General features: G+C 38.0%; 6 protein-coding genes across 6 annotated transcripts in view; all 6 read right to left on the bottom strand.

Moving 5' to 3' along the window:
- Positions 1 to 1,721, bottom strand: part of LOC128569197 (protocadherin beta-17-like) — a 3,713-nt gene extending 1,992 nt beyond the window's left edge. Inside the window, 1 exon segment of the mRNA XM_053567335.1 lies at positions 1 to 1,721. This exon segment is cut by the window's left edge and continues 784 nt beyond it. Coding sequence (XP_053423310.1) covers positions 1 to 1,563 — 1,563 coding nt within the window. The 5' untranslated portion in view covers positions 1,564 to 1,721.
- Positions 1,722 to 2,267: 546 nt separating this feature from the next.
- On the bottom strand, positions 2,268 to 6,842 carry PCDHB6 (protocadherin beta 6). Its single transcript, XM_053567311.1, has one exon. It carries the CDS (start codon positions 6,678 to 6,680, stop codon positions 4,272 to 4,274), a length of 2,409 nt encoding a protein of 802 aa, XP_053423286.1. The 5' UTR covers positions 6,681 to 6,842; the 3' UTR covers positions 2,268 to 4,271.
- A 12,695-nt stretch (positions 6,843 to 19,537) lies between these two features.
- PCDHB5 (protocadherin beta 5) lies at positions 19,538 to 22,361 on the bottom strand. Its single transcript, XM_053567308.1, has one exon. It carries the CDS (start codon positions 22,210 to 22,212, stop codon positions 19,825 to 19,827), a length of 2,388 nt encoding a protein of 795 aa, XP_053423283.1. The 5' UTR covers positions 22,213 to 22,361; the 3' UTR covers positions 19,538 to 19,824.
- Positions 22,362 to 29,232: 6,871 nt separating this feature from the next.
- On the bottom strand, positions 29,233 to 32,835 carry PCDHB4 (protocadherin beta 4). Its single transcript, XM_053567347.1, has one exon. The coding sequence runs from the start codon at positions 32,650 to 32,652 to the stop codon at positions 30,277 to 30,279; it is 2,376 nt and encodes a 791-aa protein (XP_053423322.1). The 5' UTR covers positions 32,653 to 32,835; the 3' UTR covers positions 29,233 to 30,276.
- An 11,984-nt stretch (positions 32,836 to 44,819) lies between these two features.
- Positions 44,820 to 50,252, bottom strand: PCDHB3 (protocadherin beta 3). The gene has a single exon (XM_053567322.1). The coding sequence runs from the start codon at positions 50,146 to 50,148 to the stop codon at positions 47,707 to 47,709; it is 2,442 nt and encodes an 813-aa protein (XP_053423297.1). The 5' UTR covers positions 50,149 to 50,252; the 3' UTR covers positions 44,820 to 47,706.
- A 3,633-nt stretch (positions 50,253 to 53,885) lies between these two features.
- PCDHB2 (protocadherin beta 2) lies at positions 53,886 to 64,806 on the bottom strand. The gene is made up of 2 exons (XM_053566634.1): positions 64,741 to 64,806; positions 53,886 to 56,472 (listed from the first exon to the last, which is right to left on the bottom strand). The coding sequence occupies exon 2, from the start codon at positions 56,398 to 56,400 to the stop codon at positions 54,007 to 54,009; it is 2,394 nt and encodes a 797-aa protein (XP_053422609.1). The 5' UTR covers positions 56,401 to 56,472; positions 64,741 to 64,806; the 3' UTR covers positions 53,886 to 54,006.
- Positions 64,807 to 72,089: the final 7,283 nt, after the last annotated feature.

Genomic DNA, 72,089 nt, shown 5'->3' with positions numbered 1-72,089 from the left:
GAAGTCCAGCGCCCTCAGGGCGAACAGGTGTCCGTTGTCGGCGTTGATGGAGACCAGGGAGGCGAGGGGCAGGTGGGGTTCCTGAGGTGGCAGCAGGGATTAGGTGACCTGGGCGTTGGTGCCTGAGTCTCTGTCTGTGGCGCTGATCGTGCCTATGTGCAGGGCGGGGCTGTTGTTTTCGCGGACGAACAGCGTGTAGGAGGTTTGGGTGAAGGCGGGGGCGTTGTCATTGACATCTGAGACCAACACTGTTATGGTGTGCTCTGTTTTCAGCCTGGGTGTCCCCATGTCAGTGACTGTGATGGTGATGTTGTACTGGGCTCTGGTCTCTCTGTTCAATGACCCTTCTGTTACCAAGGTAAAGAAATTTTCTACAGTAGGTTTTAGAAGGAAGGGTAGATGGTCTTGGATGGAACACGTCATTTTTCCATTGTCCCCAGAGTCTGGATCTGAAATTCTGAAAATAGCAACCACAGTTTCTGGGGAGTTTTCTGGGATATCACTGATGAGTAAAGACATGGTCAGTTCAGGGGCATTGTCGTTTATGTCCATCACTTCTATGACGACCGTGCATTTTCCTGAAAGACCCCCACCATCTGAAGCCTCAACTTCCATACGGTAAGAAGGAATTTCCTCAAAATCCAACACCTTTTTTAATCTAATTTCTCCCGTGACTCTGTTTATTTCAAAAGCCCGAATGACTCGGTTTGAGGATTGGAAAAATGAGTAGGAGAGCTCTCCGTTGATCCCAGCATCTAAATCTCTAGCAGAGACCTTGATGACAAGGGAACCTACAGGGCTATTCTCTGGGACCTGAGCCTCATACAGCCTCTGAACAAATGCAGGGGCATTGTCATTGATGTCCAGAATAACGATGAGAACCTGGGAAGTCCCAGTCCTGGGCGGTGACCCACCATCTATCGCGGTGAGGGTTAATCTGAGTTCAGGCTGTTCCTCTCGGTCCAGGGCTTTGTCCAGTGCCAGCTCTGGGTATTTCCTGCCATCGCTCAGATTGCGGGTGAAAAGATGGAAGTGGGCATTGGTGCTAATTATATAGTTCTGAACTGTGTTGATACCTACATCCAAATCTTGAGCTATATTCAAAGGATATAGAGTTCCGGGACGGCTACTTTCAGAGATTTTTAGGACTATTTCATTTTCCAGGAATTCTGGGGCATGGTCATTTATATCTTGGAGCTGTAGTTCACCTTGAATAAGTTGAACTGGATTTTTCAGTAATACCTGGAAGTGCAGTATACATGGATCCATGTCACAGCACAATTCTTCTCGGTCCAATCTTTCTTTTAGCAGCAAATTCCCACTCGTCTGTTCGAGTTGCAAATGCTGTTTGTTCCCTTTCGAAAGAATTCGGCCCCCCCGCGCAGCCATCTCCCCTACACTCATCCCCAGATCTTTTGCTAGGTTGGCCACAAAAAAGCCACTCTCTCTCTCTTCTAAGAGGGAATACTTAATAGCAGCACTGCCCGCCTCCCACAACAGTAATAGCAAAATAATGGCGGTCACTTGCCTTTTCTCTGGCGCTTTGGGCAGCAGCGTCTCCATCGTTCCTCACCGTCCAAATGATGCAGTATTTAATCACAAAATAATTGCTCAACAACCAACTGAGCTATCTCCGTTTGAATATCTTGAGTTACTTCTTTTTAACATTGTCTGATATAGATCGCCCACCTCTCTCAAACCTTTTTTCCCCAGTAGCAAAAAGTAATTTCCTTTTAGAGCTGCCAGAAGCTGTAAGGCTTTTAGAAAGTCTTTCACTCTATTAGCCTGCAGCGCCACCAAGCGTTCTGCTTTACAACTTCACATAATTTTTATTTTAAAGCTAAATGGTAATTTAGGTAATAACTAAAACATAAGCAGTGATTTTTAGGTCCTAGCCTATTATATGCTCCCCACCCTCAATGATCCTGCAGTCTTGTTTGGGTAGCTCACAACAGTTGTGACAGCAAAATTAATTAATTAATGTCTATAATCATATTCTTTAAAAGATTATAGTTCAGTACACAAAACTGCTCTGCTCCAGGCAAATTCATTTGACAAGTATTTATCTGTGTGGGCATTCATCTAATTTCTTGAGATAATACAGTAAATAAATCACAATTATTTCTCCTGCGGGATTTATATTCTATCACAAAACACTAATTTATTCTGTTTTGTGAAAACAAATCACAAATTTTTAAAAATCAAGTTTCTATTCTCAAATTGCAATGCCCCTGTAACTCCTGAAAGAAAAAAATTTTATTTCTTTTCACTATGGTCTACATAGCTTTTGGGAATATTTTTCTTTCATAAGTTCAGTGTGTGCAGAGTCCAGTGAAGATGAGAAGAAATGGCCATTTGTTTTGTTCAAAATCAGTATAAGATCAGAATTTAGGCAATGTCTTTCTACAAACATGAAGACAACAAATTCACTGAGGTAAACAATATATAGTTTCTGGGGAAACGTTTTGACCTGTCTGCTTTGAACAGGAACCCATGCCAGTCTACATCCTCTGGGACTATGGAGATGGGGGATTTTGAAAAAACACCACTGCTCCAATTAAAGTCACGTTACTGGAGTGAGAATAGTAATAAAAGCGAATCCCTCTAAAGACAAAGAATGCTATTTCAAGGAGGGAAGGGAAAATATCTGAGAATACAAATCAGTAAATGTTCCCTACACTCATTGAACCCATTGGTAATCATCACGACAGTTCATTTATCTAGACACAAAACACAGTTGAATATAATTTAGTTAAGCTCAGTTCTACTTTAATTAAGGATAAAAAGAAAATATTCAGTTTGGCTTGGTGCCTGTAGTTCAAAGCAGCTAGGGCGCCATCTACATACACCAGAGCTGGCAAGTTCGGACCCAGCCTGGGCCTGCCAAACAACAATGACAGCTACAGCAAAAAAAAAAAAAAATAGTTCAGCATTGTGGTGGGCACCTGTAGTCCCAGCTACTTGGGAGGCTGAGGCAAGAGAATCACTTAAGCCAAGAGTTTGAGGTTGCTGTGAGCTGTGATGCCATAGCACTCTACTGGGGGCGACATAATGAGACTCTGTTTCAATAATGTTTTTTTTCAGTTAATTGTTTCTTTAATATAGATTGCCTGCCTTTGACAGGAAGTTGAAAAGAGGGATCTTTCATAAAATAACACAAATATAATTAACACAAGTAAGACCAAAGGTTGGCTAAATTGTGAAAGTAAATGGTTTTATGGTTAATAAAGGCAAATGATGCATACACAGGACTAGAAGTGAAAATCTGACATTATCTAATAACCTGAAACAAATACATTACTTAGTTCTTGGCAGATATCACATAGAGAAGCTTGGGAAAGTGAAAGGAGGAATTTAAAAATACAAAACAGATCTTTAAGCTTTTAAGTTGATAGGCAAAGGTAAGATAAAATGTTTTCTTAAGCATTTTATATTTTATAATGGAGTGGAGGATGAGTAAAAGAGTGTTTTCTGTTTTGAAAGAAAGCAAAGAGTAAATAAGTTAGCAATGATAATAATTTCACCACAGGGTATATATTATTGTAGAGAGGATACTAGCAATTCTTCACTCATAGAAAATATACTTTTAGAAATTGACTACAGGATGTTGATAACATTCAGCAAATGTATTTATTAAGCATTTATAACTGGCTTGATGTTTTTAAAAACAGACCATCATGTTCTTACATGAGGATCACAGACTGTAATATAATATATTGTGACTTCACTACAGTCTATATTTGTAGAAAATATGTGTTGATTATTATAGTATATTGAAATACTCAGCAGTATGAAATGCTATCTTAGCATAGGGCCATTCCTGGTTTTTATCATTAGGGTTATACACTGTAGGAGCTAGCCCAAAATCAGACTTACAATATGAAATAATAAATACTCATATTTTTATGTATTCTGACACAGCAATAGTGAAACTACTATCACCAAAATTTGGAAATACAATTTTAGTTAAGTGCTTTGAAATATGTTTTTGTAAAAAGAGGTGATTTATTTTCAATTTTTTAATTATGCAAATAAAATTTTACTTTTTACTAAGACTATCAAATACAGTCAATGAAGTAATAAAAAACTACTAAGCACAAATAGAGGAAATAATATGCATTGCAAATATTATTTTTTTAGAACTCGACCTAAAAAAGAGAGTAAATTAAGCAAAAACTAGATCATCAATAACATGCATCAATAACACATAACTTCATGTTAAAAGATATTTCCAAACTTAATAAATGGGGGTTAGTAGAATAATTAAATACTTAGCTGAATGGGAAGCTATTTCGAAAGGTGGAGCTTTCTTCCCCTTCCCTTCCAGTTCCTGCAGGAGCTAAGTTGGGGATAATTGGCTTCAGAAACTTGAACTCGCTGGTCGCTGAGCCTCCCGTCAGACACACCTCATACTGGTAACTCTGCGACAGGGTCCCAGTGCCGCTGACGTCCACCAGGTGGCCCGGAAAGTGGCCCTCAGGCACCGAGCAGCGACCCGCAGACGCCGCCCTGTCCCTCCTGCACAGCCTCACCGCCACGAACAGCAGCACCGAGAACAGGAAGAGCGAGGACACCGAGGCCAAGGCGATGACCAGGTAGACGGTGAGCGAGTCGGCCTGGGCCTGCTCCGCCGCCGCCTCCGGGAGCGGCAGGTAGGGCTGGGAGAAGCCGTCCACCAGCAGCACGTGCAGCGTGACGCTGGCAGACAGCGGAGGCTCGCCATTGTCCTTCACCAGCACCAGCAGCCTGTGCTTGGCCGCGTCGCGCTCGCTCAGCAGCCTGGCGGTGCGCACCTCGCCATTGTGCGCCCACACGCTGAACAGCCCGGGCTCCGTGGCCTTGAGCAGCTGGTACGACAGCCAGGCGTTCTGGCCCGAGTCGCCGTCCACCGCCACCACCTTGGTCACCAGGTAGCCCGCCTCGGCCGCCCTGGGCACCAGCTCGGTGCAGGGCGCAGAGCCGTTCTGCAGCGGGTACAGCACGAAGGGCGAGTTGTCGTTGGCGTCCACCACCACCACGCGCACCAGCGCCTCGCTGCTCAGCGCGGGGGAGCCTCGGTCTGTGGCGCCCACGCGGAACTCGAACGCCTGCAGGGCCTCGAAGTCCAGCGCCCTCAGGGCGAACAGGTGTCCGTTGTCGGCGTTGATGGAGACCAGGGAGGCGAGGGGCAGGTGGGGTTCCTGAGGTGGCAGCAGGGAGTAGGTGACCTGGGCGTTGGTGCCTGAGTCTCTGTCTGTGGCGCTGATCGTGCCTATGTGCAGGGCGGGGCTGTTGTTTTCGGGGACAAACAAGGTGTAGGAAGTTTGACTGAACGTGGGGGCGTTGTCATTGACGTCAGAGACCAGCACAGTAATGCTGTGTTGGGTTTTCAGTCTAGGTGTCCCCAAGTCAGTGACAGTGATGGTGACGTTGTACTCAGCTCTGGTCTCTCTGTCCAGGGCACCTTCTGTTACCAGAGTGTAAAAATTTTCCACTGATGGTTTTAGAATAAAAGGGAGATTGTTATCTGTAGAACAAATAACCTGTTGGTTATGTCCAGAATCTGCATCTGAAACACTGAAAACTGCCACTATGATCTCCTGCAAGTTTTCTGGGATGGGGCTGAAGAGTGATGAGATGGTCAATTCAGGGGCGTTGTCATTCACATCCAGGACCTTGAGGACTAAAGAACATTTTCCTGTTAGGCCTCCACCATCTGTGGCCTCAATGTCCACATGATAATTCTGAAATTCTTCAAAATCCAAAGCTTTTCTCAGTCGAATTTCTCCTGTGATTGTGTTTATTTCGAAAGGTTGGTTAACGTCATCGACTTGAAATAGAGCATAGGATACCTCCCCGAAGGATCCTGCATCTAAATCTCTGGCTGAGACAGTAGTAATGAGAGAGCCAATGGGGCTGTTCTCAGGGACTTGCACTTCATAGAACTCCTGAGTAAACTCAGGGGCGTTGTCATTGATGTCCAAAACCTGGATCTGAATCTCTGAGGTTCCTGACCTGGGCGGAGACCCGCCGTCCAGCGCGGTGAGCGTCAGCCTGAGTTGAGGCTGCTCCTCTCGGTCCAACGCCTTGTCCAGCACCAGCTCCGGGAACTTCCTGCGGTCGCCGCGATTGCGGGTGAGAACGTGGAAGTAAGGATTGGAGCTGATTCTGTAGCTCTGAAGACTGTTGCTGCCAACATCTAAATCGTTTGCCATTTTTAAGGGAAATATTTTTCCTGGCGTAGTAATTTCTGATATTTTCAAAATCATTTCTCTGGAAGGGAACTCTGGGGCATGGTCATTTATATCTCTGACTCGCAAGGCAGCCTGATAAAACTGCAAGGGGTTTTCCAGTAACACTTGGAAAGGAAGCACACACGGCTCAGTGGAGCCGCACAGCTCTTCCCTGTCAAGTTTTTCATTTAGCAGCAAATTGTAGGTCTGTGGGTCAAGCAGCAAATGTTGTCTGTTCCCCTTGAAAACAACCCGGGCGCCCCGTGCGGCCAGCTCTCCCACCCCAAGTCCCAGGTCCTTTGTCAAGTTGGCCACAAATGTGCCCCTCTCTGCTTCCTCCAGTGCTGAATACTGAATGGATTCTGAACACACTTTCCGCAAGAGCATCAATAAAATGAAAATCGCCACTTGCCTTTTGTTGTGCTGTACTTCTGTTCGTACCATCTCCATAGTTAGATCTGATTCCATAGGAAAAATCCTCCTCAGCTCCCAGTCACGGCATCCAACATCGACCCTCCGACCCTCCGAACTGTCTTTGGTATAGATTTTTAAATTTGTTCTTATTCTTGCCTGGCGACGACTGCCTTTCTAAAGACGTCTATCTTAGTTTTTGGCTGTAAATGTGTTCTGTAATTTTACTTGGCTTTTGGGTAAAATGGAGTCCACTGAATCTGCATAGGATTTTTCCACTCCACTGTCTTAGCCTACACCGCCACCACGCGTTCAAATTAATAACTTCATGAGGTGTTTTCACATCAATACCCTTTCTGAAATCTGAGCATTATAAAGACTTTTGGGTCAAGTCAGTGTTTCTCAAACTCCGTGTGCGAACCACATACATAAAGAATTGCTTGGATGTATTGGTTTTGTGCCTGTGCACATTTTTTAAAGCCAATTTTTGGGTTCCCTTGAATCAAATTCTCAAACTATGTTTTCCTTAAGTTGTTCTTACACGTAGCAACATTTAAGAATCACTATTTCAGGTAACGTACAAAAAACTTCCTACAATAAACCATGATTCTTTGACAGTGCAGTTTATCTCTAAAGAGCAGTGTTATTTGAATGTCCAAGAGGTACACTATTTAATTGTCCCAACAAACACATCAACAAACTATACAAATTGTAGAAGTTTATTAGCAACACTAATAGTAAAATAAACAATAAATTCTCTAAATTATATTACTTATAAGGGGCATGAACAACAAAGTTACTTTGTTAAGTATGCTATGCCTGCATAATAAAGAACAATGAGGCTATTAGGAAGAAAACTGAGACCAAGAAGTACTTATGAAAGAAGTATCTAAGGAAATTAAATTATTTGAAAGTGGAACCAGGAGCAATCAAATACTTGTCATAAGCATTCTAGGACTCTACTTCATTTTTGTATGAAAAGAGTTGAACATGGTTTTAAGAGGTTTGTGCATTTTATTCTTTTGTCAAATCCATTTCTCGCATTAGTTAATCAAGGCCCAAATATATTACCCTACTATACTGGTATAAGAACATGATACAATTCAAAAAATGTATCACAGCAAAGAGGACACTAGGTCCTACAACTACAGGCCAAATATGGTGCTATATAATGAAGGTGAACTACATTTGAGTGAATACCATGGAATTCAATGATGAAATATCATGGTTATATCCATTCCTATATCACCACTTTCTGCTCAGATAAATTGGAAAATGTGGCTCTAAAATGTCCTTAAAATGTATGCATTAGGTCAGTGCACATATAAGAACACAAATATGCAAACATAGTTCATTTCAGATTTCTTACTTGTTGACAGGCAAAATCAATTAAATTCAAGTAAAATTTACTTTAGGTAAGAGCTAAGATGATCGAAGATTAAAAATGATACATCAAAACTACTAGTGAAGTAAACATAGCTAAATAAAATCTAAACTCCAAAGAGCTGAAATCATCTTGCAGTTAAAAATCTCCTCTATGAAGTCAGAAGGATTAAAAGAATATCAATGTGACCAGCATCCAGGGTTCATTTAATGTTATTGAGAATATACTGTTATTTAAGGATACAAACAACAAAATGAACTGATGAAGTAAAATCAACAATCATAAGCATCTTGTGTGAGTTTAGTTTCTTTGCTGAAACAATGCTATTTCCTGTTCAATCTTCAATGCTTCTTTCTTTTGTGGCTATTCTGAGTTCTGATTCTAGCTTAATGACATCCACAGAGTTCTTTATTTACTGTGTTTGCCTAAGCACCACCAGGAATCCTCAAATATAGCTTAATGAAATATTTTTAATTTTAAATCAAATTTTATCAGCAGTACAGTATGTACCAAACTCAATTTGTTTAATTGAAATGCCTTTGAGAACATTGATAGTTGTGCTAGAAGGTAGGTAATATCTCTATGTACCCCCAAAAGATTATCAGTTGGGTATGTCAAGAAACTCCTCCCTTTTTGTTTTGTTTTATTTTAGTTTTTTTTTTTTTGAAACAGAGTCTCATTCTGTTGCCCTGGGTAGAGTGCCATGGCATCACAGCCCTCAGCAACCTCAAATTCTTGGGCTTAAGCAATTCTCTTGCCTCAGCCTCCCAAGTAGCTGTGACTACAAGTGCCCTCCACAACACCCAACTAGTTGAGATGGGGTCTCCTTCTTGCTCAGGCTGGTCCCAACTCCTGAGCTCAAGCAATTTGCACACCTTGGCCTCCCAAAGTGCTAGGATTACAGGTGTGAGCCACCATGCCTGACCTAAGAAACTCCCTTTTTATAGAAAGTAGATTACATCAGATTCCTTCAGGAGAATACTTTTCTACTTTGCTCACTTTTGCTTTGTTTTGATTCGCTAGCGTAGAGTTGAATTAACTTTGCCTTTATAAACATGTTTTCACAAGGGATCATTACGTTTTAAATTTTTTATTATGGAAAAATACAATATACACAATACACTGAATAAACCTCTGCATACGTTACTCAGCTCCGCAACATTGTCTTATTATTTCATCTATACCTCTTCCCCCATTCTCTGCCTCCCACTCAATGATCACTTTCATACTGTTACTTTCCTGAGGTACTGTTTACACAAATTGAAATGCACTGATCTTGGCAGCACCTGCAGCTCAGTGGGTAGGGCACTGGCCACATACACCAGGGCTGGTGGGTTCGAATCTGACCTGGGCCTGATGAACAACAATGGCAACAACAAAAAAGAAAAAAAAAGAAAGAAAGAAATGCACCAATCTTAACTGTACCATTTTAATAAATGGAGTCATCTGTGTAAATCACATCTCTTTCAAGATATAGAACATTTCCATAATTCACTGGGATTTTAATAATATTTTGCAGCTTAGTTTTAATAATTGGGTGGTAAAACTTCTGTCTCCTTTGGACATAACGTGGAAAGGTAGACAACATGGAAAAGCATTGTGCTCCATACTTTTCCTGCTCATGTATGCTAAAGTGAAGTGATAGACATTTTAAAATCATAGCTAAACTGGATTATGACTAATGAGCTAATGGAGAAGTTTACCTGATGAAATATTATAAAGTATATCAAACAATTTTATGTGGTTGGCTTGTAATTACAGGTTCATAATCCCTAATCTGAAATGCTTGGGACCAGAAGTGTTTTAGATTTTGAATATTTTTTAGATTTTGGAATATTTGCATAAATATGAGATACTTTGGGAATAGTACCCAAGTCTAAACACAAAATTCATTTATGTTTCATGGATACCTTATAATACATACCCTGAAGGTAATTTTAAATAATATTTTAAAAGAATTTGTGCATGAAACAAAGTTTGTATAAATTACTTATGTGTGGAAGTTTTCACATGTGGCATTATGTTGGCATTCAAAAAGTTTAGGATTTTGAATCTTCAAATTAGGGATTCCTACCTGTATTGCATAGCTGATAAAGTGGATTTATATTTTATGCTTCTGTTAATTCCATTATAACCTTCAAAAATTCTTGAAGTTTATCAAAAAAGCAAGGTAAAAACTAACCTTCAAGAATGAACTGGACCTTTTACAATTCTTTCATTTTTCTATGCAAATAAAAATAATTCAAGGATAAAAATAATATGTAAACAATCGCTTAAAGAAACCTCTCAGTTGTTAGTAGATATGCTTCAGAAGAGTTTGAAAATATGAAATATTTGATGTTAAATCACATTTGAAATCTCAAATTGTCAACCAGGAAGACTTTGGCAGTGTTGCTAGAGGTTTGTCAATTTTACCAATATATTTCAAAGAACCACTATCATTTTATTTATTTTCTCTATTATTCTCCTTTGAATTTTTTTATTTCTTCTAGTCTATTTATTATTTCTTTACTTTTGCATGCTTTGTGCTTATTTTCCTCATCTTTTATCAGTTTCTTGAAATGGAAGCTTAAACTGGTAAAATGGTGGGTGATTGACTTGAGAGTATTCCTCTTTTCTAAGTATGCATTAGGATGTAGTCCTGCAAAATTTCCTCTTTGAACTATTTTAGCTATGTTTTACAAATTTTGTACTTTGTATATTCATTTTCAACTCAGGTTGACGTATTTCTAATTTCCCTTGAGACTTCCATTTTGATCCATAGATTATTTAGAACTGTATTGTTTAGGTCCCAAGGGTTTGAAGATTTTCCTGTTATTTTTCCTTTATTAATTTTTAATTTGATTTCATTGTAGTTATAAAACCCACTCTGTATGATTTCACTTTTAAACTGGTAGAGGTTTGTTTTATGGCTCAGGATGTGTTTTATTTTGTCTAGAAGGTTGGACAATGAAGTTCTTGAACTCATTCTAGAAAAGTGCTACATACCTCACTCCCAAATATCACTATGGTCACCTTCAAAGTACTCCCCTTAGGAAGCTATATACTGACACCAGCACCTAATCCACCCTTCAAAGCAATTTTAGAGCTCTTTTTCTGGGATGGGCCATCAGAATTGTCATTGTATAGGGTCGGACAATATAAGTTTATAAACTTGTCCTAGTAATATCACTGCAGTCATCAGACGGCCAAGGGAAGGACTTCAAAGGTGACCATAGTGATATTTGGCAATGAGGTATGTAGCACTTTTTCTAGGATAAGTTTGCAAATGCAATTGTCTGACCTTCATATGTTCTTCTGAGCATTTGAGAAGAATGAGTGAGTATTCAGATGGTGTTGGGTATTCTATAAATATTTATTAGATGCTATTGGTTGATGATGTTGAGTTTTTTTATGTCCTTGCTTGATTTTCTAATTGTTTTAGCAGTTGTTGAGAGAAGGTAATTGAAATCTCTTACTATAATTGTGGATTTGTCTATTTCGCCTTTCAGTTCTATCACTTTCTGCTTCCTTCCTACATGTGAATTTTACAGCTCTATTGTTTTTTATACACATTTATGATAGCTATATTTTCTTTTTTTGTCATTATATAATGTCCCAATCTGTCTCTAGTAATTTTATTTGCTCTGATGTCTACTTTATCTGACATTAATATGGTCACTCTTGCTTTATTTCTATTAATGTTTGTATAATATTGTTCTATATTGTTACTTTCAATCTGCCTATTTCATTGTATTTGAAATGAAGTTTGTTGTAGACAGCATGTAGTTGGGTCATGATTCTTAAACATTTCTCCCAAGGTGTTTGTTATAATTGGTATGCTAAGACCATTTAGATTTAATTATTGATTTGTAGAGTTTAACTCTTCCCTTTATTTTTTGTTTCCTGCTTGTTCTTTTCATCTTGTGCTTTTCTGTTTTCTTTTTTTCTACATCACTATGGGTTATTAGAAACTTTCTTAAAGAATTGTTTTGATTTATAGATTTCTTTTAGTGTTATCACTTTGTATACCTTTTTAGTGGTTGTTCTAGATATTATATTATGAAAGTTTTGAGACAGACTATGTTATGGTCCATTATTTCACTTCCAGGAAACACAGTTGACAGAATTCTTTCTGACTCCACTGTGCAATTTTCAACCTGCTCAGCCTATCAGTATTTAGTCATAGTTTACTGATATCATCCTTTGACCAATTCAAGTGAAGTATAAGAAATGTACCTCTCTTTATATGCCATTACCTTCTTTCACTTAAGTATTTCCTCTACATACATCTATAGCCACATCAGATAGTGTAATAATTTTGGATTCAATCACCAAACATAATTTAGAAACTTCAAGAGGACAAGGAAAGTTTATTGTATCTAACCATATTTTTGTTTCTTGTGTTTTCCTTCTTTCCTGGTGTTCTAAGATTACCTTATCTATTGCTTTATTCCTAATTGGACAACTTCCTTTAGCCACTCTTTTAGGGTAAGTCTACTGGCAACACATTCTTTTCCTGAAGGATATTTTCACTGGATATAGGGTTCTGGGTTGACAATTCTTTTCTTTAAGCACTCAAAAATTTTTGTGCAACTTCCTTTCTTCCTTCTAACTTCTATGAGAAATCTACTGTTGTTCATATTATAACTTCCCTAGAGGTAGTAAGGTGTAATTTCTCTCTCATTGCTTTCAAGACATTTTTCTTGTCATTAGTTTTCAGAAATTTGACTATGATATCTCTTTTTGTGGATTTATTTGGATTTATCCTATTTGGGATTTGTTTGGCTTCTTGAATCTCTGGGTTTGTCTTTGCCAATTTGGGAAGTTTTCAGCCATTATTTCTTTGAGTACTTTTCAGATCATCCACTTTCTCCTCTCCTGGGATTCCAATGACACAAATGGTACATCTTTTGTTTTTGTCTCAGATCTCTAAAGCTCTATTGTTCAGATTGGACAATTTCTAATTTCCTAATTCTTTCTTTGTTATCTCCATTCTGCTGTTAAGTCCATACATTGAGTTTTTATTTCATTATTGCATTGTTAATTTCTAAAATTGCCATTTTTGTTACTTCACATCTTCTATTTCCTGAGACTTTGTTTTCTTTTTATTTAAGCAGTTCATAATTGCTTACTGAAACATTTTTATGAGATGTCTTAAAATTTTTGTCAGATAATTCTAACATCTGTCATCTTAGTGTTGACATCTATTAATTGGATATTTCATTCACCTGGATATTTTCTTGGTTCTTGGTATGATCCAGATAGTCCCTTCCTAGATATGCCTATACCCATAAGAAACTCTTGCCCCAGTGAAGAAGGGGATACATTCAAGAATGCTTATAGCAGCATTGTTCATTGTTAAAAGACTCTTAGAGCAACCAAAAAGTCAATCAATAGTAAAATGAATTAAAAAGTAAAGATATATTTATACAATGGAAAACTATAGAGCAGTATAAATTAATTAACTGCATCAAAATGAATAGTTCAATGTGATAATAATTGAAAAATAGCCAGGCACAGTGACTCAGACCTATAATCCTAGCACTCCGGGAGGCCAAGGCAGAAGGATTGCTTGAACTCAGGAGCTTGAGACCAGTATGAGCACGAGCAAGACCCTATCTCTACTAAAAATAGAAAAATTAGCCAGATGTTGTGGCAGGAACCTGTAGTCTCAGCTAATTGGGAGACCGAGATAGGAAGATCGCTTGAATTCAGGAATCTGAGATTGCTGTGGGTTTGGCTGACACCATGGCACTCTAGCCTGTGCAACAGACTCTATCTCAAAAAAAAAAAAAAAAAAAGGAAAAATGAAAGCCTACAGATCCATACTATATGAATCCATTTACATAAATTGCAAAGATAGATAAAAACTAAATAATATATTTATTATATTATTATTATATTATAATATATTTAGTTTTTATAAATAATAATTTATTTAGGAATATATGCAAATCTGTTACAACTATAAAGAAGAATAAAAAATTCAAGATTCAAGTACTGGTTGTTTTTTATAGAGTTGAAAAATGTTATCCCCTTAATATTTTGAAATAAAAAAGATGTTATGTTGGAGATACATAAGGACCTCAAACGTCTTGGTATTGTTCTAATTATTAAGCTAGGTGATGGGTAGATGAGTGACCATTTTATTACTATTTATTTTAAATTGTACACATACATTATATACTTTTTTGAATTTTAGTACATTTAAAAATAGAAGAAAGTAAAAACAAAGAAGACATAATGGTGCACAATGGTACTTGGGAGGCTGAGGTGAAAGGATCATTTGAACCCATGATTTCAGTACCAACCCTGGGCAAGAGATGCAAGACTCCATCTCTAATTTTTTAAAACAAAATAATGATGAAAATAATAATAAAGCGATCTCTCTGGGGTCATGATGCCTGGATTCAAATTGTAGTTCCATCACTTACTAGTTAGATGGCTGTTGAAATCCTAATCCTCAATATGATGGTATTAGGAGTTAGAGCTCCGAGAAGTAATTAATTAGGTCATGAGGGAGCAGCCATCCTGAATGAAAATAATGCCTTTATAAAACAGACCTAAGAGAGCATTTTTGCCTTCTTTCTACCAGGTGAAGATACAGTACTTCAGCAGTCTACAACCTAGAAGAGGGCCTTGACAAGAAACTAAGTGTTTTGGAACCCTGATTTCATATTTCCAGCTTCCAGCACAGTGACAAATTTCTGTTGTTCATAAGCCCCAATCTATGGTACTTTGTTATAGCAGCCTGAATTAATTAGGATAGTGGCCTCTGGCAACTTGCTTTACCTCTCTGTGTTCAAGTTCATTCTTCTTGAAAATTAGCATATCAACAATACCACTATTGTGAGGATCAAATGAGATATATGTAAGTATTTAAAACAGTCAAGTACATAGAAAATATGTAGCAACAATAACAGTGTATAACAGATAATAATGTTTAATAACGAAAATTTCTGAGAGACTTAAATATGACACAAAAATTAAAAATCACTAGAAATACTCAAAAATAAAGCAAGAAGAGACTTAAGGATGTAGAGGAAAAGCTAAAGAGAAATATAAAAAGCAGAGATATAATTGAGAATATTCAATATCTAACAAACACAAATCCCAAAAAGAAATAACAAGATAAAGTTAGGGCTACAATTATTAAGAAAATAATAGTAGAGATGAAATAATCCCAGGAATGGAAAGGTATAAATTGCTAGAATATGTGTCCAGCAAAATGAATGAAAAAGATCACCACACTATTATAAAATTCAAGTAACCTACAAAGAAGAGAAAACTATAAAATTTGAAAGAAAAAGCGGGTATATGTGTGTGTGTGTGTGTATATATATATGTACATATATATATATCCATAAATACCTATACCCTCAAGCCACATTTGACTTTTGCAGTTACAAGAAGTGCGCAAACATGACTTGTATTCGTCTTTTGTTATTGGTATATATTGAGTACTGTAATTTTAATACAGTTTTCTTTCTTAAAATGTGTATACATTTTTTTTGCACCCTTTGTGTGTATGTGTATGTATCTATATATTGAGAGGGAGAATGAAAAAAATGAAGAATCATATTCATACAAGATTTCTTATCAAAAATTGTAAACCAATAATCGATACATTAATGATTTGTAATTTTTAAGTAAGAATTCTACATCCAGCCAAACCATAAATAAAATATAAAGGAAAACTAAATGCATTTTCTGACTTTCAGGGACATGAGAAGTTTTCTTTTTTGTGAATCCTCCTTTAGGAAGCCATTTCAGGATATACTGTGGCAAAAAAAGAGAATAAACAAGAAAGGGATAAAGATCCATTAAACAATGGACTTAACCAGGAGCGGTATGAAGACAAGATGACAGTTTTGTACACACTTAGAGATCATTGAGTCTAGTTGGAAGCAGAACGATAGAATTCTTCATGTGGGAAATACGAAAAGCTAAATTATACACTGAGATTTTGAAAATATAGTAAAACAAACTGACAAAGTCTAAAATGATGAATCTTCTGTATTTCTAGTTATATAAAAAAAAAAAAGAGGGCGGCGCCTGTGGCTCAGTGAGTAGGGCGCCGGCCCCATATGCCGAGGGTGGCGGGTTCAAACCCAGCCCCGGCCAAACTGCAACAAAAAATAGCCGGGCGTTGTGGCGGGCGCCTGTAGTCCCAGCTGCTTGGGAGGGTGAGGCAAGAGAATCGCGTAAGCCCAAGAGTTAGAGGTTGCTGTGAGCCGTGTGACGCCACGGCACTCTACCCGAGGGCAGTATAGTGAGACTCTGTCTCTACAAAAAAAAAAAAAAAAAGAAAGAAAAGAAAAAATAGGACCAGGCACAGTGGCTCACGCTTGTAATCCCAGCACTCTGGGAGGCCGAGGAGGGTGGATTGCCTGAGCTCAGGAGTTCAAGACCAGCCTGAGCAAGAGCAAGACCCCATCTCTAAAAGATAGACAGATATGGCAGGCATCTATAGTCCCAGCTACTAGGGAGGCTGAGGCAAGAGAATCACTTCAAGCCCAAAAGTTTGAGGTTGCTCTGAGCTATGACACCACAGAACTCTACCAAGGATGACAAACTAAGATTAGGTCCCCCCCCAACATTTTATTAAATGATGAATCTATTTGATCTCTATTTTAGAAACATTCTGTTTTCAATTGCATGGCAAACACAGTATCAGATCCAAACAAAAAGATAGTTCTTATAGCTAAGTGATAAGGCTCTGCAATGAGAAATATTTTGAGAAATCATCAGTCCCTGACAAACAGGGACTAGGGAATTCTGCCACTCATAGGCCATGATCTTTTCATATTGAACATAAACAACTTATGAAATACTAACATCAGAAAGTACCATTGAGACCCTGATGTAGAGAAACCAAAATAAAATTACTTCAGACTTGAGCAGAGACCAAAAGCAAGAATGTCATCCAAACCAAAAAAAAAAAAAAAAAAGCCCCAAACCCCTTTCTTTGCTAATGAGTGAATGCTGCTTCTTTACCAATTATAGCTTTAATTTCACTTTGTTCTTTCCACCTCCTAAATAAAATTAAGATACCCAATCATAGGATTGTTCTCATTTTCTGAAAGCATCTAGGCCAGACCTAATGTATATCCACTTCCCTAAACTGTCCCCAAACCACTTAACACAAGCTCAAATCCTATAACTCCTTTATAAGACTCTAAGGTAACTTGTGGCTCCCTATTGTGTACAGTCTCCCTCATTGCAAAATGTCAATAAATGCAACTTTGTTCTGACACAGTATATTTTTGGTGATTTCTGACTGCAGGGCATTAATAATTAATATAGTCATAAAAATAAAATTGTTAATATTTATTTTCAGGTTTTTAAACATATCTGTGGATAAAGACAAGGGATTCTTAGCTGTGGTTATAGAGAAGATATAAAGCTATGGTTATAAAATGTAAAAGTAGAAGTTCAATTGAGAGAGTTTGGAAAGTGTAAGAGAAAGAGATATAAAAGGAAGAATAAGGATGCTATCCTTTTTCACAAGAAAAATCAAATGAAATTGTTATTAATGGAAGAATAAATGCAGATTTCAGTTTTATGCAGAAATACCTCAAAATAGTGATATATTAATAGCTATATGTGAAAATCAATGACTGAAGTTTTTTTAAGTGTGCTAAGTACTCAGCAAGTATAACAGAAAAGTGTCTAAAGTTTATGAAAATGGCTAGAGCGGTGGCTAACATCTGTAATTTTTGCACTCTGGGAGCTCAGGGTGAGAGGATTGCTTGAGCTCAGGAGTTTGAGATCATTCTGAGCAAGAGCAAGAGACCCTGTCTCCACTAAAAATAAGAAAAATTAGCTGGGAGTCTTGCTGAGTGCCTGTAGTCCCAGCTACTTGGGAGGCCGAGGCAGGAGGATTGCTTGAAGCCAGGATTTTGAGGCTGCTGTGAGGTAGGCTGATGCCAGAGCACTTTAGCCTGGGCAACAGAGACTGTCTCATATCAATCAACCGATCAATCAGTAAAAAAAGTTTATAAAATGGTTACTGTGTTTGTTTGCTAGGGCTGCCATAACTAATACAATAGATTGGGTGGCTAAAAGAACGGAAATTTGCTTCCTTGTAATTTGGAGGCTAAAAGACCAAGATCAAGGTATTGGAAGAATTAGTTTTATTTGGACACTTCTCTCCTTGGCTTGTAGATGGCTATTTCCCCCCCCCCCCCCCCCCCCCGGTATCTTCACATGATCATCTCTTTAAGAGTACACATGTCTACTATCTCTCGATGTTCTAACCTCCTCCTCTCATAAGGACACTAGTCATAGTCGATTAAGCCCTACCTTAATGACTCATTTCCATGTGTTCACCTCTTTAAAGGTCTTTCACTAAATACAGTCACTTTCTGAGATCGTGGGGATTAGAACAGTGATTCCTAATGCTGCAACCCTTTAATACAGTTCCTCATGTTGTGGTGACCACCACCTACAAAATTATTTTCGTTGCTACTTCATAACTGTAATTTTTGCTACTATTATGAATCATAATGTAAATATCTGGTATTAGGCAACCCCTGTAAAAGGGTCGTTCGACCCCCAAAAGGGGTCTCAACCCACAGGTTGAGAACCGCTGGATTAGAGCTTCAACATATATAAATATGGGGGTAGGGCATCAAAAAACAGTCCAGACCATAAAAGTTACAACATACTCCTTGATTATAAGAAAGTAAATATAAGAAAAGCTAAAAAATGTTTAGAAGTTTTTGCTAATAGGATAAAATTAAAAAACAGACAATACCAGGTATTGGCAAAAATGTGGAAAAACATGTACAGCCAGATACTGGTGATAGCAGTTTAAAGTAGTACAACCACTTTGGAAGACTATTGGAAAATGTCTACTAAACATGGACATGTACCTAGTAAATGAGGAGTGATTCCATTTCTAGCTATATACCCAACAAAACTGCACATACAGATTTACCAAAAGACACATAGTATCACACAGCAAATCACTAAAATATGCATTCAATAATGTTTGTAGCAGTATTATTCATAACAGCCATACTTTGCCCCATACAAATATTCATCTAAAAGATAGACAATAAATTGTGGCATATTTATGCAATAGAATATACTATACAGCAATGAGAATGAAAGGACCAAACTTAAAAGGAGTATTATGTTTAAAAAAATTAACCAGGTATGGTGCTCTCCTGTAGTCCAGCTGCTCCAGAAGCTGAGGTGGGAGGATTGCTTGAGCCCAGGAGCTGGAGGTTACAGTGAGCTGTGATCGCACCCCTGCCCTCCAGCCTGGGTGAAAGAGATACACTCTGTCTCCAAAAAACAACAAAACAACAAAACAAAAGTTCACCAAATAGGAATCAGGGCTGGGGGGTGGGGGGAGAGTAGATAGGAGAATGGTGCATTTCACATGTTTTCTCACTTTTTTTTTGCTGTTATCATAACCATGTATTCCTTCAGAAGCAATTACAATAAAGAAAGTGATGTACATTATTTTTATTTTCACAATTTACCATCAAATACATTTACAAAGTGATGAAATCAAGTGGGTAGAATACATAGAAAATAAAATTAATGTTTTAGTAAGATATTTCATCATAACAAATAACAAAAAGTTAAAAAATCTCAGGAAAATCAATACCATGCATGGATTTTAAATGGCTGCATAAAAATGAATGCAATGATGTAAAACTGAAATTTCCAGAATTGAACAACATAAAATTCAATGGACAAATCCATTAAAGGATATCAAACCTAACTCTGAAGATGGACTTTTTCTCCATGACATCGTCAAATTCTATATCTGGATAACTTAGCATTAATGCTAAGAAACATTGCATCATAATCAGATCTCTAATTGAATCCAAAGCTATTTCGGAAGGTGGCAGTTTTCCCTATTTCTTCGCTAGAGCCCTGGGGCCAGAGATTAGGGATTACCGGCTTCAGGAACTTGAACTCATTTGTCCCGGAGCCTCCTGTCAGACACACCTCATACTGGTAACTCTGGGACACAGTTCCAGTACCGCTGACATCCACTAGGTGGCCTGCAAAACGGCCCTCAGGCATCGAGCAGCGACCTACCGAGGCCGCTCTGTTCCTCCTGCACAGCCTCACCGCCACGAACAGCAGCACCGAGAACAGGAAGAGCGAGGACACCGAGGCCAAGGCGATGACCAGGTAGACGGTGAGCGAGTCGGCCTGGGCCTGCTCCGCCGCCGCCTCCGGGAGCGGCAGGTAGGGCTGGGAGAAGCCGTCCACCAGCAGCACGTGCAGCGTGACGCTGGCAGACAGCGGAGGCTCGCCATTGTCCTTCACCAGCACCAGCAGCCTGTGCTTGGCCGCATCGCGCTCGCTCAGCAGCCTGGCGGTGCGCACCTCGCCATTGTGCGCCCACACGCTGAACAGCCCGGGCTCCGTGGCCTTGAGCAGCTGGTACGACAGCCAGGCGTTCTGGCCAGAGTCGCCGTCCACCGCCACCACCTTGGTCACCAGGTAGCCCGCCTCGGCCGCCCTGGGCACCAGCTCGGTGCAGGGCGCAGAGCCGTTCTGCAGCGGGTACAGCACGAAGGGCGAGTTGTCGTTGGCGTCCACCACCACCACGCGCACCAGCGCCTCGCTGCTCAGCGCGGGGGAGCCTCGGTCTGTGGCGCCCACGCGGAACTCGAACGCCTGCAGGGCCTCGAAGTCCAGCGCCCTCAGGGCAAACAGGTGTCCGTTGTCTGCATTGATGGAGACCAGGGAGGCGAGGGGCAGGTGCGGGTCCTGAGGTGGCAGCAGGGAGTAGGTGACCTGGGCGTTGGTGCCTGAGTCTCTATCTGTGGCGCTGATGGTGCCTATGTGCAGGGCGGGGCTGTTGTTTTCGCGGACAAACAGGGTGTAGGAGGTTTGGGTGAAGGCGGGGGCGTTGTCATTGACATCTGATACCATCACGGTTATGCTGTGCTCTGTTGTCAGCCGGGGTGTCCCCAAGTCAGTAACAGTGATGGTGATGTTGTACTGGGCTCTGGTCTCTCTGTCCAATGGCTTCTGTGTCACTAGAGTATAGAAGTTCTTGAATGTGGGTTTCAAGAGGAAGGGGAGATCATTGCGGATGGAGCACATCATTTTTCCATTGTCCCCAGAATCTAGATCGGAAACACTGAATACGGCAACTACAGTTTCGGGGGAGTTTTCTGGAGTAGAACTACTGAGCGTGGACATGGTGAGTTCGGGGGCGTTGTCATTCACATCCACCACCTCTACAGCTACAGTGCATTTTCCGGAAAGTCCCCCACCATCTGTGGCTACAATTTCCACGTTATAATATCGAGTTGTCTCGAAATCCAGTGCCCTTTTCAGACGAATTTCTCCTGTTATTTCGTCTATTACGAATGGTTGAGAAACTTCATCGCCTTGAAATAGAGCGTAGGCTACATTCCCGTAAGCTCCTGCATCTAGATCTCGAGCGGAGACAGCGAGAACTAAAGAGTTAAGGGGACTGTTCTCGGGGACCTGTACTTCATAGAGTGACTGTAAAAATTCAGGGGCATTGTCATTATTGTCTAAGATGGCAATGAGTACTGTGGCGGTCCCTGACCTGGGCGGAGCCCCACCGTCCAGTGCAGTGAGGGTTAAACTGAACTCAGGCTGCTCCTCTCGGTCCAGCGCTTTGTCCAACACCAGCTCTGGGTATTTGCTGCCATCTCCGCGATTATGAGTAACAACATGAAAGTGGGAGTTGGGGCTGACTGTGTAGTTCTGAACAGTGTTGCTACCTATGTCGAAGTCTTGAGCTACTTTCAAAGGAAACACAGCCCCTGGCTGGACATTCTCGGGGATTTTTAGGCGCACTTCCCTCTCTACGAACTCTGGGGAATGGTCATTTGTATCTCTGAGCTGCAAATCAACTTGAAAAAACTGCACCGGTTTTTCCAGTAATAGTTGGAAATGCAATATACAGGGTTCTGTCCTCCCACACACCACCTCCCGGTCTAGTTTTTCATATAGAAGCAAATTGCCAGTCTTTACATCGAGATGCAAGAGCTGTTTGTTTCCTTTGTAATGGATTTGCGCGCCCCTGGTTGCCAATTCCCCCACCCCGAGCCCCAAGTCTTTTGCCAGGTTGGCCACAAGGTAGCCTCTTTCTGTTTCTTCTAGTATGGAATACCTAACTGCCTCAGAGCTAGCCTCCCACAAAAGCAACAGTATAGCAAGAAAGATAACTTGCCTTTTCTGTGGCGTTTTTGTTAGCGCAGACTCCATTGTTCAGACCCAGTCCAGACGCTGCAGTTTCTTCAACTCGATATACAATCCACTCCGATGATTTGGTTAAGTAACCTTAAATGCTATCTTTGTGACTGACTTGCATTAGAACGATCCCTTCTCTGAAGATCTCTCCCCTAGAGTTCAGATTCCCAGCTTAATGGCGTCTGGGTTGTCTGCAGATTATTCACACTCTTAGCCTGCAGCGCCACCAGGCGTCCTTATTTACTATTGCATATGGTATTGTTCCTTTCCAAATTCTAACCCTGCTATGTATCCATATCTTTTCAAGTCACAGAAGCGCTCCCAATTGTTACCTCCAGCTCTTAGCTATGGAAGTTCTAAATAAACGTTTACTGGGTTAATTTTTAGTGAAAGAATACTTTTTGAGAACAAACTAAAAGGATATATTAATCTCCTTAAAAGTACTTTTTGAGTACAGGAAGAAACTTTCTTCAGTAGGTTTCTTATTAGATTACATTTCAAGAACTAAGTAATGATATAGATATCTACAAAATTTAAAATTTAACAAAAATTACTGTTAACTTGAACTATAACATCAAGAAAAGGGCACAAATCATAAGTGTACAACTCTGAATTTTCACAATAGAATACATTCCCACAAGCAGCACCTAGATCAAAAATAAAATACTACCAAAACCCAATTAGTCCTTTCCTGCCATTTTTGGTTATACTCTCCCCAAAAGATAAGCACTAGCCTGACTTCTATTGTCATAGAAGTATCCCCCTTTTTAACTCTTATAACATGTGGAATTATAAAGTATTACTCTCTTGTGTCTGGCTTCTTTTACTCAACATTATGTTTATAAGATTGACCTGTGGCATGTTAGAATTTGTTTTATTTCATTGCTTTATGTTATTCTCTTGTATGAATACCCCCCTATTTATTTATTTACCAATTGTTGAACATTAAGATTTTTCCAGTTTTGAACTATTTTGGATAGTATTGCTATAAACATCTTTGTACATGTCTTTTAGTGACCACACGCATGTATTTATGTTGAATATATTCATAACAATTGGATTTTTGTGCACTAACATATGCCCATATAGTTTGGCAGATATTATGAAATGTTTTTCAAAACTAGTACCAATAACAGCAAAGTATAAGAGTTCCAGTTGCTCCATATCATTGTCAGCATTTGATGTTGTCCTTTCAATTTTAACCACTCTGGTGAGTGCATGGTGATATCATATTGTAATTTTAATTAGTGTTTCCCTGGTGATTAATTAAATTGAGCATATTGACACACGTTTATCAGTCATTCACACTCGTGTAAAGTGTGTAGTCATGTCTTTCCTGCATTTTTTTTAAATTTGGGGCATTTGCCTGTTTGCCTATTGATCTGCAGAATTTCCTTACATATTCAGGCATAAGTTCTTTTTCAGATACATGAATTATAAATATCTTCTCCCACTCCATCCCTTATATTTTAACTCCATTATTGCATCTTTGATGAATAAAACTTCTTAACTTTTATTTTGTCTTATTTGGCAATAGTTTTCATTTGTAGCTAGCATTGTTTTGTGTTTTGTCTAAATTTGTTCATGCTCCATCGTCAGAAAAATGTCATTGTATAGTGTATTTTGAAATATTAATTACTTTACTTTTAACTTTTAGTGCTACAATCAATCTGAAATTAATTTTTGTTATAATGAGGTTAGGGACAAAATTTCTTTTCTGTAAGTATCCAAATGCTTTTATACCATCTATTGAAAAGACAATACATTCTCCATTGTTTCTAAAGTGTCATCTTTGTCATAAATCAGGTGACCATAGGTCTGTTCAAGACTTTTTGTTCTATTTTTCTCTTTGCTTATCCTGCAATAAAATCGTGTCTCAATTACTACAGAATTATAATAGGTTTTGTTATCTGAGAGGTAAGTTCTCCAGTTCTTTTTTTAAAGGACTTTATTTATGGAGAAGTTTTAGGTTCATAGGAAAAAAAGTGATCAGAAAACACAGAGATTTCCCACACACGCACCACCCTCCCCCATTATCAACATCCCCCACAAAGAGAAGTTCACTTGTTACAATTTTTAAACCTACATTCTTCATTATCATGGATTCTATAGTTTACATTAGGGTTCATTCTTGGTTCTGTACAGTCTATGGCTTTGGAAAAATTTATGACAGGTATCCACTTTTATGCTATCATGCAAAGTAGTTTTACTGCCCTGAAAATCTTCTGGGCTCCACTTATTTTTCACCTCCCTGTTTCCCCTAGAACCCCTGGCAACCAATGTTCTTTTTACTAGCTCCTCAGTTTTGCCTTTTCTAGAAGGTCATATAATCAGAATCATACAGTATATAGTCTTTTCAGATTGGCTTTTGTTAACTTAGTAATATCCATTTAAGTTTCCTCCATGTATTTTCATGGGTTGATAGCTAATTTCTTTTTGGTGCTGAATGATATTCCATTGTCCAGATGTACCACAGTTCATTTATGCATTTGCCTACTGAAGGATCTTTTGGTTGCTTCCAAGTTTTGGTAATTATCATAAATCTGCTATAAATATCCCTGTGCAGGTTTTTGTGTACACATTAAGTTTTCAATTCCTTTGGATAAGTACTAAGGAGCATGATGGTGTATCACATGGTAAGAGTATGTTTAATTGGTAAGAAACTGCCAAACTGTCTTCTAACACGTACCATTTTTCATTCTCACCAGAAAGAAGTGAGAATCCCTGTTGCTCCACGTCCTTGTCAGCATTTGATGTTGTCAGTATTCTGAAGTTTGGCCATTCTAATGAGTGTGTGGTGGTATCTTATTGTTATTTTAATTTGCATTTCCCTGATGATGTGTAATGTGGAGCATCTTTTCAGATGCTTATTTGCCATCTCTGTATCTTCTTTGATGAGGTTAAGTTCTTCGGCCCTTTTTATTTTTTTTATCTTTAGAGACAGTCTCACTATGTCACCCTAGGTAGAGTGCCGTGGCGTTGCAGCTCACAGGAACCTCCAACTCCTGGGCTTAAACAATTCCCTTGCCTCAGCCTCCCAAGTAGCTCTGACTACAGGCACCCTCCACAACACCAGGCTATTTTTTGTTGCAGTTGTCATTGTTTAGCAGGCCCAGGCCAGGTTCTAACCCACCAGCCTCGATGTATGTGGCTGGTGCTGTAACCACTGTGCTACGGGTGCTGAGACACTTTGATCCATTTTTAAATCAGTTTTTTTGTATTTATACCGTTCTTCGTATATTTTGGATAACACTACTTCATCAGACATCTCTTTTGCAAATACCCTTCCCTAGTTTATGGTTTGTCTTTTCATTCTCTGAGCAGTATCTTTCACAGAGCAGAAAGTTTTAATTTTAATGAAGTTTAGCTTATCAATTCTTTATTCCATGGATCATGCCTTTGTGTGGTATCTCTAGTTTTATTATTTTTCTTCAAGATTGTTTTGTTTATTATTTCCTTCTGTATTTTCAAATAAATTTAATATTCAGTTTGTCAATTTCATATATAAATATACTGAAATTCTATTTACAATTTATTGCATTTATAAATTGATTGAGGGAAAACTAATATATTTCCAACATTGAGTGTTACATTTTAATTTTTTAGATCTTTTAAAAATTCCCTCAAAGTTTTATAATACTCAGCGTGTAAGTCTTATGACTATTCTATGAGATTTGTTCCCTGATATTTTTGTATATGATATGTATTGTTTCTCATTTTTTGTTGCCAAATAGAATTACAACTCATATTTATATGTTAACCTTTTATCCAGCTGCACTACTAACTTCATTTATTAATTCTAATATGTATAGATTATAGATTCTTCATGACTTTCAATGTATACAATCATGTCTTTTTTAAAACAAATTTTAAATTTTGTACTATCATCTTGTGCCTTTTATTTCTTCTTTGCCTCATTCCACTGGCTAGAACCTATAATAAAAATATTAAATTGAAATAGCAATATTCTCTGTGTATGTGTGTATGTGTGTGGGTGTGGTATTGTCTACTTATTCTATCAGAAATTGAGAGTTGTATTAGGTCTCCCAGTATTATTTGGGTTTGTCTATCTCCTGCAGTTATCTTATGAGGATACGTTTACTCTTAAAACTAATGTATTTCTGGGCAGTACCTGTGGCCCAAAGGAGTAGGGTGCCAGTCCCATATGCTGGAGGTGGCAGATTCAAACCCAGCCCCAGCCAAAAACTGCAAAAAAAAAAAAATAATAATAAATAAATAAATAAACTAATGTATTTCTGACACATGTACCTCTTCATTATAAGGAAACATCTCTCTCTCTCTCATAATATATCTTCCCTTCCCGTCTCTTTGTCTTAATGTGAATATAGCCACTCTAGGTTTATTTTGGCTAGTGTTTGTATTACTATTTACGTTACTCCATTTTTTTAACTTTCAATCTTTCTGTGCATGTACACACATGTATTTGATAGCACAGAGTTGAGTTTTTTTTTTAATCTAGTCTGAAAATCCTTTTTGGGTGTTAAATATGATTATGTAATCCAATTATAATTAGTGTGCTATCGCTGGTATCTTTCCACTTATACTTAAATTAATTGTTTTTCTATTTGTCCCTAAAGTTTAATTCTTCTTTCAGATTATCCAAATATTTGTTTTTGCTTTCTCAGTTAGCTTTTTAGTTATTGTGATGGTTATCAAAGAAATGATATAACTCATCTTTGATCTACAAGAATCTAATACAAATTAATTTTACTACTTCCCTGATAATTCTTAGAACCTTAGAACTCTTTAACTCTATTTATACCTCTGCCTTTTACAATATTATTGTTACAAATTTAAATTTTACATATAATCTAGAAACTATAATTATTTTCTTGTATAATCAATATTCTATCAACATTCATGTATATTTACCCTTTGTGTTGCTGTTCATTTCTTACTGAAATTCTGTGATTTCTTTTGGACTGTTTTCCTTTTGTCTAATGAATTTCATTAAAAGTATTTCATTTAGTGCACATGAGACTGTGGTTAATTCTCTCAGCTTCTATCTGAAAACTTCATTCATTATTGAAGTATGTGTCTGCTGGTAACAGAACACTAGTCTAGCAGAAATTTCTTTTCAGGACTTTAAAGACATCATTTCTTTGTCTTTTAGTTTCATAATTTGTGTTAAAAGAAAAGTCAACTCTCCATTTTACAATGTTCCTTTAAAAGTACAGTACCATTTTGTAACAAGGTTGCTTTAAAGATTTTCTCTTTGAGTTTGGTCTTGAGCAACTTTCCTATGATTCATCTAGGTGTGCTTTGTTTTTTATTTATCCAGATTGGGTTTCAAAAGATAAAGGATTTTTACCCATTTTTGTTTTTTATTTATCCAGATTGGGTTTCAAAAGATTAAGGATTTTTACCCATTTTGGAAAATTTGTGGCTATTATCTCTTCAAATGTTGCTTATTCCCCATTTTAATTCTCTCTTTTCCTTCCAAGATTATAATAATATGGATGGCAGAATTTTTTTTATTATGTTCCACATATCACTAATGTTATTTTCTGTATTCTTCATTATTATTTTACTCTGTACTTCTATTTTGATATTTATACTGCCTTGTCTTGCATCCATTAATCTTGTGTTCCTTTATGTCTATGAAATTAAATCATTTAAATAGTTTCAATTTTAGATATCTTTTTTGAGTTCTAGAATTACTTTCCACTTTTGAATTTAAGTTCTCTATTGAAATAATCTTTTCATCTATTTTCTCCATTGTCCTTTATTTTTACACATTAGTCATATTTATTTTACCATCATTGTCAGTTAATTCTAATATCTGGATTATCTGTGGGTCATTTATATTGCCTGTTTTTTCTCTTGGTTTTCTTTATGTCTTCCAGTTTTTGGTATGTGTGTATGTCAAATAATTTTTTATTGAATGCTGAATGTGCAAAAATCTGTATAGTTGTTTTCAGCTGCTAGATAATCCATCTAACTGGAAACAGAATTTCACCAAATATATGCATCAGTTTTAACCTTAAAAATATTTGAAATATATTTTGTAGATTTTGATAGTAAAGAAAGAGGGCATTTTAAAGAAGTGTGGGCTACGTTGCCTTCAGTAAAATTTCTTCTCCTGAAACAGGAGGCATTAATTCTTACCATATGCTGTACCTAAAAACATAGTGAAGGAACTATAAATGCTGCACATATAATAGATGCATTTGAGAAAAACCTGTCAAAATGGGTGTTATTATCAAGGTATTTGGCCTCTATTCTCTATTTTTTCCCAGAACAACAGAACTGGTCTATTTTCATAAGGTGTAGGTGTTGTAAAAGTTATTTATATCATGTTTACTACTAAATTCTAATAATTGAATTTAGAAATGTTAATCTCTTCTACACCAAAGTCTGGTTATAGCCCCTAGCTGGTAAGGAATGATCCATGGTTTGTGAATACTTTCAAGGATGATGGGGGTTCTGGGTGTTTACTTGGCCTGTTTCATTTGGGTGATTATTCAATTTTGGCTTTCCTTGCATAAACAAAAAAAGAGAATTTGGATTTTTATGATGTTCAAATATATTGGCAAAACTTTTAACCAGATTTTTTATTTGTTATCACATATAGAAGGCATTTGGTTTAAATAGTTAATAATAAATGGAGAAATTATTAAAGTTGTCTACAATACTTATGTCTTACATATTTGTTTGTGTTTAATTTCATTTTTACTTTTATCTCACTTCGATTTTTAAATTGAAGGAAGGATAAAAAGTATGTGTCAAGAGTAACTTAAACAATCAGTAACTTTCCTTTTGTATTTCATCATATCCTTAGAAAAAAAGGTAAGGCAGGGAAAAATGAAAGTTTGAACTCCACTAGAATGAGAATTGAAATTTAAAAATTCATATTGGATTATAAAGCAAGCTTTTCAGTTGCTCAAATTCTGCCAAAATGTAATTAGAATTGTCTTATAGTTATATCCACCTAACTTTAACTAGCTTCCTTGGCTTATTGAACACAGCATGAAAAAATTATAATCTAGGTAATTTCATTACTGTTCTAGTTTATTCAGGAACAAAGTAATATTCATTTCATACAAATGCAACTTTGGTATAACTGAAAAATTAAATTAACTCAAAAAAATTGAAGGTTACATTTAAAAACAAAAGACAATAAAACCCACACAAAAACATTATTTCTTTTTGTAAAGACTTTCCATATTTGCAAAGTAAAGTGAAGTGAAAAATCTGAGATCACCTGATAATCAGACTTAAAAAGAATAGTCATGATTCATGAGAAATTTTCTGACTCTTTTGAAAGATAGGGAGAAACTGTAGGAAAATAAAAATAAACACATTAAACTAAACTTTGACTTCTGTTTATAAAGTAAAAGGAAGGACAAGGAGACCTCCAATGCTCTCAAGGGTCTTGAATTTGTCAGAGGAATTTAGGGCTTATTTTAGCTCTGAGGGTTTTTTTATGGATATAGCAAGCAGCGATTTAAGAGTTTTATTTAGTGAAAGGTATGTCAAATTATGTGAGGTTTTCTCTATAATTATGTCTCAATGAGAATTTCAAACAATTAAAATATTAGTATTTATGAAACAGAACATGCTAGGTAAGTATCGATCTAATAAAATAATCTCCAGCATATATGGTTTTCACAACAGAAAATGGGTCACAACTTTAGTGTATCAGTATATTAATGAAGAGTATGTTTATATGCAATTTGGGAAAAACAAGTATTCTAAGAAGAATAAAGTATATGGTAAAGACAGGTTCAAGATTTCATAAATGCTTTAAACATTTCAGTAAGAAGACATTAAAACGTTCATTAAAATAAAAAAAATTTATACTAATTCAGTAATTTGTAGTTATGGAAAGATTAATCACCAAGAGGAGGTCAAATATTAAAGTACATATTCGATCAATATTCAGAATAATTTAAAATGCTAAGCAATAAAAAGGGAACATTTAATACTATCTGGAGCATGCATATCTTTCGAATAGTTGTATGAATATTTACATGATAATACAATTCTTAAAGAAAAGGCATTGCCATGAGAAATTTGACAAAAATAGTAAGACGTAAACTGAATTACATACAACACTTAACTGAATACAAAGCTATTCCTGCGCTTAACTTCTTTCCCAGTGTCCTGAACCAAGAGGTTAGGGAATATTGGCTTCAGGAATTTGAACTCACCAGTCCCAGAGTCTCCAGTCAGACACACCTCATACTGGTAGCTCTGGGACAGTGTCCCAGTACCGCTGACGTCCACCAGGTGGTCCGGAAAGTGGCCCTCAGGCACCGAGCAGCGACCCGCAGACGCAGCCCTGTCCGTCCTGCACAGCCTCACCGCCACGAACAGCAGCACCGAGAACAGGAAGAGCGAGGACACCGAGGCCAAGGCGATGACCAGGTAGACGGTGAGCGAGTCGGCCTGGGCCTGCTCCGCCGCCGCCTCCGGGAGCGGCAGGTAGGGCTGGGAGAAGCCGTCCACCAGCAGCACGTGCAGCGTGACGCTGGCAGACAGCGGAGGCTCGCCATTGTCCTTCACCAGCACCAGCAGCCTGTGCTTGGCCGCGTCGCGCTCGCTCAGCAGCCTGGCGGTGCGCACCTCGCCATTGTGCGCCCACACGCTGAACAGCCCAGGCTCGGTGGCCTTGAGCAGCTGGTACGACAGCCAAGCGTTCTGGCCAGAGTCGCCATCCACCGCTACCACCTTGGTCACCAAGTAGCCGGCCTCGGCCGCCCTGGGCACCAGCTCGGTGCAGGGCGCAGAGCCGTTCTGCAGCGGGTACAGCACGAAGGGCGAGTTGTCGTTGGCGTCCACCACCACCACGCGCACCAGCGCCTCGCTGCTCAGCGCGGGGGAGCCTCGGTCTGTGGCGCCCACGCGGAACTCGAACGCCTGCAGGGCCTCGAAGTCCAGCGCCCTCAGGGCGAACAGGTGTCCGTTGTCTGAGTTGATGGAGACCAGGGAGGCGAGGGGCAGGTGCGGGTCCTGAGGTGGCAGCAGGGAGTAGGTGACCTGGGCGTTGGTGCCTGAGTCCCTGTCTGTGGCGCTGATGGTGCCTATGTGCAGGGCGGGGCTGTTGTTTTCGCCGACGAACAGGGTATAGGTGGTTTGGGTGAAGGCGGGGGCGTTGTCATTGACATCTGATACCATCACGGTTATGCTGTGCTCTGTTGTCAGCCTGGGTGTTCCCAAGTCGCTGACGGTGATGGTAATATTGTACTCAGCTCTTTTCTCTCTATCCAGAGGTCTTTCTGTTACCAGTGTATAGAAATTCTTGAAAATTGGCTTTAGAAGGAATGGCAAATTATCTGGAATAGAGCAAATCATCTTCCCATTGTCTCCGGAATCTCTATCTCGAATTCGGAAGATAGAGACTACTGTCTCGGGAGCATTTTCTGGGATGGAGCTAGTGAGTGAAGATATGCTAAGTTCGGGGGCGTTATCATTCACATCCACCACCTCTATGACTACTGTGCCTTTCCCAGAAAGACCTCCTCCATCTGTGGCCTCAATTTCCACATGGTAAGATTTAATTTTTTCAAAATCCAGTTTCTTTTTCAGTAGGATTTCTCCTGTAACTTCATTTATTGAGAAAGTTTGTTTAATTTCATCTGATGCTTGGAACAAGCCATAGGAAACACTCCCAAAGTTCCCAGCATCTACGTCCCTAGCTGTGACACTAAGAACTGCGGAGTTTAGGGGGCTGTTTTCCAGGACATGCACCTCATATGGGGTGTCCACAAACTCAGGAGCATTGTCATTGACATCCATGATCAGGACTTGAACCATGACGGTGCCAGACCTTGGTGGTGACCCACCATCCAGTGCCATAAGGGTTAAGCTGAACTCAGCCTGCTCCTCTCGGTCCAATGCTTTGTCCTGCACCAAATCTGGGTATTTCTTGCCCTCGCTATTGTCTCGAGTGACAATGTGAAAATGAGAATTGGGGCTGATTGTGTACTTTTGAAGACCATTATTACCCACATCTAAATCTTGAGCTAATATCAACGGAAATAGAGTCCCTGGCTGGCTGTTTTCCGGTACTTTCAAGAGCACTTCCTTGTCAGAGAATACTGGAGAGTGGTCATTTATGTCCTGGATTACTAATTCTCCTTGAAAAAACTGTACTGGCATTTCCAGGAGCACTTGGAAATGCAGTACGCACGGTTCAGTAGGACCACATAGCTCTTCCCGGTCTAGTTTCTCCTTCAGAAACAAATCTCCTGTCTGACGATCCAGCTGCAAAGGCTGCTTGTCATCGTCACACACCACCCGGGCCGACCGGGCGGCCAGTTCCCCAGTTTGCAGGCCTAGATCCTTGATCAGTTGGGCTACAAAGGTGCCACTCTCTGTTTCCTCTGGCACAGAATAACGAATGGACTCAGGGAGAACCTGAGAAAATAACACCATTAAAATAAAGGTCAACACTTGCCTGTTTGGATGAATTCTCTCTAGCTTCTCCATGTTGGAGTCAAGGTGTTTACATCCGATGTCTTCAGCAATCACAAAAAGACTTGAGACATTCAATTCCAAATTCTTGCTTGGAAGAATAGCCACAAAGTTGCTTTTAATCTTAAATTCGTTACTACATCGCTGCTCAAACTCGTTGGTAACCCTGTACTGCTTGCAAAGCTTCTTGCCTGAGTTTTTGATCGCGTTTCTCAACACAAAAAAATACACGAGCTTTGTAAGAGTTCTTTATTCACAATCTTAGCCTGCAGCGCCACCCTGTGTCTAGATTGAGAAATTAATGTTTTCGAGTCCATGCACATTTTGGAAGTTTCCAAATGAAAGCCATTTTTAGATGAATGGAATTTTTACAAACGTTATTTTTATATGAAATTGCATGACTTATAAAGTTATTCCATTAAAGTTTATAAACTAGAATAATCCTGAGCACAAATTAAGAAGATATCTCATTTTTCCCACACTCTTATTATTACTGGAACTTCAAAGAACTCCATTTCTCCTTTGAATGATCTAACTGGGGACAGGTAAGTTCTTATAAAATTTCAATTCAAGTCACAATACTACATAGTTACATCTTTTTATTTCCTACAATGTGAGAACTTTTACTATGATGCAAAAGATTCAGATGTTCTGTACCACATTATAAAGGAAGTGTTGAAATAACAGGTTGGTTCTATTTTCCTACCCTGGCATGCAAAATAGTAATATAGGTTAATAAAGAGGAGCCTTGTTTTGTACTGTCATTTACAGTGTGAACTCACATTAAATGTAGAAATAAGATAAATAGTATCAGAATCACAGATTTGTAGAACTGAAGAAGTGAAAAAGGGGTTTACAGAAAAGGAAACTGAAGCTCAGGGGATGATAGGACTTAATTATTCTAATTGTCTATTATCAGGATCATATCAAGACAAAATCAAGAGAATTTTAGAATCTTAGAATTTTGTTAAAAAACGTTAAAGTGTGCTTACTTACTAGATAAATGTAATCTATATTTTATAAGGAGTTTCCTTGTTACCACACTCACCCTTTGTATCCTAGATATCATATTCTTTGACCATCTGATCTGGGGGAAGACAAAAAGCACTGATTTAACACATTTTAATCTGTGAGCAAAAGGTGCCTTAGATCCTAGGCCTTGTCTACTCCTAGATGATGAAAAGGAGAGAGGTATATAAAACGGTTTCCAGCACAAAGTGTATAACTGTTGTGATTATCCTGATACAGTAAGAAAGAATTGGCACCACCGGGACACAGTTAACCAGATCATGGACTACAATTAATATATCGAATGGAATACCACTTATTCTGTCACATATAAAATTTCCTTCCCTCAAATATCTTGTTATTTTATTTTATTATCTAATTAATTCAATTATTATAATTTATAATTCACATTAGATGAATTATTTTTAAAGAAAAACAATAATACATGCATCAGATGCTGACCGTGATAGAAAGTACTAGTAAAAATTAGTTCTGAAAGACGCATAAATTATAGCAGTTATTCAATAGATACCAGTTGAATCAATAAATTAATTTCCAGCTGCAAAGGCTGCTTGTCATCGTCAACACCACCCGGGCCGACCGGGCGGCCATTTTTTAAAAAAAATGATGTTTTTATCTATATAGGCAGATTATTGTCAGATCACCATTCACTTATGAACATGTTTGAAATTAAATACAGAATTCTGAGAAATTAGAATAAAATACATGCTAAACACTGTTTAATTAAACTTAATTTGATTCTATTTCTATTAATTTCTGTAAGTGATATATCAGGACAGCAACAATATTAATATCTTACGATTTTCTTTCGCATTTAAAGTAAATTGGAGGAGATAGAATATACATAAACATTAAATGAAAAGAAAAATTTTTTTAAATGTACATTTCAAAGAATAAAAAGTTTAGACATAAATTGAAAATAAATTTCCTGGGCAAAATAAAGAGAAAATTCTTCCTAATATAGTAGTCACATTCTAGTTAGATTCAAGTTAAGGAGTTCAGAACTTATTTATTCTTACATGTTAACATAGAAAAAGTATTGAGAATCAGCTTTTCAGTTCCTTTTGCAATCCAAAAGCAAATGGAATCTAAATTTAACATAACACTAGATGCCAGATATTATTCTGAGCATTTCAAATGTGTTAACTCATTTTATCCCACACACAACCCTCCAGGTTAGTGACATAAAGAATGATCACCTAAAAACCATTTATTCCTAGTCACCAGAGGTGTATTATTTATTTATTTATTTATTTTATTATTTTATTTTATTTTTGCAGTTTTTGCCTGGGGCCGGGTTTGAACCCACCACCTCTGGTATATGGAGCCGGCAGCCTACTCCTTTGAGCCACAGGTGCCGCCCTGTATTATTTATTTTGAAGGATTCATGTGACTATTCACAATAATTGGTTGCGAGACCTGAAGCATAATATAATATTTATTCTTTTCATTATCTACATGAATAAATTGAGGCACAGAAAGTTTAAATAACCTGTCCAAAGTCACACACCAGGTGAAAAGGCAGAGCCAGGATTTATACTGTTACAGTGTGACCCCAGAGGTCATTCTCTTATATGTTTAAGTAGAACTGGAGAGCTGCACAACAGATAATGTGAAACCAAGCTTCAGCCTTGCCTTAGGTACTTTGATATAATAGCTTAAATATGCAGTATTTGCTTGTTTTTTTATTTGAAGCACCAGGCTAGGGTGCAGTGAGCTATGATGATGACCCCTGCAACCTCAAACTCCTTAAGCAATCTTCACGCCTCAGCCTCCCAAGTAGCTGGTACTATAGGCTAGTGGCACCAAGCTCAGCCGAAGTTTTCAGTTATTGTATTGAATTTTAATACCAGCCAACCTCCCAAACTTAAACCTATAAGATTGTTTTATCCATCTCTCCCTTTAGAGATGGTTACCAGCAAAGAGAGATATTCATACAACTTAGAAACTGGAAAGAAAACTAATACTCGATGTTTTTGTAGAGATCATAAATTAAGCAAAAAAAAAATTGAGAGTGACATATAATTACTCCAGTCTGAGAAAAAATATCTATGTGTAGACCTTTTGAAATGTTGCTATTTTCTGATAAGGGGTTTCAAATTACAATTAAGAAGATCTGGAAGAATAGCCGCCTAGCATGTTATGCCATAGATTATTCCCCTAAACTGCCAAATTTGTCAGAAAAAAGATCTATTATAACTGCATGGGAAAGGAATTAATGATAGAAAGAATGATCACCTAAAAACCGTTTATTCATAGTCAAGGAAGGTGTATTATTTATTGTGAATGATTCATTTGACTATTTACATAACTGGTTGCCAGGCATGAATGACGCATAATGTAATATTTAATTTTTTTCATTTTAAATATACAAAATAAATAGGATAGTTAAATGAGTACTCAGGAAATTAAATAGCAGTTTTAATTCCTCCTTAGTAAAATATAGGAAAAACTTTAAATATTATTGAAGGAAAGATAAAAATCATTTTAAAGAAATTTGGTATGTGGGAGGTTGAGGCTAGAGCCTCCAATATAATGTTAAATAGAAGCAATAATAGCAGATATCCTTATTTTGTTCCTGATCTGAGGGAAAAACTTTTTCCCTATTATGAAATTAGCTATGGGGTTTTATACCTGCTTTTTATCAGGCTGAGAACATTCCAAATTATTCCAAATTTGTTGAGTGTTTTTATCATGAAAAGGTATTGGATTTTATAAAATGATTTTCTGCATTTATTGAGATGGTTGTGTACTTTAGTCCTTTATCCTGTTAATAAAGTGTATTGCATTGATTGATTTTCATATGTTGAACCAACCTTGCATGCCTGGGATAAATCCCACTAATCATGGTGTACAATCTTTTTCATACGTTGTTGAAGTCATTCACTAATTTTCTGTTAAGGAATTTTGCATCTATATTCATAAGGAAAATTGGTATATGCATTTCTTTCCTCGTGTTCTATTTTTCTGGTTTTGTCACCAGAGTAATACTGGCCTCACAGAATAAATCGAAAAAGGGTCCCTGCTCCTTAATCTTGTTTATGGGTTTGTCAAGTACTGGTGTTAATTCTTCCTTAAACATTTGGTAGAATCCACCAGTGAAACCATCTGGTCCTAGTCTTTTCTTTGTGAAAAGTTTTTCATTGCTGCTAAAATCTCTTTACCTGTTATAAGTGTATTCATTTTATGTTTATTCTTTAATCAGTTCTGGTACTTTGTGTGTTTCTAGCAATTTTTTCATTTCATCTAGATTTTCTAATTTGTTGGTTGAAAATTGTTCATAGTATCCCCTTATAATCCCTTTTATTTCCTGTAAAATATGTCATAATTTATAATTTCCCTCTCTATTATTCCTGATATTCATTTCAGAGCTCTCTCTTTTTCTTGATGAGTTTCGCTAACAGTTTTCCAATTTTGTTAACCTTTTCACAGCACTAACCTTTGATTTATTTGACTTTTTCCATTGCATTTTTCTATTATCTATTTCATTAATTTTCACTCTAATAATTTCCTTCTTTCTGTTTACTGTGGGTGTAGTATGCTTTCCTTTTTTTGTTATTGTTTCATAATGTGGCAGTTTGAGATCTTTTTAAAAACACAGGTGTAGGGCGGCGCCTGTGGCTCAGCCAGTAAGGTGCTGGCCCCATATACCAAGGGTGGCGGGTTCAAACCCGGCCCCGGCCAAACTGCAACCAAAAAAAAAAATAGCCGGGCGTTGTGGCGGGCCCCTGTAGTCTCAGCTACTCGGGAGGCTGAGGCAAGAGAATCGCTTAAGCCCAGGAGTTGGAGGTTGCTGTGAGCTGTGTGAGGCCACGGCACTCTACTGAGGGCCATAAAGTGAGACTCTGTCTCTACAAAAAAAAAAAAAAAAAATACAGGTGTAGCTCAAGCCGCTAGGGCGCCAGTCACATACACTGGAGCTGGTGGGTTCGAATCCTGCCTGGGCCTGCCAAACAACAATGACAACTACAACCAAAAAATAGCCGGGCATTGTGGCGGGCACTTGTAGTCCCAGCTACTTGGGAGGCTGAGGCAAGAGAATCACTTAAGCCAAGAGTTTGAGGTTGCTGTGAGCTATGACACGATGGCACTCTATCCAGGGTGACAGTTTGAGACTCTGCCTCAAAAAAATATGTGTGTGTGTGTGTGTGTGTGTGTGTGTTTTCAGCTATAATTTCCTCTCTAAGCACAGTTTTCATCACATCTCATAAGTTTTGATGTGTTGAATTTTCATCACCATTAATTTCAGAGTATTTCATAACGTCCTTTGTGATTTATTCTTTGTCTCATTGTTTATTTAGAAATGGGTTTAATTTTCACATATTTGTGAATTTCCCAAATTTTCTCCTGCTACTGCTTTCTAATTTCATTCCATTATAGCTGGGAAAATATACTTTGTATAATTTTAACTATTTTAAATTTATTGAGACTTGTTTATGGAGAATGTTCCCTGTGCACTTGCGAAGAATATGTATCACGGTATTGTTGGGTGGAATGGTATTAGATACAGTTGGTTTGTAGTGTTACCCAAGTCTTCCTTTTTCTTGTTGATATTCTACTTTGTTGTTCTATCTGTTATTGAAAGTACTGGTATTAAAATCTTCAGCTATTTTTGTTAAATTTATTCCTTCGTTTGTGTAAGTTTTTGCTTCATTTATTTTGGGGCTGTATTGTTAGGTGAATGTATGTTTAAAATCGTTCTATCTTGGTATTGGATTGACTCTTTTGTCATTATAAAAATTCCCCTCCTTAAATTTTTATTTTTAGTAATGTCTTAATTTTTTTGTGACGTATTTTGCCTGATATTAAAGTAGCCATACCAGTTCTCTTTGGGTTACTATCTACATGGTATACCTTTTTCCATCCTCTTACTTTCAACCTATTTGTGTCATTATCATTGTTGTTTAGCTGGCCCAGGCTGGGTTCAAACCGCCAGCCTCAGTGTATATGGATGGCGCCATAACCACTGTGCTACTGGAGCCAAGCCTTTTCTTTTTTTTTTTTTTTTTTGAGATAGAGTTTCACTTTGTTGCCCACAGTAAAGTGCTGTTGCATCGTAGCTCACAGCAATCCCAAACTCTTGGGCTCAAGCAATCCTCTTGCCTCAGCCTCCCAAGTAGCTGGGACTATAGGCACCCTCCCCAAGGCCTGGATATTTTTCAGAGACATGGTCTCACTCTTGGTCAGGCTGGTCTCAAGCCCCTGAGCACAGGGGATCCACCACCCTTAGCCTCCCAGAGTGCTAAGATTATAGGCGTGAGCCACCAGACCTGGCTCTCTTGCTGTTTTTGAGATTCTCTTTTTGTCTTTTGTCAGTTTGATCATCATGTCCCAAGACATGATGGGATCTCTTTGATTTTATCTTATTTGGAGTTTGCTGGGCTCCATGAATATGCAAATTATTATTTTTTTTTATCAAATTTGGGAAGTTTTCAGCCATTATTTTTTCCATTATTTTTTCTGTTCTTTTCTCCCTTTCTTTTTTTTCTGGGACTTGATGTATATGCATTTCATATGCTTAATGATGTTCCATAGGTCTCTAAGATTGTTAATTTTCTTAATTTTTAAAAGTCTTTTGTTCCTCAGAATGGATAATCTCAATTCATTTTCAAGTTTACTGATATTTTCTTCCTCTTGTCCAAATCTGTTGAAATCTTCCAATAAGTTTTATTTCAGTTATTATAATCCTCAACTTTAGAATTTCTATCTGCTTCTCTTTAATAATTCTGTTTATTTATATTCTAAGTTCAATGAGATATCATTCTTGTACTTTAGTTACTTGTTTATATTTACAACAGTCATTGTCTGGTAAATCTAATGTCTGGGCTTTCTCAGAAACAGTTTCTTTTTTCTTTTATTATGTATTGATAAATTATAATTATATATATTTATAAGGTACAAAGCGATGTTGTAATGTATGTACACAATGCAAGGATTAAATCAGGCTAACATATCTATTAGTTCAGATACTTATTATTTATTCCTCCTACCTGAAACTTTGTACTCTTTGACCAACATCTCCCCATTCTTCCTATCCTCCAGCCTCTGGTAATCACCATTTTACGATGTGAGGCTATGAATTTGTTTGTTTTAGATTCCATATCCAAGTAAAAATACATGGTATTTTTCTTTATGCACCTGGCGTATTTTACTTAGCATAATGCCCTCCAGGTTCATCCATGTTGTCACAAATGACAAAATTTTCTTCTTGTTTAAGGCTGAGTAGTATCCATTACATATGCACATCACATTTTCTTTAATGAACAACTTTAATATGTCTATCCATTCATCCATTGATGGATACTCACGTTGCTTTCATAACTTGGCTATTTTGAAAAATGCTACAATCAACATGAAGTGCAAAAATCTCTTTAACATGCTAATTTCAAATCCTTTCGATATATACCCAAAAGTGGGATTGCTGAGTCATATTAAAATTTTATTTTTAGTGTTTTGAAGAGCTCCAACTATTTTTCCATAACGGCTATACTAATTTATATTAGTATAAGGGACAGTTTCCATTGATTATGTTATTTCTTATACTTTCTTTGCATATTTCATTATATTTTATTGAAAATTTTATATTTTAAATAATATAATATAGAAACTCTGAAAATTAGATATTCCTCCTTCCTAGAGTTTGTTGTTATTGATGTTTACGTCGTTGTTTGGTTTCAGAACTAATTCTGTAAATTTTTTTTTTTTTTTTGGCATGGCTATTGAAGTCCCCACTTGGTTCACTTAATAATTAGACAAAGACTTTTTTTTTACATGCAGAACCAATAAGTCTCCAAGTCTTTGCCAAAAGGCTTTATGTTCAGATTGGGACATGTCTTCAATGCTCAGGTGGACAGTTGAAACTGTACTTTAGCCTTCCCTTTATGCTTGCACAGATTCTCAAGGACAGCTGAAAGTGAGAGTTTTTGGCCCTTTCAGATCTTCCTGTATCATACACACAACCCTAGGCACATGAAGAGCCTTATATATGCATATAGTCTTCTGGATTCCTAGGAAGGATTCCAGAGTTTTTCAAAGCTCCTATGGTCATTCCATTCCCTAGATTTTCAAATAAAATTTTTTTGAGGGGGCTCAGCACCTGTAGCACAGAGGTTATGGCACCAGCCACACACACCAAGGCTAGTGGGTTCGAAACCAGCCAGCCCAGCTAAAAAACAATGACAACTGCAACAAAAAACAGCTAGGTATTGTGGTAGGCACCTGTAGTCCCAGCTACTTGGGAGGCTGAGGTAGGAGAATTGCTTAAGCTCAAGAGTTTGAGGTTGCTGTGAGTTGCGATGCCATGCCACTCTACCCAGGGCAACATAGTAAGACTCTGTCTCAAAAAATATATATATGTATGTATATATATTTATTTTATAATATATAAAATATATATTATATATTTATATTTATATAAATTTGTATATTTATGTTATATATTACATATATATTTATATTATATATTACATATATATGTATTTTTTTTGGTTGGCCTGTTGTTTTCCCAAATGATTATTTGTTACTCTAGGAGTGTTAAGTTAAGCAAGTTGCCTCTAAATGGTTGCAACAGATATGCCCAGAGAAAGGGCCTTTTTCACTAGGCAAGATCTGATTCAGTCAAATAAAGACAGCCTTCAAAGTGGCCAGGGGCCAGCAGACAGACTGAATAATGACAATTCTTTGTGAGTGAGGTCTTTGAGAAGTGTCAACTGTGTTCTCCTCTTGTGGTTGCCAAGCTGTTTATTTCAATGTGTTTGTAAGCTATTGGTTTTTAAGGCTATCATGGAGATAGAGAGATGGGATAGGAATAGGGCAAGGTAAAATACCATAAAAATCACTTTTCATTTTTTAACCAACAAACAGCCCCCTTTTCTTCAATAAGTTCTCCCTAGATTGTGACAAACCTTAGTTAAATTCCAGAGTTCTGAAAAAGTTGATTCTGGCCATTTTTCTCAGTCTCGTTTTTGTGGAAAAAAATTTTTTCAGAGTTGTTTTCACTATGATTTTTGCTGATATCCACAATACATCTTTTTTTTCTATTGCAATTAAATATACCAGAATGCATTCTTTGTATTAACAAACTTGAACAAAACTTCAACCCTGTCACATACCTCCTTTAACTTGAATAGCATGGGACATTCAGGAAGAATAAATCCATTTCCTCAGGGATAAAGGAATTTAAGTATAAAAGTGCTCAAAATGATACTATTTAATAAAGTTTAATTTTTTATACATCCTTAGTTCTAGAAGCTAAGGTTCTTTTCAAATCCTTCCTCAGGGACAGCTCATATTAGTTAGAGATAATTGACTCCAGAAATTTGAACACATTTGTTCTTGATATTCCAGTCAGAAACCTCTTACACTGAATGCTCTAGATTAAGTTCCAGTAGTGTTAGCTCCCAAATGCTCAGAAAGCAGCCTCTTATGAACGGCAGTTAACTGAAGTTTCCCTGTTGATCATCCGCAACTAAACAGCATTGAACAGGAACAAAGAGAGTTGGGAGAGGATGAAGGCTGATTTGAATCAGTGATTATAAAAATGAAGAACTTATTAACTTAAGTGTGCTTCCATGGGAGTTAAAGGAATAGTAGAAAAGGCTGGGAAAAAGACCTAGACCAGGTAAAGGATGACAATGGAAAATAGATATGGCTTCCAGTTTTCCTTAATAACACCAGTTTGTGCCTGACTGAGCTTGTCACTTAGCAGCCTAGATGTGCTTTATATGATCCATACTTCCAGGTTGTAGGCCCATGAGCTAAACATACAGAGCTGTAAGGACTTGAATCCTGTTAAAACAGTCATGAGTTCTAGCCCAAGTCACCATCTTTGTTCTACCTGGCCAGCTTAGTAAACAATATAGAATTGGTTTGTAGTAAATTTTCCTTGTTATCTACTTAACAAGGTGTGTCATACAAGATCACCACATGCTGAAGTGTCTTTTGCAAAAAGGTCTTATTCTGTTACCCAGGAAGGAGGGAAATGGCATGATCATAATCCACCGCAGCCTTGAACTCCTGCCTTGAACTCCTGCCTCAGCCTCCCCAGTAACTAGGACTATAGGTGTGAACCATCATGTCCATATTTTTTTCTTTTTTTTTTATAGAGAAACAAATTTACAGTAAAAAATTACTATGTTACCCAGGCTGTTCTCAAACTCGTGTCCTCAAGTAATCCTCCTTCCTCGATCTTCAAAGTGCTGGGATTACAGGCATGAGCTACTGCACCCAGTGCAGGAGTGTCTTGAGGCTAACTTCAAAAAGCTCCAAACACTTTTAGAACTCAAACTCTCCAAGAGTCTCAAAAACCAGAGATATCAAAGCATGTAGATTCCATTGCCCATGGTGTTGGATACCAAGAGAGGGCTGAGGTATCCGTCATTGGGCAAATAACTTAGGTGTTAGTCCCAAGGTAGTCCCTGTTTTTAACAGTGAAGTTGTCAGTATTCAGGGTAGGATTTCTTTTTATTATGGACTAATAAAGTACATGAGGCATGGGTCAGGTAATTGTTAACAATGTAGGCGAAATTATGTTTATATTGTCCTATATATCTTCATGCTAGATCCCACCCTGGTAACAGGGATAGTACTTAGCCTTGACCTCTCTATAACCAGAATAATAATTCTTGACAGATGATTTCATTATGATATGATTGTCATGGAAGGAGCAAGTAAATTTTGCATTACCACAGGGTCCTATACTATTTTCTAAAATAAATAGCAACCACTATTTCAGTGGAATCTTGGATTATGTTATCCTCTTTCTGAGTATTATGATACAAGTTTATTATCTGAATCATGACTGATTTGTTCCATTCATATATTTCCCATGCATCAATTTACTTCAGATACAATTGAATTTTCCTCTAAATCAGCTTGTTCACTCTGGAGATTAAAAATTTAAAAATTTCTCCATTAACTCTTATGTGTATTAGTTTTATCAGACACCATGACAATCAAGAAACACAGAGTGACAGTCCCTGACTGTCATTTGCCTTGTAGAGCAAATGCAGAAAGCGCCACCCAAGAGAGCCTTGGGCCCAGCTCAAACACATCTTTAGGGGTTGGTCCCAATACTTTTAGCTGTGCACGACAAAGTTAAGCTAAACTTCTTAGTAAGGCTTGGATGTGCAGGGCCAGGGCTAGCTTGAGACCCCTTTTTTCTTTGCTCCCTTTACAAAGATCATCAAAAGCAGTACTAGTGGGAAATAAACCTCCACTAGGAGATAAGTTCTCAATAAAATATCAGCAAGCATATGAGGAGGGACTAACACCACGAAAAATACTCAACAAATAAAAAAGTTATTTAATAGAGATGAAGAACGGTGTGAGAAGAACTTAAAAGTACAAGATATTTAATTTACTCAAATAAAAATAAGAAAATAGCAAGTATGAAACAAGAATAAATTGGGAAAACTTGCCATATGGAAATTTTGAAAATGAAAACTTTAGTTACTCAAAGGAAAAAAATGCATTATATTACGTGACTGTCAGGTTGGGGTCTACCATATATCATTCTACCATATTCTACCATATACCATTAAGAATAGAAAAACTCTAAAGGGGAGTAAAGAAGTTCACAGATAAAAGAATGAGAAGAAAACTGATATCATACTTTTCCTTAACAGTGTTAAATTAAAAAAAAAGGAAGATGAGTTTAAATTTTTAAGTCTATGATTGATCAAACTATTGATTAACCATATAGGCATTTGAAATTAAAATAACTCTTCATTATGACAAATAGATTTTTGGCTTTTAAAAAAATCTAACAATCTACTCTAAGAACCAAACCATATTCCCAGAATAAAGTAAGGGGATGTATAGAACACAGTCATGTTTTTTAAGTTTTCATTTTTAAGGAAGCAGCAGGTACAGATTAAGGAATAGTTATGAAAATTATGGTGACTGGCTTCAGTACTTATAATGATTGATATTTGAATATAGCTTCATCATATAAAAACTCACATGAAATTTAAAAAATTTTTTATCCCATTGCCTCTCAGTATTAAAAACTAGATTGTAAATATCAAGGAAATATTTAAATTATTTCTGAACTTATATGTATAGAGAGAGAAAGAAGGAGAGTGCACACTATCTAGAATTATATTTTGAAAATAAATAAATGAAGGGCTATTTGAAAGTTTTTTGAAGCTTTATGATCTTTCAATTTTATTTCATTTTGGTAGCAAGAAGACTAATCAAAGTTCAATAGAAGCATCAATTCAAAGCCAGGGAACTTAAATACAGATTTCAGGAAGTTAATGTACAGAAAACTCTTATACTTAATTTCTTCTTTGTCTCTGAAATTAATGATGTGAACAAGATCAATTTTGAACCAAATTAGGGACTAACATATTATTTTACAATTCTATGAGTTTCCAGAAGTCTCAATAAACAGTGGAGACCATTAAATAATAAATTGCCTCTATGGAGAATTATTCTTTTGCACTATATACATTTCTGAGTACAGATAGTTCTTTTGAAATTCAATGTGTGGATCAGGTCCAAATAAAATTTTAAGTACAGAGAAAATTCATTTAATTCCCAATATTTTAAAAATCATTTACTTAACAGATACAAATTGAGCATCTACAATGTATGAGGCATTGTGTTCTGTGCTGGAAATGCAACAATGAATAAACTAGAAACAGATTCTACCTTCAAGTTGCTTACAGCCTAGGAATATCATGGAATATATTCTGGAGTGAAGAGTCAATTTTTTCCTTTAATTTCTCTTACTTTTTGACAATTGGAATATGGTGAGAATTTGTTAACAATTTGTAGTAATGGATTTATGAGCCATCTTAGAGGAAAAATTACTGGAAAATTATTATTAATGTACATAGTCACCCCTTTTACCTTGTGCCAGACTTTCAGTTTGTGGAATTCCAAAAAGTGGCAACAATAGTTAGTACTATAGATATAGAACCCTCTCTGTACTTAATGACATATTGAGATAAGTATGTTTTGGAAGTTGTGTTCAAATAAAGGGTAAAAGGTTTTTAACTGTCCTACCATAAAAGCAACTTTAAACCAAGAGTAAGGTGTAATTGCTTCCTATCTTCAAATTTATTTCAGATTATATTTTCTGGTTTTGATAAATTCTGTTCATTTTCTCAACAATGTGTAAATCCAGTCTATTTATGAACTAAGTTACTAATAACATCTGTTCTTCTATCTTCAGTATTTAAATGACTTCTCAGCCCTTCCAACTTTAGTCTAGGATCATATCCCACATTGGCCTTAAAACCAACTGCCCTCTATACTTTCAACAACTGAATACTTTCCAGGCTCTCACACTACCTGAGACTAAGGCAGCCAAATAAAGAACAAACTTCATCAGAATTCTTTGCCTTTTTCCTGATCTTCATGAAAGTTCAGGTAAGTATTAAAAGAATAAAAATTCTGGCTGAAAGAGCCAGATTAAACTATCTCTATAAAGTACTTAAAGTTAAATATATTATTTTTCCTCTGGTTATTAAAGATTAATGCATTTGATGCTCAGTTACATAAAATGACACCATTGCAATGTGATAACTATACTTTCACATATGATTAAAACCATGCTGATCTTTAATTCATTTTCTGTGTTGGAATTTTTTAAAATCTTTGAGAACTTCAGTTCTCTTTTTTTCTAATTATGAGTATCCAATTCCTGAAAAGTTTTATCTCTCTGGATGAGAAAATACCTGTGAGAAGAAACTTATCTTTTTCCAATAAATTTCTCTAATTCTGATCTTAATGTTTTGTTACTTAAGTTTTTCTATTTCACTCAAAATAGTCAAAAGATTTGATGTTTTAGTTGCTTCCAGATTTTATTCTTAGTGTAGCTAATTCAGATTTTGACAATGATATTGCTTTCTCCTTTTTTATAACTTTCTATTCTTGTACATCTTTTTAATTACATTGTAAGAGGCAGAATGTGGATATGGCTCTTCTATCCTAAAAAGACCATATATAATCCTAAATCATGTTAAGTTGAAATCTGAAGAAAGAAACCAAGACAAAAGCAAGAAAATACTTGCCTCCCATATTACCAAGTAAATGTGAAGTAGCTGTTAATAATAAAATGGCACTGGATAGGACAGTAGTTTTACCCTAAAACACTTCGAGATCACATGTCCTTGTAAAATTCTTGAAATTTAAAAAAATGACCTTCAGGTTTAAAAAAATTTATATTTCAGTATTTCAAAAACAAATTTTCATCCCACAAGATGCTTTACGTAACAATGTCTTTGTGTCAAATGGAAATGAACAATCAGTTTAAATTGGTGTAGGTTTAGTTTCTTGCCCTCAGTCATCAAGAATATACTGCAGGAAAAACGAAGAGGGCTTGGCCATAGTAGTCTATGTTTTCATCCAAAGTAAGCATATATAATATTGAAACATTAATTGCAATGTCCACACAGAACTTGAACTACATGTATTACTTTCATTTGAGGACTATACCTCTAAAAAGATGATTTATTACTATATCTTGAAGAAATCACATTCTTATCTATTCTCAAACTTCTTTAATCCTAGACAAAGCTGCTTTAGGAATATCATAAAGTATATTATATGAATATATTCAACAAAGTATATTATAAAATTAGTGGCTTGGAAATCTGGACATTGCTGTAAATAAAGAATTTGAAATTAGTTAAAAACTATTTGAAATCACTATTAAAAGATAATGAAATTTTGCTCATTAAAAGAAAAGGAGCCATTAAGACTGTGTTGGTAAATTAGGAAACAGATGAAAAAGAAAAATACACTTGGATTAGCAAACTACATAGAAAGGAGAATCAATATATAAACAAAATGTCCTATCAACTAAGGTTTCTTGATTAAAAAAGAAAACATTCATGGCTGAACAACCACTTTTTGATTCCTTTGTTAGTGAAAATTGAGCTATTCCTGGACTGCAATTTAGCTCTAGTACTGCTTACATCACTTGAACCAGACCCAAAGTGACATCTTTCCAATGGACAAAGCAATAAAAAACAATTTTGCACAAATTAACTGAGACTAGTCTCAGTAGGAGTAGGCCCTTATAAATACTTAAATGAATTCAAAGCTATTCCTGAAACTAGGGTTTGCCTCACTAACCTTCTCAGCACCCTGACCACGAAAGTTGGGTATAATCGGCTTCATGAATTTGAACTCATTGGTCGCTGAGCCTCCTGTCAGACACACCTCATACTGGTAACTCTGGGATAGGGTCCCAGTACCGCTGACGTCCACAAGGTGGCCCGGAAAGTGGCCCTCCGGCACCGAGCAGCGACCCGCAGACGCCGCCCTGTCCGTCCTGCACAGCCTCACCGCCACGAACAGCAGCACCGAGAACAGGAAGAGCGAGGACACCGAGGCCAAGGCGATGACCAGGTAGACGGTGAGCGAGTCGGCCTGGGCCTGCTCCGCCGCCGCCTCCGGGAGCGGCAGGTAGGGCTGGGAGAAGCCGTCCACCAGCAGCACGTGCAGCGTGACGCTGGCAGACAGCGGAGGCTCGCCATTGTCCTTCACCAGCACCAGCAGCCTGTGCTTGGCCGCGTCGCGCTCGCTCAGCAGCCTGGCGGTGCGCACCTCGCCATTGTGCGCCCACACGCTGAACAGCCCGGGCTCCGTGGCCTTGAGCAGCTGGTACGACAGCCAGGCGTTCTGGCCCGAGTCGCCGTCCACCGCCACCACCTTGGTCACCAGGTAGCCCGCCTCGGCCGCCCTGGGCACCAGCTCGGTGCAGGGCACAGAGCCGTTCTGCAGCGGGTACAGCACGAAGGGCGAGTTGTCGTTGGCGTCCACCACCACCACGCGCACCAGCGCCTCGCTGCTCAGCGCGGGGGAGCCTCGGTCTGTGGCGCCCACGCGGAACTCGAACGCCTGCAGGGCCTCGAAGTCCAGCGCCCTCAGGGCGAACAGGTGTCCGTTGTCTGAGTTGATGGAGACCAGGGAGGCGAGAGGCAGGTGCGGGTCCTGAGGTGGCAGCAGGGAGTAGGTGACCTGGGCGTTGGTGCCTGAGTCCCTGTCTGTGGCGCTGATGGTGCCTATGTGCAGGGCGGGGCTGTTGTTTTCGCCGACGAACAGGGTATAGGTGGTTTGGGTGAAGGCGGGGGCGTTGTCATTGACATCTGATACCATCACGGTTATGCTGTGCTCTGTTTTCAGCCTGGGTGTCCCCAAGTCAGTGACGGTGATAGTAATGTTGTACTCAGCTTGGCTTTCTCTGTCTAGCGCTCTTTCTGACACTAAGGTGTAGAAATTCTCTGCGGATGGTTTCAGGACGAAGGGGAGATTGTTCGCGATGGAACACATCGCTCTTCCATTGTCTCCAGAGTCTAGATCAGAAACACTGAAAACAGCCACCACGGTCTCTGCTGAGTTCTCAGGGATAGGGCTGTTAACTGAGGACAAAGTCAGTTCTGGTGGGTTGTCATTTATGTCAACCACCTGAACTATGACTGTGGATTTTCCTGAAATGCCTCCGCCGTCCTTGGCTTCTATGACGACTTCGTAGGTACTAATGACTTCAAAATCCAAACTTTTTATTAGTTGCATATCACCAGTAACTGGGTTTAGTTGAAAAGTTTTGCGAATTTCTTCAGAAGCATGAAAAAATGCATATGATACTGTCCCAAAATTTTCTGTATCTAAATCAGAAGCTGACACAGTGACAATGACAGAGTTAATGGGCCTGTTCTCCAGAATTTGAACCTCGTAGAGTGACTGTGCAAATTCTGGTGCATTGTCGTTTATGTCTAAAACCAGTATGTGGATCTGGGCTGTCCCAGACCGTGGTGGAGAGCCGCCATCCAGCGCCACAAGCGTTAAGCTGAGCTCTGGCTGCTCCTCTCGGTCCAGCACTTTGTCTAGTACAAGTTCTGGGTACTTCTTTCCATCCCTACCACTGCGTGTGAGTACGTGGAAATGGGAATTAGGGGCGATGGTGTAGTTCTGGAGACTGTTTCTTCCCACATCCAAGTCCTCAGCATTTTCCAAAGGAATTACTGTTCCTGGTGGAGTGCTTTCTAGTATTTTCAGCTGCATTTCATTTTCAAAGAATACTGGTGAATGGTCATTTACATCTATGATCTGGAGCTCATTTGTAACAAACTGCAAAGGGTTTTGCAGTAGTATCTGAAAATGCAGTATACATGGTTCTGCAGGGCCGCAGAGCTCCTCTCGGTCTAATTTCTCATTCAGGAGCAAATCACCTGTCTGATGATTGAGCTGAAAATGCTGTTTGTTTCCTTTGGACACAACTTGGGCCCCCCTTGCAGCCAATTCCTCTATCCTCAGCCCCAGATCCTTTGCTAGGTTAGATATTAAAAAGCCCTTCGCTTTTTCCTCAGCCACAGAATAGCGTCTCAACTCCGACGCAGCCAGAGATCCACCCAGAAAAACAAAGAGAAGCAGGACTTGCCTTTGTCTGAGAAAGCGGTCCCCTTCGGCCTCCATTGCACTTTTTTGCAGTGTTCTTCCAGGGAATGTCTCCAAGCTGAACCTCATACAGTGCTGGGAAACGCAAAGTCTTTTACCTCACAACCTTTGCAGAAGCTCTAGCCAATAATCCTTTTCAGAGGCTCAGATTTCTTGTTTAAAAATCTGCCTGGTTTACCTCACTGGATCGGTGCGTCAGAGTATGCCCAATCCCTGTGGTTTAATTCGCCTTCTTAGTCAACAGTGCCACCACGCGTTCACTTCACTCACAGTTTTCAAATCTTGAAGGTGTGTTTTTGTTATTCTTTGTGGGGTTTTTTGGTTGTTTGTATGTATCGCTTATTCCCCTTTTTAACCCCAGTTAATGCTACTGGAGAAGTTCCTCCCGCCATGAGTTAAATACATGCAACCTAAGAAAATGAAACGCGCTCTTATCTACGAGAAGTGATTGTTCATGTAAATGAGGACTCTACCTCATTTACAAAAGTGTACACATACTAGGCTACTTCTCGCCTTCTATAATTGTTACACACAAATTTTAAAACATCTTGTTTTAAATGATGTTAAGTGGATCCTTCACTATCCTCTTTGAGTTTTACTCATTTTCTAAGTTTTGTAAAACGTGCATGAGTTGCATTTATAGTCAGAAAAATACTGTGAAAAAAACATCTTGTGCAAGGTGTTAAGAAAAACTATAATAGATTATATAAGAAGGGAGATTCAGAGAGCTACCCAGGCTCAATTCTTTCAACATTTCCACACTCAAGGAACATTTCAGAGTACTTTCTCCTCTTCTTATTCACAGTTATTTTACAGTTATTTGTTTCATCTGTGTTAACTTTATTCCGCAATTAATTGAGTTAGTAGAAGTTAAGCATATAATGGTAGGAAGACTATATCTTACACAATTTTCCACTTAATGAGGTATACAGTCTTTAAACAGATGTTCAAACAGTATGAAAAGTGCTGGATAGGAATGCACTGAAAATATGAAACAGGGGGCCTAACTTAATGAGGAAGGGCTAAGAAAGTCTCCCCAGAAATTCACCATTTATTCTGGAATGTGAAATGTGAAAAATGTGCCAGGCTAAGACTATTTTAGAATATATGAAGACCCTGTAACAGTCAAGCATTTATTAGAGATAATGAAGGAAGGATAGTATACCCAAAACTTAGTGTCTCAAGAGTAAGTGGAATGAGAAGGCTGGAAGGGTAAACCTGGGTCAAATAACAGTTGCCTGAATTTTAAGAACAAAAGGAATCCATTGCAAGCTTGTGGACAGAGAAAGAAAACAATATCAATACTTTGTGTTCAATCTAGCTTCTTTAGTACTTCTACACAGTTATCAGGAACAATACATGCTGCCTTGTCTATTAAGTTTACTCCTAATATTGATTATGGTGAAAATAACAGCATTATACTTCTATATCTTTAAATTATCTTTTTATTCTGAGACAGAGTCTCACTTTGTCACCCATGGTAGAATGCCATGGTGTCATACCTCACAGCAACTTCCAACTGTTGGACTCAAGTGATCATCTTGCCTCAGCCCCTCAAGTAGCTGGGATAACATAACTGCACGGGATAACATAACTGCACGCTAATGAAATAGTTATCATTTGCTGTGAGGAGACTGAAATTATGTGACTTACTGAAAATTCTAAGGTAATAAGTTGGTTGATTAAAGAATTTTAATACCAAATAGTGCTCTATACCACAGCTAATCTCAAAATGAGACCTTTAAAATTCATACTATAATTTTAACAGGATATGTCCTTCAAATATACATAAAATGGCCTCAAAATTTAAAAATACGCTGAATAACATTAAGAATTAAAATCTGTTTGTATGGGATCAGAAATTGAACTGAACACAATAAAGAAAGTTGGATGAGTCATTTAGGAAACTATGGAAGAAAATTTAAATTATAAAATTGAAATCCATGCTTTCTCTATCTCTAGTCATTAAGCCAAAAGATAGAAGAAGACTCAAATTAAGGAGTAAGATAAAAAGGAAATATATGTGGAAGACACAACAGAGACTGTTTGAATAATGGTAAACAATTAAATTAATAACAAATATTATAATTCATTGTACACAAAGAGTATTTATTTTCATCAAGATTTTGTCCTTGAAGTATTTTAGTGTATTTAAATGTCAATGTATCATAGGTGAAATAAAGACTCTTCTTTCTTTCAATCAGTATTCAAAACTTTTATTAAGAACCTACAGTGTTTCACTGACAATACAAATCATGCAATAAATGAGGGAAATATTTGGAGACACTGCTCAAGCACCTTAAGAAAAAGTCTAAGGGACTGAAAAGGGGAAAATAGAAGTAGACAAAGCAAAAAATTTGAATAGAGATAGATATATCCCCCAATACCATTAACCACAGGCTTGTTTCTAATTAAATTCTAAACGCTCCAGAAAAATTTAAAACCACAATTCCAAGGTACATTTGAAGTTTCTAAAAGTTGGTCAAACAAAGACATACATTCCCTCATATTTTTTGGATTTTAATACAGTGCTCAGAGGTAGTCGAAGTGTATTTATAATTGAGACAGATTTTTAAAAGAGGGACTGGAATAAGCAGCAGGCTTTTAAAAACCATTTGAAATAGAAAGCATGATGAATTAGCGTGCCTTTGAAAATCACTAGACATGTATTATTTATTTTACATTTTAGAATACTAATAAGTGATTTTTTTTTTTTGAGACAGAGTCTGGCTCTCTTGCCAGGCTCTCTAACAGAAACTTCAGACTCTTGTGCTCAAGCAATCCTTTTGCCTCAGCCTCCCAAGTAGACTGTGCCACCATGCCCAACTAATCTTTCTATTTTTAGTCAAGAAAAGGGTCTTATTTTGCTCCAGCTGGGCTCAAACTCCTGAGCTCAAGCCATCCTCCTGCATCAGCCTCCCATGGTGCTAGGATTACAGGAATGAGTCACCTTGTCCAATACCTAATAAGTGATTTTGACAATTTATTGAGCACTTATATTGAGCTCTTATAGAATCCAAAGTTTAAGGTTTTAAAAATCTCTACAGATCCACAATTTTCATATGTTGACACTTTAAAGTATATATTTAGAAAATTATAAGGAAGGTGCTTACTATGTTATTAATAAATATACCTATGTTAAAAAGATTTATCCAATGTTAATTCACAAGATAGAAATTACACTAGCCCTGTGATTTTCAATGGGTGTGCTGTAAAAATTTTTAAAGATAATTAATTAAATTATGTTTGAAAGCAGTTCAAAGCACAGTAAGTATATTCTTTTTTAACTTTTGATCAATATAATTTAAGTGTGCTGTGGAAGTTCAACTATAGGGTCAAATGTACTGTGAGATTTAAAAAAAAAAGGGGGGGGGTTGAAAAACACTTCACTAGCCTAACCGGATTTAATAAATACAAGTTTTCTCAGCTGGAAAAATATAACCCATCTAATGATAACAAATATTTTGAAATGCAGAACTTCACAATTACCTATAAACTGTGTGAATTGTAAGATTAGAAAATGATGCTCTGACATAAAAAGTAAAGATTTTGGAAAACACAAAATTTACTTATAAAATTTGAGTGGAATTAAGTTACAATGAAACTAATCAAAAATTAGAATACAAAGAAAATTTACATTCATTATACCTACCATAAAAACCCATATACTTAGAAATACGGGGCGGCGCCTGTGGCTCAGCGGGTAGGGCGCCGGTCCCATATGCCGGAGGTGGCGGGTTCAAACCCAGCCCCGGCCAAAAAAAAAAAAAAAAAAAGAAATACCAGTAACATGCATAGAATTGGAATAGCATACTTGCTATGGAATTAAAAAGAGACACCATCATGGGCAAAGCAGTTCATAAGAAAAAAGAATTTTCCACAAATTGCTGTTAGTAGACTCTGTGGGCCCTTATTAACACTTAATATTTAACTGAACTCAAAACTATTCCTGAAACTCGGGTTTGCCTCACTAATCCTCTTTGAGCCTTGAACAAGAAAGTTGGGAATAACCGGCTTCACGAAGTTGAACTCACTGGTCCCTGAGTTTCCCCTCAGACACACTTCATACTTGTAACTTTGGGACAGGGTCCCAGCACCGCTAACGTCCACCAGGTGGCCTGGAAAGTGGCCCTCCGGCCCTGAGCAGAGACCCACAGACGCCGCCCTGTCCCTCCTGCACAGCCTCACCGCCACGAACAGCAGCACCGAGAACAGGAAGAGCGAGGACACCGAGGCCAAGGCGATGACCAGGTAGACGGTGAGCGAGTCGGCCTGGGCCTGCTCCGCCGCCGCCTCCGGGAGCGGCAGGTAGGGCTGGGAGAAGCCGTCCACCAGCAGCACGTGCAGCGTGACGCTGGCAGACAGCGGAGGCTCGCCATTGTCCTTCACCAGCACCAGCAGCCTGTGCTTGGCCGCGTCGCGCTCGCTCAGCAGCCTGGCGGTGCGCACCTCGCCATTGTGCGCCCACACGCTGAACAGCCCGGGCTCCGTGGCCTTGAGCAGCTGGTACGACAGCCAGGCGTTCTGGCCCGAGTCGCCGTCCACCGCCACCACCTTGGTCACCAGGTAGCCCGCCTCGGCCGCCCTGGGCACCAGCTCGGTGCAGGGCGCAGAGCCGTTCTGCAGCGGGTACAGCACGAAGGGCGAGTTGTCGTTGGCGTCCACCACCACCACGCGCACCAGCGCCTCGCTGCTCAGCGCGGGGGAGCCTCGGTCTGTGGCGCCCACGCGGAACTCGAACGCCTGCAGGGCCTCGAAGTCCAGCGCCCTCAGGGCGAACAGGTGTCCGTTGTCGGCGTTGATGGAGACCAGGGAGGCGAGAGGCAAGTGAGGGTCCTGAGGTGGCAGCAGGGAGTAGGTGACCTGGGCGTTGGTGCCTGAGTCTCTGTCTGTGGCGCTGATGGTGCCTATGTGCAGGGCGGGGCTGTTGTTTTCACGGACCAACAGCGTGTAGGAGGTTTGGGTGAAGGCGGGAGAGTTGTCATTTACGTCAGATACCAGCACTGTTATCCTGTGCTCTGTTTTCAGCCTGGGTGTCCCCAAGTCTGTGACTGTGATGGTGACATTATACTCAGAGGTGGTCTCCCGGTCTAGGGCTGTGTTTGTCACCAGAGTGTAAAAATTCTCAACGGAGGGCTTCAGGAAAAAAGGAAGATCATCTTGGATAGAGCAAACCATCTTTCCGTTGTCTCCTGAGTCAGGATCTGAAACACTGAATACAGCAATTATGGTCTCCTGCAAGTTTTCTGGAATCTGATTGATAAGTGTGGTTATGGTCAGTTCTGGAGGATTGTCATTCAAATCCATGACTTTGATAAATACCACACAACTTCCAGAAAGGCCCCCACCATCTGTTGCCTGAATGTTTATTGTATAAGTCTGAACAAATTCGAAATCTAGTTTCTGCATTAAAAATAGTTCTCCTGACTTTGAATTGATTTGAAACGTTTTGCGAATATCTTCAGAAGCTTGGGAAAATACGTAAGATATTTGTCCATAGGCTCCAATGTCTAAATCCCTAGCAGAGACGGTAGTAATGTGAGATCCAACAGGGATGTTCTCTGGGACCTGCACCTCATAGACTAGCATTGTGAACTCGGGGGCATTGTCATTGATGTCCAAGACTTCAATGTGGATCATGGCAGTGCCAGACCTGGGTGGAGTCCCCCCATCCAGCGCTGTGAGGGTTAACCTGATCTCAGACTGTTCCTCTCGATCCAATGCTTTGTCCAGCACCAGCTGTGGTAACATTATGCCATCAGGACTGTCTCGCAATTTAAGATGAAAGTATAAATTGGAGCTGATTGTGTAGCTTTGGAGACCGTTGCTTCCTACATCTAAGTCCTGGGCACGTTCTATCAGGAAAGTAGTTCCAGGAATGATACTTTCTGAAATTTTCAAAATTATTTCTTTGTCTAAGAAAACTGGGGAATGATCATTAATGTCCCTAATCCACAGCTCGGCCTGAAAAAACTGCAAAGGATTTTCCAACAGCACCTGGAAAGGTAGTACACAGGGCTCGGCGGGGCCGCACAACTCCTCCCGATCCAGTTTCTCATTTACCAACAGATCTCCAGTCTGCCTGAGCTGCAATTGCAATTTTTTCCCTTTGGAAACGACCCGGGGGGCCCGCTCAGATAGCTCATCTACCTCCAGCCCCAGATCTTTTAACAAATTGGCCACAAAGGAACCACTCTCGGTTTCCTCTGCTACTGAATAGTGCCTAGGCTGAGAATCAGCCTGAGCTATGCTCAGCAAAATAAAGAATATCAAGACTTGCCTTTGCTTCAGAACGTGTTCCTTTCTCTCTCCGGCCTCCATCGCCTCTGGTCTCTGAGCAAACTCGCTCCAACCACGTTGTCGCTGACTCAGTCTTTTAGTATTTCGCAGATTCTGGGATGAGTGGATAATCCAAGAGCGTCAGTTTCCCGGAGCGACCGCTTTACAAACCCTCTTCTTCCTACTTGCTTCTTTGGCTCAGTCTCAGGGTGGAGTGTCAGCTCTGTGGCTTTATTCTACTTCTAAGACTGCAGCGCCACCCCGCGTCCTTTCGGAGTGCTAATTTTCTCCAAAACAAGAAAATCCCAACATTTTCTTTCAGATTGTTGACAATCTAAATTGAATGTTTTTAAATAGCATCTCCCAATCTACTTAGGTCTGATCTACATTTTGAAAGGCTTTTCACTGCATCTAACATGGCGCAACAAACATAGTCAAGTCACTAATTTCCACAGTTCTGAGCTAATCTTTTTAAAATGGAAAAAGTCAACTAAAGAAAATGTGAGTTACCTCAGTTCTGGAATGCAGTAGACAGAAGGCTTTGACTAGGAAATTTCCAGTTTTTACTCAGAGCTTGGGCATGAGCACATCTCCGTGGTGATTAGTTTACCATCCTCATATTCAAGTCTAACTGGAAACTATGGCAACCCAGGTAAAGCATGGAAATCAAGAGAGCGTTCTTGTGGACACTGAATTGGCTCCTTACTATTCCTTTCTTGTACTTCTCCCACTTCAAATTTTCATGCAAATTGATGTATATGAGCCACACGAAAATATCCAAGAGAAATTGGGTAATTTCTTCTTGTGAACATGTCAATATTTTTGAAATATGTAACATAGAAGAACATTTAAAGAATATGACCTCAGTCCATTATCACATCTAGAAAAGTTAATGTCATAATATCAAAATATCAAATACTCAGTAAATATTGAAATTTGCCTAAATATTTCTTTTTAAGAGAGGAGGTTAGGCTGCAGTGCAGTGGCCTGATCATAGCTCACTGCTAAACTTCTGGACTCAAGCATTACTCCCACCTCAGCCTCTTAAGCAGGTGAGACTACAGGACCTCACCACCTGGTCTGGCCAATTATCTTAAAATATGTCTTAAAGACATGGTTTGTTAAGTCAGGTTCCTAACTATTTATTTATGTTGCAGTTTGTTTTTAGGTTTTTTAAATGTCTCTGTGTTTACAATACTGATAAAATAAGTTATCAAGCCACAAAAAGAATGGAGCAAACTTAAATGTATACTGCTTAGTGGAGGAAGCGAATCGGAAAAGGATACATACTGACTTATTCCAACTATATGACAATCTGGTAAAAACAAAACTATAAAGGCATTAAAAAATCAGCAGTTGCCAGGTGGGGGGAGGAGGAGTAAGGAGAACAAAACAGTGGAGTTTTAGGGCAATGAAACTTTATTATGCATCAATGGTGGATAGATGATGTTATAAATTTATAAAAATCCAGAACAACTTTGCGGAATTTGTTTCTGTGCTGGCTAAATTCTCCTGCAGAAGATAAGCTGTTTTGAGTTACAGAACCTGTGCCTCAGGCCCTGTCTTTGCTGCTGCAAAGGTTTGTATTCGCAGCTCAGTTAGCTGTCAGTTCTAGCCTCCTACACTCCTTTGTCTATGGGCTGACGATCCCCTGAAGTAAAGACTTGAGTTTGGGGTTTTATTTGCCTGGATGTTTAATGCAGTGCCTAATACTCAATGTCAATGAAGATTGACGTAATACTAACATAAAAGTAGTCATGAAACACAAAATAATATCATCCAGACAGAATTAGGCATTTGTTTTCTAAAGGGAACCTGTGATAGCCACATTTTTAAAAATCCAAGTAAAGAAAATAAATGAGAACTTTTAAAAATGTTATGCCATGGCTTGGTGCCTGTAGCTCAAGCAGCTAAGGTGCCAGCCACATACACCAGAGCTGGTGGGTTCCAATCCAGCCCAGGCCTGCCAAACAATGACAACTACAACAAAAAAAATAGCCAGATGTTGTGGCAGGCACCTGTAGTCCCAGCTACTCGGGAGGCTGAGGCAAGAGAATCGCTTGAGCCCAGGAGCTGGAGGTTGCTGTGACCTGTGACGCCATAGCACTCTACCCAGGGCGATAGCTTAACGCTCTGTCTCAAAATAAAATGTTATGCCATTAGTACATTTAATAAATCATCCATTCTAGTCATCTAGAAATACAGGAGACAGAAGAACAGATTAAATGACTTCGTGAGGAAACTATCAAACAAATCCAGACATTCTAAACAACAACTGGTCTGGACACTTAAAAAAAATTCAATGTCATAAAAATAAGGACTGTTATAAATAGATGTTAACACCCAAATTCAATCATGAAACTTCATTTAAAAAGTTCCTAAGATCTCCAAGTGGTTAAGAAAATAAGTGCATTTGTAAAAGGAATTCAACAGTGAATGTGAGTTCTTATCAAAGTTGAAGAAAACTGGAGAAGGATAATAGAAGGCTAATTAGTGAGATTTAATAATTAATGTGTTTTAGATAATATTGTTAAATTATTGTTGATTTTCTTAAAGTGTGATAGCGTTATTCTTATAATGCTAAGATAAATGTCCTTACACTTAGGAGACATCTGCTGAATATTTGGAGGTGAAGTATTGTGATGTCTGCAAGTTTCTTTGAAATAGGTCAGCAAAAAAGGGGTATGTGTGCATGTAGACTAAGATAGAACAAGTATGGAAAAACATAAAGTATTAGCTTGGATGGAGAGAAGGGTTGTGTTTATTGTATAATCTATGTATTTGAAAAATCTCTTAATACAAATATTTTTAAGTTATTAGACTCTTTTTGGTGAGTCTATATGCAATTGATGAACAAATGTTGATACCTTATTATTAACTAAAGTCAGTCCATAGCTTGCACTAGGGTCCACTCTTCATACTTTTCTATGGATTTTTATAAATTTATAACAAGAGGTATTTATGAGCATGCAGTAACACTCCAACAATTTGCCTTTGAGGACACAAACATATAAATTATTCCATAATCTATTAATACATATATTTCATGAAGTTCAAGTAAGTAGGATTTCAAAATAAAGGTGATTCTAGCAGTGGAAATGAAGGTACTTTATTCTCTTCCCACAGTATATATAAAACTAATGACTGTAAAAAAGATACCTGCACAAGAATCTTGGCATTTTTTTTTTTTGATTCAGGAGAAACATCATAGTCTTTCAGGAAAATCTATAGCCTTGAAAAGAAAAATCTTGACCCAGGCATTGCCATGCGTTCTGTGTGGCCTGATGTGAGTATATATTGGGTGTTTTTGCTCCCTACCTCCTCTTATCCTTAAAGGTAATTACATACACTTATCCCTCAGTATCCATGGGGGATCGGTTCCAGGACCTTCAACGATACCAAAATCTGTGGATATACAAGTCCCTTAAATAAAATGGCATAGTATTTGCATCTAACCTATGCAAATCCTTCTGCAAACTTTAAATCGCTAGAATACCTTTAATACTTAATAAAATGTAAATTCTATGTAAATAATTGCCATAGTGTGTTTTATTTGTATTATTTTTATTGTTGTGTTGCTATTTTTTAGAAATCTTTTTGATCCACAGTTGGTTGAATTGGAAGACGTGAAACCTGCAGTATGGAGGTATATGTATGCATACGTATACAGTATGTATGTATCCACATAATATATATACCTTTTCCATGAATCTCAGACATCTTCTCACCCATAGTTAAAACAGGCCAAAACTCTTGTCAGGTTTAGGTAATCTAGGAGATGACTGCATTTTAAGATAATAATTGAAATTTCACTTTAAAAAGAACATATATCTAAGTGCTTGTTAACTACTAAATACATTATAGAAAATTAAAAAATAATGAAGAAATCTAAAGATGGAGGGAGGGCAAAAATATGGGGGGAGAATGCTTGAAAATGAGAAAATATGCATCAACACTTTGGGGTACTTATTTGAACTTATACCATGAAAAGGAGCAGGCAGAAGAGACAGCAAAAGAATACTGAGACCATGCTAATAAAAATGTAGCTGCTAATGGAGGAGTCTGAAACTTTCTCTGAGACCTACCAAGATGTGGTCAGCAGAGCTGAAAGAAACAACTGACCAGATGCAGGTGTAGTCTAATTACAGAGGACATAGGTAGCATCTCAGCATCCTTCACCATAACCTTAAGTCTATGATTGGCTAGAGTACTATAACTAAGAAATGTGGTGATGTCTTGGGCTTACATGCTAAGCAGACCGAAACTCAAGTCCTTTAGTAACCGACAGGTCATGAAAGCCTTCCAGATCTAGTCTTTTTCCACTGCCACCAACTTGAACATCATATATTCCCTTCTGTATAAAGTGTAACATGAAGGATGAATTGCCACTGCCATCAAAACACTACCACCCACACCAACACCATGCTGCTTATTAGCTCGGTGAGGCTGCTGTTTTGGTCACACATAACTTGGCCTTGCAATTCTAGGATGTCAGAGCAAACAGATTCTTCACATTCATTTTGATAGAGTGGTGCACATACTGGGGTAGTAGTAGCGAATGGGTTGCTTGACCATTTTTCTTTTCTTTTTCTTTTTTTTTTTTTTTTGTAGAGACAGAGTTTCACTTTACTGCCCTCAGTAGAGTGCCGTGGCGTCACACAGCTCACAGCAACCTCCAACTCCTGGGCCTAGGCGATTCTCCTGCCTCAGCCTCCCGAGTAGCTGGGACTACAGGTGCCCGCCACAACGCCCGGCTATTTTTTTTGTTGCAGTTTGGCCGGGGCCGCGTTTGAACCCGCCACCCTCGGTATATGGGGCCGGCGCCCTACTCACTGAGCCACAGGTGCTGCCCAGCTTGAGCATTTTTCTAAGTCTCTGTTGATGGCAGTATGCTGCCAAAGTTCATGCATTCTGAGGTTGTAGTCTCATGATTCTTAAATGTAGAGGCAGTTAGGTGAAAATGAAGACAGGGTTATATTATGTTTCATTTTCAGTTTGGGGAAACTTCAGATCTCTGGCAGTGATAATGGAATTGTATTTGTCCCTTCTCTCTCTACCTCTACCAAAGGTTTTAGGGTGAAGCGAAGGCAGTATTATGAAAACAAAGCATCTTTTTTTCTTTGGCCTAGATATGAAACAGAAAAATCAGCAACTATGATTTCAAACTAGTTCTCTGAGATGTAATTTGTAAGTGATAACGTGATTACAGTATTGTGCTGTCTTTTACATCAAGATAGCATTCAAAGATAGTCTTTCATCTCAGAATCCTTGCTGTACATTAGTATTGCCTTGGAACCTGTGGGTTTTAGTAAGGGATTAAAAAAAACCTGTATGTTTTACTTACTTGTTTTCATTATCTTCATTAAGCTCAGAAAACCTTAAAGATATTTCTCAATTATATCTTACATCCAAATCTCTTATAGAAAAGGTGATAGCCAGAGAAGGAAGATATTTTTCCTGAGATTAGTACTTTATAGAACAACAGAGTAAAATCACTAATAACCCACAACTTTGGTGAAGAACAGTGCACAGTTATCTATATAATGACCTACCACCCAATATTATGGTTAAATTAACCTCAACCTAATTCTTTCCACTGAGAAAACTGCCCATTCCTATGTAGGATATTTCCTGCCACCATTGTCCTGGCAAGTGAAAGAAGATAAGGGAATCAGCATACAAGGTATATTTATGAACACTGCTCTATCCATATCCAACTCTTGCCATCTACAAGAAATTTTGTTTTGAAAGGATTTCCTAGCACATTCTCAGGTCCAGGAACACACTGGTAAATGGTTATTTATATCTGTGAGTCTCAATTCAACTTAGAAAAATGCAAGCAATGTTTGTAACAACTGAAAATTGCAGTTTCTATCTATGCTCCACTGGGTCTGCATACCAACTCTGCATACAATTTATATTTAGAAGCAAATCGTGAATCTGTTGACTGAAAATGTTGTAATTAATATTTATAAATATTAATTGACCTCTCATTTCCCCCATCCCCTAACTTCCACACTCTCAAGCCCCAAATCTCTACTAAATTAGCAATGAAGGAATTACCCTCCAGAAATTCAGGACCCTGAACGGTCTTTGCTTAGTAAAATGTAAAGACTCAGACTTTGCCTCATATTCCTCATTGTTCCTCTTTGTGACATCTTCCAGCAAATATGGCCTTGAAAACACAAACATAGCATTGAAATTAATAAGCCACATGACTCTGCAGATTTATGCATTAAATAACGAAAGAGACATTTGTTTCTACCAATGACTTTCTCCTATTGTTTTACATCTATATTTGATTTTGTGTCTTCAATGTCGTCAAAAGACTTTATTTCAAATAAAAACAAAAACTACATAATATTAATGAAGTAATAGTTATTCGAATTAAGTAAATGAAGAACAGTTGTGCTGAAATGACTATCACATTCACAAAATGACTATCACATTCATCTTATTTCGCCATCATCTATGAAATATCAGGAAAAGCAAAAGCTAACTTAAAAACAAACATCTTGACCTTCTCTAGGAGTTTATGAAAACAATTACTTGGGTACAGACTTGGGATGAGTTTTCTCATCACACTTCAGAATAACTGCTAGTATAGTCTTCTCAAAGTTTTAATTTAAAATAAATTATCCCCAACTTAGTAAATCAGGCAGGAAATTAGGTATGGGCAGAAGAAAGTGTGTTCCTTTTCTGTACTTAACAATAAAGAAGAAGGCTGCTAGCATCTGAACAGACCTTGGTGTGGTAAATAAAAATAGCTGAGCCATCAATACCTGTTGACTGTAAATGGACAGTTTTATACTTCATAAGAAAAAGTATACTTCAGAGAAAACACTACTGAAGGTACAGCCTTAAAATAACAACCATAATCTTATTGAGAAAGGTGATGTTTTCTTCTACCTTTTATCCAGAGACCAAAAGCAAGGATGCCAACAATGATATAGTTTTGTTTTGAGCTACCAAGAACCTAATTTCATTGGAAATAAAGTGATGCATAAACTCTCTTTATCCTGCACTGGGTTGGCAGAATATAAAATATTTTTAACATCAGGGGTGTGGGGGGAGCAAAAAAAAATATTTGTAACATCCAATAGAAAGAGAATTCTATAAGGAAGGATCAAGGCATTGTCTTTTTATCCCAGAATGATGACATCATGAACCTCAAAGAGGTGAAATCTGTTTGTGGAAGTGCTGCAGGATGAGGCAAGCAAGTGTCAACCCAACCAATTCCATGGAATTGTCATCCAATGGCATTGTCATCCAACATCCTTCACATGAAGAAAGATAATTCTGAAATTATTTCTGCTGTAAATCACCTGAATATTTGCTATGCAGCACTAAAATTGGTAATTTTCTGGGAGTGAATATCAGCAGTATTTAAAATGTTTGGTGAAGCCGGGTGTGGTGGTTAACACCTGTAATCCAGCAGTCTGGGAGGCCTAGGCTGGTGTATCACTTGAGCTCAAGACCAGCCTGAGCAAGAGTGAGAACCTAGTCTCTACTAAAAGTGAAAGACGTCTGAGGCAAGACGATCACTTGAGCCCAAGAGTTTGAGGTTGCTGTGAGCTATAAGGTCACGGAACTCTACCAAGGGTGACAAAGTGAGACTCTGTATCAAAAAAAAAAAAAAATGTTGGTGAGTGCTCTCAGCAGGTTGGAGAATTCAGTGAGCTAGCTCCTAATTACTTATTGTGACTTCGAAAATAAGGTTGCGAAGGGAGCATGCATTTCAAGAGTTTTGTCACTGATTTTCACAATTTGGACCTAGGAGATCCCGGACTACTGTTGATATTAATACTTACCATTCTTTTCCGTGAGAATTTAACTTACCTTGGATTGTTCCTCATCCAGAGATTTTTTCCCCCCACGAATGAACAAATTACTTACCCCACTATTGCACTGCACATTATTGTGAAAATGAGAATTGAAACCGAGCATGTAGTTTCCAGTGATGGAAACACGCATGTTTCCCGTGCACATTCTGGAATGTTCCGAAGAATTTTTCAAAGGTGGGAAGGTACAGTTACCTCTCAGACTCACAGACTTTTCTCAGAAAACAAAAGGGAAGTTTGCAGGTAATACTTGGAAAAGCAGAGCTCCTATTTGGGAGCAATGGCTCTTCTGTGGGCTGACGTAAAATGTCCTTGGATGCCTTTTGAATACACTCTGCTCTCGTCTATCTTCCCGCCGCTTCGCGGACGCTCCCCTTTCAGCTGCTAGCGCCAAATCTCCAGAAACTCTGACCATGAATAGCAGCTTTCCTTGTCCTAGGTTGCCTGTCCTACGCCCAGGAAGAAAATGAAAACACACAGCTTGCTTTTTCTGCCAAATTTTATCTCGCACAATACCCTGAATATCCTCTGAGTACGCTACCTTTAATAATGTCTTCCGAAGTTCTCTAGGAGTTAAGAGTCCTCCTTCGATTGAAAAAAGCTCTGACGTCTGAGCCTGTAGCCCAAGTTTCCAAATCGCTTCTGTGCTCAGCGCCTTTCGAATTTTATCCTTTCCAAGATGGAGACCGCGGCAATGGCTCCTCCTACTACTTTTTAGCCTGTAGCGCCACCAGGCGTCCGAAGTGAGAACCTGAGCTCGACAGCGCTTTCTTGTAGAATCTGCCACCAATTCTTTTTACCCACGTGGTCTAGTGGCAAGTCTTACCTCTTGATAGTTTTAATTAATTCTCCAATTTTGGGTTTACAACTATGAACAAAAAAAAGGTTAGCATATACGGCTTTATTTCAATTTTCTTTCAGATTCACCTCGAATCGGATTTGCTTCATTTCAATTAAGCCCATGCATTCATTGAATTTATTAATTCATCCAAAGGTGCCTATTACGCACAGATTATATTCAGGCACTGTGAAAGGCATTGTGTATATAAAGTTGAGTAACGCCTTGTGCCTAGACGTCAGAGATTAGAGCCTAGAAGGGCAACACGGTGATTTGCACAGGTACTATAAAGTACTAAAAAGGGATATTTAAGTAAGAACACAAATAATGGTATCAGGAAAGAATCCCAGAGCACATAAAGATTGAGCTAAGTTGAATTTTGCAGTGCCATCTTAAACACAAATGCAGATTAAGTAAATGTTTTTCTACTGCAGATGAAGTATTTCTGATTTTTCAAGAAATAAGAACATCATGGCCTATGAGAGCCTTGTATGAAATGTTGAGGGGTGACAAGTAAAAGACTAGAGATAGGCCCATTTTTCCACTTTAAATTTGGCTCACATATCTATTAATTTAAAGGAGAGTCCTGCATATTTGAATATGTACATGTGTGAGTGGCTTATCTTGTTAACCATATATCTTTAGGAGATATCAAGAAATAATTAATAATATAGGCTTTATGTCAGGAGGATTCATATTTAAGTCCTGGCTCTGCTACTTCATACATGTTGTATTAGGAAAATTACTAACTTTCTCCAAATCTCAGTTTGCTCAGCTGAAAAAGTGGTGAGAATTAAATAAAACAGTATATATGAAATGTTCAGCCCAATATCTGGAGCACCACAGTATTTCACAAAAATAAGTAAGTGATAATGCTACGAAAGCAGGAACTTTTCTACATAGTTCTTTTTATTCCTACAAACAAATGAAAGTCTAAATGACTCCTACACTACACTCTGTAATTTTAAGCCTTTAACTCACAGGAAAATGCAGCATGTAATCTATGTAAAATATAAAACTTTTAAGTATATCATGAATTATGAGAGGTTCATTAAAAAATTCACCCTTTTGAATAGGATTTATTTTTATTCCTTCACATCCAATGTTTCCCTTTTAAATAAATTATTTGATCTTCCATCTTTCCAGGACCACCCACATTTTCTTTCTGTTACCATCGTTTCTATGAATTTCCTTTATACACAAGGTTCTTGAAGATATTTTATGCATATGCTGACAATCCTTCAATTCCTTGTTTTCTCCTCAATCTTTCACAATTCCACACTAAAAGTGTTCTGGTCAATATCAATTCACCTCCATATTGCCAAATACAGTGGATTTTTTTTATTTTTCATATCACTTAAATTTCCAACAACAATAAAAATGGTTTATTCTTTCTTTCTTCTTGAAACACTGTCTTCTGATTCCTGTGACAGTATGCTCTTTTGAATTTTTTTCTCAATGGATTCCTTTCCAATCCCTTTGGGTACTTCTTATGTATCTTCTACATATTGAAGTTCCTTAATTTTCTTCCATCTATAAATCTACACTCTCTTTCTTTGTTTTATATTCTCTTTCATGTAATTTTAGTATCATAGTTTTCAAATTCTATCTGTGCCATAATGGTGAGGTCTTAACCTCTCTGAACCTAAGAGTTTTCATTTGTAAGGTGTGTAACATGTTTTATACATTAATAAAATACCTAATCTCCTCAAAACTTAATTTTTCTTTCTTTGTAAAATGGGCAATAAATTCTTACAAGAAGACAAAGAGGCCAGATTAGGTGGCTCATGCCTGTAATTCCAATACTCGGAAGCCTAGGCTGGTGGGTTGCTTGAGCTGGGGAGTTTGAGACCCTGTCTCTAAAAATAGCTGGGCATTGTGGCAGAGCCTGTAGTCCCTCCTAGCTACTCAGGAGGATGAGGGAAAAGGATCACTTGAGCCCAAGAGTCTGAGGTTGCTGTGAGCTAAGATGCCAGGGCACTCTACACAGGGCAACAAAGTGAGTCTCTCTCTCTCAAAAAAAAAAAAAAAGACAACGAGCTCAAAGATATAGAGAGATACAAATATTTATTTTTTCATATTGATCTCCTGTATACCTGGTTTGAAGGTACCTAATATTTCTCCAGTAGGAAGTTTATCTTGTATGTCGTACTTATGTTGAAGATACACTGGCAAGTCTCAAAATGTGTCCCCTTTTCTACTATTGACAATGGAATGTTTCTCAAGGAACTACTATGACGTAAATTTCTTGAGGCATCCATCCATGGTATACTCTTTCAAGGTTCAGGATGCACCATCCATGCTGTACTGTCACAATAAATTTCGTATGATTTGCAACTTTCCAGGGGGTAAAGGATAGGAAGTCTTTAATACCCAAAGCATAAAAAGGAAGATCTTTAGGATTCTGATGTCCAGAGGCAGAAGTATCTGACACCTCCATCTCCCTCAATACCTTATCCAATTATTGGTTTCATTCCAATAAATGACTTCCATTCACACTGACCTTCTCTTTCTTCTTCAGGCTTCCTAAGTTCTTTCTAGACTACCTTGCTTTTTGGGTTTTTTTGTTTTTCGGTGGGTTTTTTTTTGGGGGGGAAGGGGGTTGCAGTTTCTGGCCGGGAATGGGTTTGAAACTGCCACCTCCAGCATATGTCGCCAGTGCCCTACTCCTTTGAGCCACAGGCACTGCCCTAGACTACCTTTTTTAATGTGATGTTTTCTCATGTTGATTGGTCTTTGATTTTCCTTACATTATAGTTTAAATAGCAATTTTTCTCAAGAGGTCTTCCCTCATTCCACTAAAATGACATACATTTACACACACACACACACACACACACACACACACGTTTGATACATTGTCTTTCCCAGGATGCTGTAAGAAGCATGAGAACATGGTGCTCCATAGAATACAGTCTTCAGTAGAGCAGACTAATGTTCTCCCACTAGACTATTATTAGTACCTGGATAGTAGGGACTCTTGTTTATTCATTTTTATTGACTCTCTTATTTCTTACCCCCATAGTTCAGTCTTAAACTTAGATATCAACTGAGAAAAACCTGTATTAATTTATAGCAATCTAGCCCTCAGAGATCTGACAAAATATATCACTTTATTACTTCTTTGTTATTATTTACAAATTCACTTTTCACTCCATTTAGATTTTCCACTAATATGTACTCTTTGTTCTCCCTGTAGAAGTCTATTTAACAAAATTGAATTGAGAGTCTATTTTATACCAGAAACTGAGATATTCTTTAGGGAATACAAATCATAAGCAAAACCAAACACTATCCCTACCCTCAGAAAGCTTGATCTGATAGGGAAGAAAAACTTATATAGTCCCACAAACGGATGAAAGATTGCAACTTAGCTAAACACTATAAATAAGTGGTCTAGGGGCTCTATGAGAGCCTATAATAATAGATTTTTATCTAGTCAGCATGGTCAAGAAAAAAATTCAGACTAGATGACAAGGATAGATAGGAAAAGAAAGGAGAAAACAGCAATTCGTGCGGAGCGAACAGCATGCACAGTAGATTTCTCTGAACATACACTCCTAATACACCCATCCTCTCCCACCCCTCTAGATTTTCAGTCAGGACCAAATTTGTTCATAACTTCCTACATGAGGGAATAGTACCTGGGACCAGAAGATGAAAGTAGCTCCTTGCAGTATGAGTTTTCTGCAGAAATAGGAAAAACATGTCGTTGGGATCCAGACAAGGTCCCTCCCTCTCGCGTCCCCTCCTTTCTTTAATGGAGCTTTTCTGAGTCTCCTGCAAACACAGGGAAGAAACACAGTGCTAACATGTATTAAATTCATATAGGTCTTTTATTCTCTTGCGAAAGTTTGCTGCAACTAGTGTCAATCGAAAATACTGGCTGCTACTCTCGTCAGCACAGGTAGACATTATTTGTTGGAAGAGACACGCAGTTTCAGAAGCTGTTAGTTCCCATCTCCTGAATGTCACATCCAGAAGGGAGAAATCCCGTCCCATAAACAGCCGCTCAGGGAATCCTGAGCTGAATACCAGACTCACTTCCGCTTCCTCCTGGTAGGACTGCTTTTACGGCTGGCACCGGAAGAGCTCTCCGCAGCTACTTCCGGTTGTCTCTATCTTAAAACGCCGTAATGTGTGCTGCTTCTTGCGTGCTGCACGAACCAACCGCCTCGCTGACTCCTAAATTTAGCTGCTTTTCTCGTTAAGCAAATTGAAACAGTTTTGAAACCTATTTCCCTAGAGTTTGAGAAAAATTGCGATTGCAGAAGCTGTCTTGAAATGTCCTCGGCTTCTGGCTCTGGCTTCCGCAAAGGGTGGCGCTGCTTCTTGAACTATAAGCAAATCCGAACTGAAAGGGGATGGAGAGGAGGGAAAGGGGCTTTTGAAGATTTTATTTTAATATTTTCCCTCCCTCTTTATACTGGGACTTTGCGATTTTTGGCAAATTCCCAGAATGAGATCGGTGCGACTGTTTTGCAGACTCTTTAGCTGTCTGAATACTCTCCATAGCGGGTTTTTTGTTGCTTTTCTTTTCTTTCTTTCTTCCTTTTTTTTTTTTCAAATAGAGTTTCACGATGTCGCCCTCGGTAGAGTGCTGTGGCGTCACAGCTCACAGCAACCTCTTAACTCTTGGGCTTAAGCGATTCTCTTTCCTCAGCCTCCCAAGTAGCTGGACCACAGGCACCTACCACACGCCGGGCTATTTGTTGGTGTTGTTGCAGTTGTCATCGTTGTTTAGCAGGCCTCGGTGTACGTGGCCGGCGCTCTAACCACTGAGCGCTATGGGCGCTGAGCTGAACCATAGAGCTTTTATCAGTATTAAACAAACAAAAAAGTATAGATATTGATAGTATTAAACTTAAAGTGTTATAAAGATAGTTTTAAATGTGTATATTTAAAAACTGTGTCCTTGGAGCAGTTTTCTGAATGACATTAAAATGCTCTGAATCAGGAAGTTACACAACCCAGCTAATTTATTTTATGTTGCTTTGAAAGGGTAGATTTATAGCCAACCATAATGGACTGATTTATAGCACAACATGGACTGATTGTGCTAGTTACATCTAAAAGTGTATTAATTCTGGTTTTGAAGTGGAAGTATTGCGTGTGTATTTCATGTGATACCAACAGTTTCAAACATCCTGATACTCCATTTAGTGTAATTTCCTCTTCTGTTCATTTATTCAGTTGTTCAAACAGTTGTTGTTAACCTTGCAGAAAGCCATACACACTGAATATGTAAAAATATAGAGAAAAAATTTTCAGGCTACGTTGTCCATCAAAATTTACAATTGATAAGTATTTAGTTGAAGACCAGTCGAAAACATTCTTTTATTTCTTATTTATGATATGAGATGAAGATTTCACTTGGAAACAAAATAGAGATTTTTTTGATTTTTCAGGATTTAAGAGGTATAATCTAAGAAAACAAAGTTATCACCATGTGCATTTTGAGTATTCTGGGTTTTTTTTATTACCTCTTAGTTCAGAAACGTTTAATATAAATTCCTTTGAAATTTTATGAGGTTTTCTTATATTTACAAAGGACCATTTTAAAAATTGGAATACGATTTTTTTTAATGATTTTTCTAGAAAAAAAGTGAGGTGAATGGAAGCCAAATTTAGAAATATGTTAAGAGGTTATATTGAGTTCTCATGAGAGTTCATTTTATTGAAAAATCTGTCTGCTTATTTATTAAGGCAATAATAAATTCTAATAAAATTTGATGTTTAGTAATAGGCTTTTCTCAAATTGCAAAGTGTTAACTGACATGTCAAGAGTAAGGGAAACTCCAATTTGTAGAAGTAGAATAAAAGATGTTCTATCAAAACCTATGCATTTCATTGAGTTCATGGGCATTTTGCAAGACAATATATCTCCTTTTCTTTTAATCTTTATTTTTATTGAATTTTATTTTTTCTATTTGTTTCTGTGAATAGCAAATTCAAGGAAAGTTAATTTTGGAAGCAAATCAGAAGTTCCTTTATGATTTCCCATGTGTTTAGTGACTCTTTAGAGATATAAATGTATATTTGTGGTTATTATTTTCAAGACTTTTTTTCAAGCACTTTTCCTATTTGTGTACATTTAGGTCAGTCAAAACTATAATTTATGGCAGAGTCATTGAATTATTACAGAATTTTGTGTTGAAAGTATGTTATATATACTTTCAGTGAATCCTACACATTCACACTACCGCATGTTTTACAAGTAATGACTAATTACCAAAACTCAGACCCTGAATGACTTGCAATTTTTATAAATTTTATTTGGCAATTTAATAAATATCAATGTGTTTTTACGGTTTACTGTGAGTTAAGTGGATTTATTGATGGACTTCTGGGTTTATTAATATATTTTTCTGTGTGGGCCTTTGGAAGAAAATATCCAACTATTTCACAAGACGTGTATGAAATTTAAGGAACTAATTAGTTTTCAATAAGATTTCTTCCTTTTCCTATCTAGTAATCCCTGAGAATTCATTGAGATTATTGAAATGCAAGCAAGTTCATTTAGTGTGTACTTTAAATTCAAATTATAACATTTAGCAAATTAAACTAGAAATTAAAGAATTTCTTTAATAACCCACGATTAGGCCAGGTGCAGTGGCTCATGGCTGTAATCCTAATACTTTCAGAGGCCACAGTGGGAAGATTGCTTGAGGTCAGGAGTCCAAAACCAGCCTTAGCAAGAGTGAGACCCCATCTCAACAAAAAATAGAAAAGTTAGCTAGTGGCGATGATGCATACCTGTAGTCTTGGATACTTGGGAGGTTAGGCAGTAGGATGCCTTGAGCTGTGATCATTACACTGCATTCTAGACCCTGTCTCTAAAACAAAACCTATCAGTGTGTTCATAGAGACATAGTGAAGTAGTTCAATTAGTATAATTTCAGTTTGAAATCAGTAAGTGACATCAGTAAATTTATTTAGTGTTGGAGAAGGATTCTCAGTGAATACATAGATACCTGGAAGGGGTTTTTTCTTTTAGACAAAGTCTCACTTTGTCACACTTGGTAGAATGCAGTAGTGTCATAGCTCACAGA

Source organism: Nycticebus coucang, chromosome 17 (assembly GCF_027406575.1).
Source record: "Nycticebus coucang isolate mNycCou1 chromosome 17, mNycCou1.pri, whole genome shotgun sequence".
NCBI classification, from domain to species: Eukaryota; Metazoa; Chordata; class Mammalia; order Primates; family Lorisidae; genus Nycticebus; species Nycticebus coucang.
Note: the sequence above shows the minus strand (reverse complement) of the source record. Positions and strands in the feature narration are given on the sequence as shown.

Coding starts and splice junctions, on each gene's coding strand:
- PCDHB6 (XM_053567311.1), bottom strand. CDS start 6,680: ATGGAATCAGATCTAACTATGGAGATGGTACGAACAGAAGTACAGCAC.
- PCDHB5 (XM_053567308.1), bottom strand. CDS start 22,212: ATGGAGTCTGCGCTAACAAAAACGCCACAGAAAAGGCAAGTTATCTTT.
- PCDHB4 (XM_053567347.1), bottom strand. CDS start 32,652: ATGGAGAAGCTAGAGAGAATTCATCCAAACAGGCAAGTGTTGACCTTT.
- PCDHB3 (XM_053567322.1), bottom strand. CDS start 50,148: ATGAGGTTCAGCTTGGAGACATTCCCTGGAAGAACACTGCAAAAAAGT.
- PCDHB2 (XM_053566634.1), bottom strand. CDS start 56,400: ATGGAGGCCGGAGAGAGAAAGGAACACGTTCTGAAGCAAAGGCAAGTC.